A 72,089-nucleotide genomic window follows, 5' to 3' on the forward strand; every position below is an offset into this window, starting at 1 on the left:
AGGATAGAAAAAGGGTGCGACAGTTGATATAATATAAAGATACTCTACATTATTCACAATATTAGTCTTTATATAATAATCATTAGAACGTATATTCTTAAAACTCAGTAAATTTCTCTTTGGCTTATTAGAGAACAAAGCATTATCAAATGTAAATTTTGTTTCTCTGAGCAAACATATATTTGTTTTCCCAAAGCCTTCAATCAAGCCTGCAGGACCTGAGATTGTATTGACTTTTTCTTCTTTCATCGCTGTCAATTATGAGAAATATTTTATGCTTCCTCGTTGCACTATATGCCAAACATATATCTTCGTTATTCATCTCAAAGTTATCCAATAATGGAGAAATATTCATGTTTCTTCATAAAAGTAATGACAACAATAAGTAATAAACCATAATAATAAAAAAAAAATAGAAAATGTAAAATTAGGCTTTAACAAGTAAATACGAGCAAAGCATAACAAAATATTAAATATATTCATAACATTTGTTGCTTCTACAATGATATTTATTTTCTCTTCGGGAGATTCAAATGAATTTGTAATATTTAAATATTTCATATTTTCAAGATTAATTCATCTCTACGGGAGATTTGCAAAGTTTTTTCCACACATATTGTTCCAATTTCCATCTATTGAGACATTTTAATTTCTAGAAAAAAAAATAAATGTAAAATAGGTACATTACACATGTCTCTTTTGCATCACATTTAAAAATATGGAACTTTCCTTTAATTATCAGGTTATGTTTGGTTTTATTGAAATTTTGATGATTACCACGAAAAATACTTATTTCTTCTTTTACTGCGATCATGACCTCAACCTCGACCGTGATCATGATTATTGAAATCTAAAACATCCACTTCAGAGAATGTTGTTGCTCTAGTTAGCTAAGATTCATGATTTTTTTTTTCAATCAATAACTCGTTATTTCATTCAACCAGAGAAGACATTAGACAAGTTCATAATACTTTTCTCTCGATATTGCTACTTCAGGAGCATATTCAAAAAATATCTTCTTTAATATATTTGCATCATTAATTTTCTCTCTGCATAATCACATTTTGAGCTAAGTTTAAATAATGCAGAGTTGTAACCCACTTACTAATTTGAAATCTTGGAGCCTCAAGTGCATCCATTCATAATGAGCTTTAGAAAGAATACTTTTTTTTTCGATGATCATATCTTCATGTCATCCAGGTGTATTTTGGCATAAAGCACTCATAATAAATAATTATTATCATTAAAATCAAATGCTACAAATTCTAATTTTGTAAAAATTTTCATGGTAATACTATCACAAAATATTGTATTTATATTAGAAATGTAATATATGTAAAATAATAGTTAATTTAATAATTATAACGAAGAGGAGAAAATTTTGCTACAGCCTCTTGCCTACATTCCTCTTTACTCACTTATTTCATTGATGGACTCCAACAGTTTGATCTAAATTTTACTATATCTACAAATTTTTCTGCGTTGTACTCCATCTATTAATATTTCAGGTCTAATCACTATATTTACAACCACCTTAGAAAATAAACTAAAAACTTAAAAATCAAAACCCAATATTTTGAAACCTAGAAATTAAAGTCATGTTTACACCAGGAAAAAAGTAATAGATGAATGATAATATGAAAAATGGGTCCCAACGAATTACATTCGTTGTTGTTTACTCTGTGTATTCTGTACTTGTACCGACATGGGGCCCATTGCCCAATTTGTTATAAAAAATGCAAATTGATTCACGAGTGGAGGATAATCGATGTGTTTGCGTTTTAAAATTACGTTATTATTATCGTTACCGTAAACTGATTGACGAACGAATGTTAAATGTGAGATATTCATAGATATAAATAAACGCGATTAAAATCAATCGAATTACATTAGCGATTCTGGCCATTATGATTGATCTATCAACAACATTTCTTCATGATTCCACAAATTTTTATTACGGATGGATTAAAGTGGCCTAAATTAAAACTAGATAAAAATTTTAGAGGAAAAAAAGTTATTTTTCTGGAAAAAAAAAACAATAGGTTAAAATTGATTTTTTAAAATTCTTTTTCCAAATAAAAATATATCGAAATGTTGACCCCTTCAACGATGGTTGACCGAGGTGAATTGCGATAACTGGTCTTAAACCCTATAAACCTTTTCCCTCCCTCTCATGAACACACTCCTCTGCCTCTCTTCTTCCCTAAACCAAATCTCTTCAACGCCAGAGATATATGAAATCTTCTTTCGAATTTTGATGCTGTGGAGATGATTCGTCCTCCTGGCGGTTCTTCACAACAGGTAACTTCCTATGAATTTGATGCTTTTTTGCTCACTTTCCCCTATCCACTCGTTTTAATTTCTTCATCTTTTCAAATCGACAGTTACCCAATACATCTCTCGCGAATTCCGGCAATGGGTTTCAAAATCAGGCCCCCTTCTGCAATCCCAACCCCCACTTGAACAATCTCCATGGAAACCCTGTTCCCAACATGCCACCTCCCATGTTTCAGCCGGGATTGATGATGAATTTGCAAAACCCTCTCATGGGGTTGCCTAATAATCCTCTTTGTGCTTCCCCTTTTGCCCCGGGCCATGTGGGTTTTGCAAATTCTGCTGCTAATTATCCAGCTCAGGGGCAGTTCAATTTGGTGCCGAATGTGAATCAGATGAATATGAACACTTGTTTGCCTCTAGCGCAGTTTTTTGGGCAGAACATGCCGAATTTGGTTCAGCAATTGGGTCAGAATATGGGTTTAAATAATGGGCAATTTTGTTTACCCTTTCAAAATATGAATCAACATGTAATTCCTGGACAGATGATGAATATGTCGCAAGTTCCTTCTCATACTTCGTATGGTGGTCCAAATCAACAAGCTATTCCAATGCCTTTTCAGAATCCTGGCTTCTCTACAATCCAGCCTTTTGGTGTCAATCAGGCAATGCACCCTGTTAACCAAAATCCCCAAAACTTCACTCCACAAGCAATGGGTGGTGCTGGATCAAATCAATTGCCGGCTTCAGCTCAACCGTTGCAGGGGAATTCGACCATGCTGTTAAACTCTTCGACTCAACCACAACAAGCTAGGAACCTGCAGTCACCTGCTTTTGTTGGGTCACAGGTTCTTGTTGCATTTCAATTTGTAAATTTGATAAATAATATTAGTTCATTATCTTATAGAATAATGCTATACTTGGATTGTTATGTATTTGATTGAATATGAAAAATGTCCTAGCCAAAAGAAATGTGAAAGATGATATGAATTTTAAGGGACAGTTTAGTCTGAATATTTGCATGAGTTCCTGAGAACCTATCGATTCTCATGACTTCAAAATGTTCACATTTTTTCCTTTTGAGAATGCGAGACAAAGATATTTGTGTGTGGCACGAATAGTTGGAATAGTGTTGAATGATTTGAGGAGTTAGGATGAGGTGTTTGATGTTGCCAGGTTTACTTCTATTGTTTGTCTTCGGTTTTAATTAAACTAGTTTTGTAACTGCAATTCCATTGTGGTTAACTTAAATCGAGATGCTTGTCTGCTAACTCTTAGTGTGTGGTTAGTACCCTTGTAAACTTTCACTGTCTATCAAAAGTATTATTTAGTTTATAAATGAATCCGTTTATATATTTGTGTTTGCTTTTCCTTTTCTCTATGATCAGTGTTCTTAGAATGTTTTCTTAAAGGAAATGATCAGTTTTCTAGAAATAGTTCATTTGTCCAAACATTAGTCCTAAGGTCCAAAGAACATTTTGCGATCAATTGACTAATCTTTAATCTTTATTGATTATTACAGGGTAATTCTTCAATAAGTGATGGTGGAAATGGATCAAATTCATTTTCGAATAATTTAGCTCACAGGAATTTCACGAGGAACTCAAAAAAAGGGTATGCTATTCCAATTGTTCCTTTTTTCCCCCCATATTGTGCTTTAACTTAAAAAAAGAGTTAAATTTGAGGGCCTGCTTCTCAACCAACTCATACAATGTAGATTTCAGAAGAATCAAAATCATCATATGAAAAATGAGAAGAAAAAGTTTGGGTTTCCTGGCGGACAGAAGGGGAAAGGTTTGTGGTTTCATACATGCAGATTGTTGCACAGTTTAATTCTATACCCTCTCTCATGGATGGAGACAATCACTTTAAGATCAGCTTTATATAATTTCAAAAGCACTTCGGGAATACTTGTTCTTTTAGGATACCTTTAGGCTTCATTTCACATATCAAATCTGATGGCCTGCATATTAGCTAGAAAAGTACTGGCTTTAAGCCATGTATGTAGAATCTCTGTGCTCTGCTCAATTGGTCCTTGAAATTTTCTATGTATTGAGTTGATTGTGATGACCTATTTAACTTGGTTTTCTAATTTCCCATTGTTCTTTAACAAGAGAAAGTATGATTTACGAATGTTCATAAAAATTGAAATTCTCGAGTCTGTATAGGGCTGCTCAAAATCGTACTTTGATTTGAAACCCTACTCAGGATCAATAGGTTCATAATATATTCTAAATGCAGTACCTCATTCTTCTTCTTTTTATTTTTAATAAATATGGCATTAGCTTCACTTTTTATTTTACTTTAGCCAGAGAATTGAAGAATATTGTGCAGTTTGAATTTCTGTCTTGTAATTTACTGTGGTTTGTTTCTTGTTACTTCCGAAACATGACTAATAGAGACTGCAAACAGGTTTTCACAATGAGAGGAGGAACAAATTTGGTGACGCTAACTCCACAGATCAAGTGAAAGACCAGAAGAGGTGATACTTTCTTGTTCTTCCATAAATAAAACATTAAGGCACCGTTTGGCAATCATTTGGTTTTTTAAAATAAACTTATTTGCTCTCAATTTTTTACCATGGTTTTCATGTTTCTTAAGTAAAACAGTTGAATTCTTAGCCAAATTCTAAAAACAAAAACAAGTTTTTAAAAAGTACTTTCTTTCGTTTTCAAAACTAAGCTTGATTTTTGAAAATATTGGTAAAAAGTAGATAACGAAGCAAAGACTTTAGAGGTGAAAGGGGATAGGCTTAATTTTCAAAAACTAAAAATCAAAACCAAATTGTTATCAATCAGGCTTAAGTGTTCTCATTTTTAATTGCTCTTGAGGGATTTTATGGGCAATTGATGAAATGAGTTTCATAATCTTAGGATATTTTATCTTAATAGCATCTCTTATCTTGACCATTTTATGTAACTGTTAATATATTTAGGCAGCCTTTTTTTTTGGTATGCTATTGCATTTCTTTTTTATTCCTCACAATGAAAATATGGTTAGTCAAAAAAAAAAAAAAAAATCTTGACCATTTTATGTCGATGTTAATATATTTAAGATGCTATTATCGTACATTTTTTTAGTACGACAACTGCGGGGGCGGGGGATTGAACTTACTTTGATATTGGTTTCTGAAAGTTACAATTTGTTCTTGTTAAGTTAAATGATCTGTTGTAGCTCCTCGTCTCATATTTAGTTTATATTTTCCCTAGATCTCTCTCTTTGGTCTATACGGATCAAGAAATTCGGCAATGGCGTGAAGCACGCCGGAAGAATTATCCATCATCAACCAACGTACAGAAGGTTTGACTTACTTCCCTATCCCAGTGCAAGTTATGGATGGTAGGTGTGCCTCCGATCTTATGTTTAATCAAGTTACCAATGTGTTGATAATCTACTTTCCTCCAGAAACTCACTGAAAAGCAAACTGACTGCACATTGGTTGATAAGGAAGCTCAGCTTTTGCGAAAAGTACGTATCTCATGTTTTCCTTTCCTTTTCTTCCTTTCTCTTCTTTTGTTCTCTCTTTTAAAGACCATGGAGATGGCACAACCTTTCCTTAAAGATATAAATATCCATTTTAGATGCTGGGTTCTGTTTAAGAAGTTTAGTTTTTGGATTGAAAGGAACAATGGTATTTTTAGGGAGGTCGAGATAATGGGTGAGGAGGTTTGGGAGGTGGCTAGGTTTAATGCTTCGTTGGTTGTCGGTCCTCTATAACGTTAGTAATTATGATATTGATTTTGTTGTGTTGGATTGAAGTCATTTCTTAATAGTTAGGATAGGACTTCTTTTATGTTGGAGCTTGTTTTTTTGTATTCACTTGTGTTCTTTCATCTTTCTCAAAGAAAGCATGGTTTCTTACCAAAAAGAAGAAAGGAAAAAAGAAATAGAGTATAAGAAAACAGTTTTCTTGTTTCAGAAAGATTTGGTTGCAGAAGACGTCCTTGTGGGTTAACGCTATCGTAAAATGGAAACATGATTCACACAGTGGCTATATAAACTCGAGTAGTCTGATAAAGAGTAAACTATAGTCCTTTTGCTGACATGACATTTTGTAAAAAAGGTAATGCCTTCTTGTGTCTAGTCAATATTAGCAAGAAAGTAGGGAGGAAAGGAAAGAATGGGTCGTTTTTACGATTTATCAAATCACATTGGTATGAAAGTCATTATTAATTATTAAGACCCTGTTTGGTCAGCTTCATCAAGCCCAAAGGCTAAACCAAACCCAATCCAAACTCAATCCAAACTCAGCCTAAAGTCAACATTTGACTGGTTCAATCTAACCCGTTTATTTATTGGATTGGATATAGATCACCCTTTTGAGAATCTGGGCTGGTCCATGGGTCAACCCACCTGAGTCCCGTTGGGCCGGCCCACTGAACTTATTATTGATTTTTTTAAAAAAATATACTTAGATATATCGTATTTTTTAATTAACATTAATTTTTTAAAGTGTTAAAAATTAATAAAACTTTTTAAGACAGTTCAACACTAAATAAAACTTTTAAAATTTTGTCCAAAAAATTAATAAAAATATAAAATAAAATACAAAATTAATCAATTTAATAATAATTTTCTTAAGAAAATCTAAAATTTACATATATTTTTAAATAATTAATATTCAATATGCTAATTCAATTGGTTGATCTCCCAAACTTTGATCGAACAGAACTTTGATCCAACGAGCCAAGCCCAAGGATTGGGCCATGGGCTTGGCAATTGAAGGTTGGGCTTGCTCGATCCAAGCCCAAACAATGTCTTAAGTCCTTAGGCTTGAGCCTTCACTTTTTAGGATTGGGTTGGGCTAGGCCAATGATGAAGGGACTATTTGGTAATCATTTTGTTTTTTTTGTTTTTAAAGATTAAGTCTGTTTTCTCAATTTCTTATGGTAAGTGCTTAAGGAAACGAGTAGGATGGAGCGAAGCAGCTCGCCCTAAGAAATGAGCGGTTTTGTATTCATTCGACCTGAGGCAAAAGAGAAGTCATACAAAGAAAGGTTCTTTCATTGCATATTTTTAAGTGTATGAGTTAAATTTTTAGCCAAATTTCAAAAACAAATACATAACTTTAAAAACTATTTTTTTCCCCTCAAAATTTGGAAGCAATGGTTAAAAGTAGGTAACAAAGTAAGAAATTTAGAGGTGGAAGAAATAAACTTAATTTTCAAAAACTAAAAACCAAATGATGAGGTAACCAAACCAGCCTAAGTTAAAGGTTTTGCTTACGGTTGATGTTAATTGTGGTCATCCTGAATAAGAATTAGTTCAACTTTCTTCTGAAATATGAATGATATGTAAACAACATAAATAGAGAAACGGGTATCAAAATCTTTCTTGTAAAGGAGGATTTGGCAACAGATGCGATAATATTAACTACTAAGTAAGATGATGAAAACGTTTGCAGGAACTCAAAGAGATTTTAGCAAAGCAGGCTGAATTAGGAGTTGAAGTTGCAGAAATACCACCAGAGTATCTCTCATATTCAGAGAAACACAACAATCGAAAACACCGTAGAGATCCATCGACATTAGGAGAGGAAGGCAAAGGAGCCTCGGTAGGGAAAGAAAAATCTCGAAACAGGTTCAACAAGAGGGGAAGACCCGAGAAAAAGAATCGTTCGAGAAAGAAGGGAAAATCAGAGAAGCATTTGTCAAACAAGCCGCAATTAAAGAAGAGAGAGCCAACATTATTGCAGAAGCTCTTGCAAGCAGATGTGAGGAGAGAAAAAAGCCAGTTGTTACAAGCTTTGAGATTCATGGTGATGAATTCTTTCTTCAAAGAATGGCCGAATAAACCCTTGAAGTTTCCTTCTGTCATGGTCAAAGAGAACGCAGATGAGATTAATATGGTTGATGAGAATTCTCTGTCTATTGGGAACTTCAATCTCCAAGAGACAAACAATTCAGTGGTTGAAAACAATGGTAGTCATGAGATTGACAGCGATAACGAAAATGACGATGATGACAGAGACAACAATGAGAAGTTCAAAGGAGATGAAATACAGGTACTCGAAGAGGAAGGAGAAATTATTGATTGAAGTCGAGCCTCTATCGCGAGCTCCGGTTTCCTTTGGAGTACTATGAAAAGATGTGAGTTGTTTTTCTAGGTGCAGGTTCCAAAGATAGATAGAAACTTGTATTGTGCTTAAGTTTAGCAGCACATAACAATTAAAAGGAAAGTACAAGTCTCTTTTCTTGGGGATGCTCAATGAATCCAAACTCATTATTCTTATTCCCTCTCTCTCCTTTGGTTGGTTGAATCTAATCTTAGTAGCTCTCCTCTTTTGGTCTTTGGGTTTTCATTTTTCATAGCTTATTTTTATCATCTTTTTCACTAATGAGCATCTTTTTCTTTTATTGAGTTTACCTTGGCAATCATTAATTAAACTGCCTTTTATCTTTTTGTCATGTTCATAATTGTTTTTTAATTACTATTTCTACAATGTTTTATGTTATCTACTTATCTTTGTCGTGTCTTTGGTTTCTTCATTAAGGATTAAATCTGTAATTTAATCGAACTTATTTTACAAAATGGTTATTTAAAGGAAACAAAAAGGAAAAAGCTGATCTTGTTTCAATTTCCATGGCTGCTGATTCAAGCTCCTATGTAGTGTCAGCAAGGAAGTGAAGCAAGTCAACCTTCAATTGGAATTAGAGCTTGAAAATGGATTCTCTTGGTTGCCAAACGAATCAATTTAGATCCTTTATTAAGATTGTCTTTGAAAATTATCAATACATACATTTTTACACATGTATGCACTTATTCAGATGTCGAGTTAACAAAATTGATGAACAAATGAATAAATTTCAATGAATATTCTAAGAGCTGTCAAATTTGATTTGCTTACAAAAGTTTAAAGGTTTAATTAACAAAATTATAAGTCTTTATCCAAGCAAAATATAATGAATGTTGTAAAAATAATTCAACGAAATTTTCGGATAAATTTAATTCGTTGAATTTAAACGTTGTGTTTATTTATATTGATGTTAAAGTATAATAAGTAGAGTCTCTAATAATGTTTTCCAAGGTCTTTGCAACTCTTTCTCAATGCAGATTTGTCTCAAGGACATTGCAGTTTATTCGTAAATGCAAATCTATTTTGAGGATTTTTCAGCTTGTTCTCGAAGCTATAATTATTGGGATTAGAAGTCGTCTAATGTTTGAAGTGCTTTTGGTTTTAAAAAATGTGATTAATTCTTAAGAGTCGAATGAAATCTTCTGTTTTTTGAATCCTCTCTAGAATATCCTTTGGAGTCTCTAACTTTTGCTTTGGGTTGTTTATGGAGTTTCTAATTTAAGGAGGTTCAGAAAGTTTTCTAATCTTCTGGAAATCTTTTGAACTTTGGTCTTTAGATCTTCAGGAGAGCAAAAGTTGATCTTTAGAAATGTTTGATATGTTTGGTCGGATCATATTCCAACCTCTTAAAATGAATGGGTAGGGCCTCAATTTAAAGAGGTTTCCCATTGGCCTTACATGGACTTGGGCCCAATTGCTTTTGGGCTTGGTCCCAATCTTTCCCTTGGCCCAAATTTCTTCATGGACTTAAATTGAATTAGACTTTTGGGTCCGAACAACTTAAATTACTTGACCTAATCCAATTTATGATTTCAAATTCAATCAAGCTTCTAGTCAAATTTATCGATTACAGTCAAAATTTAATTACCATTGAATTTGATCAGCCTACCATTGTAATTAGATGGCCAGAAAGTAGACACGCTACATTTTTTTTGTTTGCCATTTGAATGACGTTGCAAAATTTGATGGGCCAAAAATTTTCATTCAGTAGAATTTCTTGAAGATAGTAAGAAAATTTTAAAAAGTCATAAAAATTAGAGTGTGGTCTTTACGTTTGGGCTAAAATTTATTATTATTATTATTATTTTTCCTTCTCTATGGTTGATTATAGTTAAGAGTATGATTGAAAATGATTTGTAGTCAACAAAGTTATTGGGTCTGCCTTTACCCATTGTTACGATGTTGAAGTGTTGTTGTTCAAACATATCAAAAACGTTTTGTTTATTTTAACATAAATTTTCAAATTTGACTTTAAGGAAAATAAGTGGAAAATTATTAATAAATGTAAGGTAATTGCAATGAGTAGCATTTTTAGGGATAATAATCAAATGTGTAACATTATTTTTAAAAAATTGCAGATATAATAAAGTCTATCAACAATAGAGTTTCATCATTGATAGACTCTTACTAGTGATGTGGTCTATCACTAATAGACTCCTACCGACGATATGGTCTATAACTGATAGCTTTAGACCTAATTGTTATATTTGCAATTGCCTCGTAAATTTAGAAAAGTAACTTTTCACCTATTAAGTTTTGTCTGTCCAAATTATATGTGTATAAAATAAATAAACGACAACAACTAAATTATATCATAAGATATAAGTAGTACAAACCACTCACGATATAGAGAAGATTAGAAGAAACTTGTTTTTCCAGCACCTTAAACACAAACGAGTGTACTATAATAGTGGTGGTATGGGCCTAGCCCATGCCACTCTTCTTTCCGACCTCGACCTGTATTGAACTTTGCTCATTTTGACCCAAATCTTGTTGCTTTGTCTCAAAATGTTCATTATATTCTTTGGTCCAAAATAGACCATCACACATATAATTTTAATTTTTAATACAGGTATTTTATTTTATTTTTTCTCACAAACAATATAATATATATATATATATATTGAGTCTTTTAGTAAATTTAAGTAGAACTAATTTATTTAAAAAAAAAAAAAACTTTGATAAGTTTATATTTAAGTGGATAATTTTGTAATTAATATTAATGTAGATAATGTATATCAACCAATTTAGAATTACATTTTTTGAGTCAAACTGTAAGTTATCGTCCAAAATTTTAAAAATGTGTCTAATCAAGTCCTAATGGTTTCAATTTCGTGTCTGGTTAGTAATTAGTCCTTTAGAAAATTCAAATAGATATATAAATTTTTGACTTTATATCTAATAAATATTAGATATGTTCAATTTTTTTATACTAAATTATCTTTTTTATGTGAAAATTTTTAATTTTATGTCTAATTGAGTCTTAGAGTTTTAATTGTAGTGTATTTTATGTCATAATATTTAATTTTTTTTTTAATGTTTTTGAATATGTGTAAGAGTCCTATTAAATACAAAATTAAGAATTTTAACACCAGTGAAACATGAAGTTGTCAAGCACTTTTACATTTCAAGTGTTATATATATATATATAAAGTTTTTGGATCAAACTTATCACCTTATATAAATTGTACCCCTGACATTAAGTTCTAATCCGATGCAATACAAAAAGAAAAATGAAAAGTACATATTATAGCCTTGTTTGGTGATCATGTGATTTTTTATTTTAAAAAATTAAGTATATTTTCTCTAAAATTCTTACAATAATTTCCATCTATCTTAAGTAAAATAGTTGAATAAATTCAGAGTCAAATTATAAAAACAAAAACAACTTTTAAAAAGCTGACTTAATTTTTTAAAATATTGATAGGAAATAAATAACAAAATAAGAAATTTAGAGATAAAATTAGTATTCATAAGCTTAGTTTTCAAAAACTAAAAAAAAAATAAAAAAATCAAATGGGTGATCTTAGAAAAGGAAAAGTAATGAACCTCCAGATCAATAAGAACACAATAATCCTTAAATTTTGTTAATTGTTTCAAAACCGCTATTTGTATGGAACAGATGATAAATGGTAAAAAAAAAACTGTTTTTTCTACATGGATCTCTTAATAATAATTATAATGATAATAATGGCAAGGCTTGCTTGGTAGACATGTAAAAATCCAAAAAACATCGGGAAAGACTTTTCTGACATTTTTTTTACCGTCGACTACGTCGTCGGCATAATCCTATCCCAATGCAAAAAAGTTCCTTCATCGAAAAAAAATGATCTTGCAACGATTGAAATTGGGAGGATATTTGTTGATACCAATATGGTGGCGTCGGGAGAGGGTTGGATATGTGGAGAAAAAACATTTTTCCAACGCCAAATATGATAGATAAGCAACGGGAGACAGTGCCTTTCCCAATGCCAACATGATTTAGCATCAGGAGAGGGTACTTTTCCCGATGCCAATCTAGTTTTGCGTCGGGAAGGCTTCAAAAATGTACTTCTTTTGCTGTTTTATTCGACACCTTAAAATTTGGCGTCGAGAATGGTCTTTTTTTGTATAAATTTTTTTTCTAATTTACTGAAAATCAAACTTGTTAATCTTTTTATTAACAATTGAAAGCCACTTGAATCTTACAAATTTAGGTAAATAAACTAAAATCGACAACTTTTATATTTAATTAATTTTTTTTACATAAAATTCAATTTGGTTTCACAAAGTTAATATACAATTACATGATATCCACAAAACATAAATTCCAAAATACCTACAAAATACAAATCTACAATTACATAATATCCACAAACATATCTTGATTCTACTCTTCTTCTTTGCTTGAACATAAACTCTAAGATACTTACGAAATACAAATTTAAATAGTTTCAATGCTACTAAATAATTAATTTCATGTATCATGCATTTACCCCTGTAACAACAGCAACGTTAATACAAGACTTAAACATAACTATATGCATTTATCTACATATTAATATCAAACTCAATATAAAACCTAAACTTAAACTTAGTAACATTAGTAATTTCAAATAAAATCTAGACCCTCAACCTCACCCAACCCTACCCCTTCTCAAAACACGTCAAAACTCAACATCAAAACTTAAAATTCATTTAATGTCAAACTTAAATATATAAACTATACTTTGCAAATACGTCAAAATTAAACATCATATGTATTACAATTCAACTCAAACTTAAACATAACTATGCATTTACATTTATACCATTTTCAAACTCAATATAGAACTTGAAATTCAACCTAAGAATATTAACAACTTCAAATAAACTCTAGTGGCTACCATAAATTTAGGATAGCCATATGTATAAATTATACTTAAATGTAGTATCAAACTCAACATCAAAACTTAAAATTCAACTAAAAAAAAAATATAACTATGCTTTTACCACCATAATAATTTCATCAAAATAAAGCTTCAAATTCAACCTAAGAACAATTAACGATTTTAAATATATTCTAGACACCCCCTCACACACACTAAGGTCTTTTTTCTATGCAACAAGTCAATTAAATTACGTGAAGAAAAACCAGAAAAATAAGAATTTTCAATAATCAATCAAATGATCAAGACAAGACTTTCCCACATTATCAATTATATATGTTTAGTACGCAAATAAAATTCAACTGAGTATTTCATGTTTTTAGATATGGTAGCAGGTTTAAAAGTTAAGCTCCAATTTAAACAATTTTTCAAAATATGTCTGATAATGTATTTATAAACTCATAGAACTAATTATAGTTAATTACTAATATTTTAGGTTGAATATAAACTATTATTGATTAATTTAGGTTGTTTTCAAATATAGTAAAATGAATAAAAAAAATATTTCAAATATAGCATAACATCATAGTCTATAAGTGATAGGCACTAATTGTTTATCAATGTTTATCATTGATTGTCTATTAGTGTCTATCATTGATAGATTGTGTGACATTTTGCTATATTTGTATATATTTTCAATGTTTTTCTATTTAAAAACAATTTTTCATTAATTTATTATCTTTTTAGGTTAAATTTTTTGTATAATTGTTATTTTGTTGTATCATATAATATGATATAATATTTATATTAATTAAAAAAGTAATTGAGTTTATATCATGAAATATTGAATTTGTTTTTTTTTTTTAACTTCTCTAATATAATTTTTCATTTTAAAATTTTAAATTCAAAATCTAGATATGCTGAAAACATAAAAATATTATTTTCAAAATTTATAGGGTTTAGATTATAGAATTTAGAAATAGTTTTCGAAAACATAATTCTTACTACCTACTAAATACATATTCCTTAAACTCGATGAATTTGATTTGATTTGATTTTATTTTATTTTATTTTATTTGCCAAACACACCCCTAATTCCTTCTTCCATCTCCATGGAATTAAGCAAATTTAAAAATTCATGTGAACAACAACTCTTCACACAATGGGAAAATGAAGACCCAATAACTTGACCATATAAATCATTTTCAATCATACTCTATACAAAAATCAACCAAAGAGAAGAAAAACAATGATGATAATAAATTTAGCCAAAACGTAAAGACTACTCTCTAATTTTTATGAGTTTTTTTTTTTCCAAAATAAATTTTAAACAAAAAGGGTAAATATTAACTCATGCTTCTAAACTTTTGGGATTATATCAATTTAAATCTTAAACTAATAAATATAGGACTTAAATTCTGGATTTTTGTAAGTGTATCAAATTTTGCACTCTCCATTACATTTCGTTTGAAAAAACTTTAAGTGAAACTTATAATCGTATCAATTAAACCTTTAAGCTTTTATAAATAAATCAATTTTTACTCTTAGTCAAAAAATAATTTAAGAAACATTCATGCATTAACTCTAATAATCCATTTCATAAAACCAACATTTAAAGAAGTTTACAGACATTTGGAAAATAATGTATTGATGATTTTCAAAGGTAATCACTATGAAAGGTCTAAATTGATTGGCTTATGAAATTCAAAAGTTTAATTGACTCAAATTATAAGTTTTATATGATAATAGTCAAACGAAATTTGTAGGAGATAAATTAATATACTCACGAAAGTTCGATGTTAAAAATAATACAATTATTAGCTCATGATTTTAGTTGACATGACTCCAAAATTTAGAGTTATAAATTGATTTTGCCGTAATATTAACCTATACCTCCAAACTTTAGAATTATATCAATTATGACAATAAACTACTGATTCTATTCATTTAAGTCCCAGACTTTTTTAGATGTATCAATAATTTATACCTTCAAATTCCTTTGAAAATCATTTATATATCAATTCAAATCGTTGATTTTGTTAATTCGATGTTTAAAGAAGTCTATACACGAGTTAGAATTGATGTACTGGATATTTCCAAAAGAATTCTTAAAATAATCTAAATTGATTCACTTAACAATGAGAAAGAGGGGGAAGCGAGTTTGAAAATTACTTCGCTCGTTTATTGACTATGGCATATTTAAGAGTGATTATGAAATAATTAAAATCATTTTTTTTTTAAATTTTCAAAGTCACTTTAAAACATGTGCTTAATCATTCAAAACTAATTTTGATGATATGAAAATTATATTTAAAAGTGTAAAATTAAACATTAAATTTAATTTAAATATGAATTCTTACCTTTTGGGTGAGGTACATGGGAGAGCTTGGATGAGGAGCCATGAGAATAGACTAAGATTGAAATTTGATCTAATAGAAAATTGATCTTACTTTGTAAAATGAGTTTGGTTAAATTATAAATTTAATTATTTTATCGCTAAGATCTTCTCTTTAAAAAAAAAAAAAAATCACTTCAATAATTACATTGTCAATAAAGATACAAATATCACAATCTCAAATATACAAATATATCTATATTTGACTAATATTTTTGTAAATCGTGAAATTAATAATAAAAGAATGTCTTTCTTTTTAATCAAATGACTTTGACCTCTCCAACTTTTGGAAATTTTGTCGCAACTGTGATCGAGATGCGGAGGGGTTGATATCCTCTTTTATGGGTCAATAAAGAGTTACCAAATTTTATCTTTTATTATTCAATTAAAAAATAAGGTCCACGAAATATTATTTATTTTGTTTTTAAATGTCTCATGTTTATTAGCTCATATTTTAGAAATAAAACATGAGTTAATAATTGTGAATAGCATCGAAACCATTAAATAAATTAAAATTTTATTTTAGATTCCCAAAATAATTTCCTACACTTCAAGAATATTATAATATCAAACTTTGATGATTCTAATCTCCGTCATCGATATTTAATGAAAAATTTTATGTATTTAAGGAATTAATAAATTCCAAAAAAAACGAACACTACCCAATCTTATTTTTAAGTTTAAAATTGTTATTGATGGTTCAAATTCAAATTGTTAATTTTTGTGAAAATGATTTCAAATATAGAATTTTAAATTAAGGAGAAATTTCAGGTATTTATGGACTTTTAACGATAAAACCCATAAATTTATTCTTTTTAAAAAATATATATTTACTTGCAGCTTCATGTATGAATTAAAATAATTCACGAAGATAACGGAACTAATTCTCAAATTTAATTTTGGTTAGATATTTCATGTATGTATGGAATTTAACGAAAACCCATAAAGAAACACTACTCCGCCTCCAACCAAATATTAATTTGCTATTTTTAATTTAATAAATATTTATGGTGAATATTTTGTTTTTTTTTTTTAATTTGACTTACACCTGAGAAATGAGGGATGAGATTTATGTAAAGATATATATAGAAAATTACAAATTCACTGTAACTAATTACCTGTGATAATAATAATTAGAAATAAAATTGTGACATATCAAAGAAAATAAAAAAGTTACAAGTTACAAAAAAAGCGGGTAAAAAATTTTATAAAAATGACTCTCCAATTAGCTAAACGATGAGATCAAAATCAAATCAAAACAAGGAGATTTATTAAATAACAAAAAGAATATCACAGACTAACTAACATCAACAAAATCTCTACTTAAGTTTTCTCCTTCCATGACACAAGATAAAATCAATTTTGCATATTTGATATTGATTCTTGAGACACGATTTGGCAATTTGAAAGAAAAGAAGAAAATAAATGTTCATAGTAAAAATAGAGAGACGTGAAAATTTACCATAGCTTTAAGACGGCAAATTACCTACTTCAGAGACGGAAAAAGCAGCATATTTGTGTTCTTTCTACCCATCTCCTTAATTAATGTAAAATTGGAAAGAGAGGAGAAAAAAAAAAACTAATAATGGAAAATAAATCTTTATCATTCCCCTCTCTGATAGAGTTAAAGTACTTAAAATTAGAAAAGAGAAGAAGAATTAGAAAAATTAGAAGATCTTTGGTGAAATTAATATTTTGTTAATTTATTTATTTTTTTTTAAAAAAAACCAACTTCATATTAAATTCAAACTTTATCTTTTTTTTCTTGTTTTCTTTTCATTTTATGAAGTTTTAACGATAATAGACAATGATAAAAGTGGAATACTAAATCCAATGAAAAAAATGTAAAATAAAAAATAAGTCGGACAAGATACATTATCTACAAATTTCTCAAAAAAAAAAAAACTTAGATTTTTCTAGCTTGTTCTGTTTTAATGTCATTGTTACCTTACTTTTCTACTTAAAATTAATTTTATCCAAGGTTTTTTTTTTTTTTTTTTTATCTACTCTACTATCTACTTGAAATCATGTTTATATTAATATACTAGAACACGTACTCAAATTCACGTCATTGATCGGATAACATTAAAATAAAGTCAAATGCATTTTTTTGCCTTTTTTTTAAGAAAAAATTAAATTTATTAAGCCAAAAATAGCAAAAAAGAGAGGTCTTATCTAGAAATAGGCTAGAGTGAGCTAAATTATTATAAGATCTCTTAATATAAGCCAAAGAAAGATGTGAAGTTGAAAATGAAATCGCTTTATATATTTCGAATAGCTATTTTCCAAAAAGTTTAAAGACCAAAATAATATATATTTGAAATTAAAATAATTATCTATATTTTATTTTGATTTCTTAAGCTTTCAATTTTTGTTTATCAGTTCCAAACTCTTCAATTTTTTCTATTTTGATCCTCAAAATTTAGAAATGTCTATTTCAGCACATTTATTTATTTTTAAACATAACTATTTTAGTTCCTACTTTTATTTTAATTTAAACACACCAGATTTCAAGTAAAATAAGTTAGAAACATGGGAAAAGGCAAAACATATTAAACTTCAATTATTTCAATAATTAGATCTAAAAGCACAAGGCCTCCATAAAGTCAAAGTCAACTCCCACCTAAATAACGGTCTTACTTGGATAAATAAGTAAATATAAAGTATGTTTTTTAAGGGGAAAAAAAGGTTGTAGATTCTTCCAATTTTGACTGTTCGCAATTTTTCTTATTATGTCATTTAATTAAACAATGGGTATTGAATTTAAAACTGAAATTTAAACCATATTTTAAAAAATATTTGCAATTAATTCAAATAGAGATACTTTTAAAATAAAAGTATTAGTAAGATATAAAATATCATTTTTCTATCTTTAAATCCCTTATCATTTGAATATCGAGTCATTTGTTCTATTATAATATGATTAAATTTTTTTATTATTTTTGGAATAATACTTTTTCTGTCCCTAGATTTTAGTTATAGTTTCTATTTGATCTTTAAATTTTAAAGTATTACATATTTAGTTTTAAAATTTTGAGTTTTGTTTCAATTTAATCTAAATTTCAAAATGTTATAATTTATTGATATTTGAGTTTTGTCCATACATTTCAAGATTGTACATATTAAAACATTTTTAACCTCAATTTTTTATTAAATACTTGCTTTCAATCATAGACATCAATTTTTATTAATTAATTAAAAATAATTAGAAGTGAAATTTTAAATTTAATTTTAAAAGTGATAAAAATAGTAAAAATTAATTATAATTTTTTTAATGATTTTTAATTTATTAATATAAATTAACTCCAAAAAAAAAAAAGTGAAAATTTAGTAAAAATTTGAGGTTAAAAGTGTAAACCTCAAGACATGGGACCAAATTGAAGCAAAATTTTCTATTAAAACTGAACTCAAAACTTAATGACTAAATGTGTAATATTTTGAAACTTATGGACTAAATAGAAATTAGACCCAAAATCAATTTACCAAAAAGGTCCTTTTTTTTTTCTATTATTTTTCTCTACACTCATAGAACGATAAAATAAACTTGTGAAACGGCCTTCAAAAAGATTTATTTATTGAATTAAACACATGTAACTAAAAAAAATTAAAAATATGTGAACGGGAAGATTGGAAAATACTAATTTTATTTAATAAAAATACTAATTTATTGTGAATTTGAGGAGTATAAAGAAACACATATGCCAATAAAATATAATATTAAAATAAATATAATAATAATATATAATAAAATAAATAAATATCAAATAAATAAAGCATAATATAATAAATATAATATATAGAATAAATAAATAATAAATAATAAAAAAATATGAAAATATATAGATATGAAATAAATAAATAAATAAAATATTAATATTATGAGATTTCCTTTAATTTCTCAAAAAAAAAAAAATAATTAGGATTTCTTACCAATATTTTCACACCAACAAAACCTACAAATAACCACTATTTATAGAATTCTTTGCAAATAGAATGCATAATGACTTTGACACTAATAATAAGACACGTGACATTTGGACACTAAGCATGGACTACTATATATTATAATATTTATAATACTTCCCTTAAATGCCTATCATATATATGAAATATGTCTGGTTAAAACTTTACTAGGAAAAAATCCTAATGAAGGAAAAATAGTACATATTTTATATAATCTATAGTCCTAAAAGAATACAATATGTTTGCTCCTCTCCATAAAAACATCACGTAAGATTTTTGAGTCACCACATTCCAATATTGTGCACCAAATTTTCAAAGGTTGCGGTTAGTAATGGTTTTGTAAATAAGTTTGTCAGGTTATCTTTTGAACAAATTTGTTATACAGTGATGTCATATTCTTCAAGATCATAAGTGTATAAAAGTTTTGGTGAAATATGCTATGTTCTATCTTCTTTAATATGCCCTCATTTGATTTGGAATATGCATGTTGTGTTGTCTTCGTATAATATCGTTAGAAGATTTTTATTAGAAGACAAATCATGTGTTTCTCGAACATGTTGAATCACTGATCTTAGTCATACACATTCTCTGACTAGCCTCGTGAATTGCAAGAATTTCAGCATGTTTTGAGGAAGCGGTTATTATGGTCTGCTTCACTGACCGGCACGATACAACAGTTCACCCACATGTAAATAAAAAACCTGTTTGAGATATAGTTGTGTGGATCAGATAATATCTAGAATCTACAAAGGCCAACTAGATCAAAATTTGGTTTATTTGAATAAAACAAACTCATATCAATCGTTGCTCGGAGATAACGAAGTATATGCATAATTTCCTTCCAATGTCTTTTTGTTGGAGAAGAACTATATCTTGCTAATAAATTTACCGAAAATGCAATATCCGATCTTGCATTATTAGCAAGATACATAAGTGCACTAAGATATGGTACTTCATGATCAAAAAGTTCTTCATTATTATCTCCAGGGCGAAATACATCTTTCTCCACATCTAGTGAACGAACTTCAATTGGAATGTTCAATGGATGAGTTTTGTCTATATAAAATCTTTTTAAAAAATTTCCTGTATAAGTTGACTAATGAACAAATATCTCATCTACTAAATACTCCATTTGCAAATCAAGGCAAAATTTTATTTTTTTGATATCTTTCAGCTCAAATTCTTTCCTAAGATGATCTACTGCCTTTGAAAGCTCTTCAAGAGTTCCAATTATATTAAAATCATCAACATATACAATTATAATAGCAAATCATTACTGTTATTTCTTCATAAAAACACATGAACATATTGGATTATTTTAATATCCTTCTTTCAACAAACATCCATTTAGGCAATTGTACCACATTCATCCTGATTGTTTCGATCCATATAATGATCTTCGTAACTTTATTAAATACAATTTTCGGGAATTTGATTTATATGTTTCTGGTACCTTAAATCCTTATGGGATTCTCATATAAATATCATTAGCAAGAGATTCATATAAATATGTTGTGACCACATCCATAAGATGCATGTCCAGATTTTCGTACACAGTCAAACCAATTAAATAGCTTAATATAATTGCGTCCACCACCATAAATCTTTATGAAAAACCTTGTGCAACTAATCATGCTTTATATCCGCTGACCACATTATTTTCATTTCTTTTTCTCACAAATACCCATCTGTATCCCACAGGTTTGACACCTTTTGGTGTTCGAACTACTGGTAAGAAAACCTAACGTTGTGAAAGTGAGTTTAATTTTTCCTTGATTGTTCTTCCCACTGAAGCCAATCTTTTCTCCGTCAACATTCTTCAACAGATTTTGGTTCCATCCTCATGTTTAGATATAATATCAAGAGCAACATTATACGCAAAAATGTTGTCAATAACTACATTAGTTTGATTCCATCTTTTTTCTATCATGACATAGTTTATTGAAATCTCATTATTATCTTTAAGTATTTCACCTTCCTCACTAGTCATGGTGAAGATTTTTTTTATGGGTATTTACATCCTCAACCAAGTCTTCTCGACTGTTTTTTTTCTTTTTTAAGGATTTTTATCTTTGGAACCCATTAGTCTACCACATTTTTGGCATATACCAGACTCATTAGTGACGACTTGCGTAGGGATATCAATTTTTTTTAATATTTGCAGTCGGTATATGTGACTTAGTTACTTTCTTTTCATCTGGTAATTGATTTGCTATATTTTGCAAATGAATTATTTTATGAACTTCAAGTTCACATTAATCTATACAGGGATCTAAATGAGACACAATGCATTTAATGTAATTTCTTTATCCTTCTTTTTAATTTATCCTTCTAATGTTGAAAAATTTGTCTCATTAAAATGACAATCAACAAATCGTGCAATAAATACATCACTCGTCAAGGGTTCAAGATATTTGATAATTGATGGGGAATCATATCCAATATATATTTCTAATATCCTTTGAGGATCCATCTTAGTGCGTTATGGTGGAGCAATTAGAACATATACTGCACATTAAAAAATTCTCAGATGCGAAATATTTGGCTCATGACTATAAGCTAATTGTAATGGTGATACTAGCTTAATGCGTATAAGTGGCACTGCATGCAAAATAACATGTCCTCGTATAGATGAAGGAAGCGTAGCTCTCATAAGTAATGGTCTTAGAATTAATTGCAAATGTTTTATAAATGATTCTCCTAAATCATTTTGTGTATGAACATGAGCTACAAGATGTTCAACATTTATCCCAATTGACATACAATAATTATCAAAAGCTTGAGATGTAAATTCACCAGCATTATCAAGACGACTGGTCTTAATTGTATGATCAAGAAATTGGACTCTTAACTTAATTATTTAAGCAAGTAATCGTGCAATGCAAGATTTCGATTTGATAATAAGCACCATGTATGACCATCTATTGGATGCGTCTATTAATACCATAAAATATCTAAATGCTCCACTTGGTGGGTTAATATGTCCACATATATCACCATGAATTCATTCTAAAAATGTAGGTGATTTAGTCCCCACTTTAGCTGGTGATGGTCTAATTATCAATTTTCCTTGAGAGCAAGCATCACATAATAATTCATTAGAACGAATAATCTTTTGGCTCTTCAATGGGTGTCCACTTGGTTTTTCAATAATTCTTCTTATCATTATAGACCCTTGATGACTCAATCTATCATGCTAAATAGCAAATATATTTAGGTTCATGAACTTGTTTATTGTTGCATATGTTTTTATTACTCGTATATGAGTTTAATACAATCCAGAAGATAAAGTAGACAACTTTTCTAATATACATTTTTCATTTGAGATAGTAGAGATAATATATAGATATTCCACATTATTTTTACTATCAGTCCCAATATGATAACCATTGCAACGTATATCTTTAAAACTAAGTAGACTTCTCTTTGAATGACTAGAGAACAATGCATTGTCAATTGTAAAATTAGTTCCTTTAGGCAAAATAATATTTGTTTTTCCAAAACTTTCAATCAGGTCTGCAAAACCTGATATTGTATTGACTTTTGCTTTCAACATTGTCAATTTGGAAAAATATTTTATACTTGTAAGTATTGTATGTGTAGTTGTATTGTCTACTAGACATAGATCTTCTTTACTCATTTTTTAGTAAAATGATCCAGGTTTATTCATTAAAAGAAAATAATTACATAAGAAAAACAACATTTAAAATATACAAAGATTAACATCTACTAAGAGGGAAAAAACATGGAGATGAAAAAATAAAAGTCTAGATATTTCCAAAGTCAAATGAAACGCTAGATGTTCCATCAATTATGTCGATTTTCTATTTAGGAAATTCAAAGAAGACCGTCACATCTAAATTTATCATATGGGATGGGTCAAATATGTCATTATCCCGGTATGCATAATTTGTTTCCACATTTTCTCTTTTTCTTTTAGAGAGGCTTGATAAAGGTCAACTAAGTGTTTTGATGTACGACAGGTACGTGACCAAAGCCCAATCATTCCGCATTTGAAGCATTTATTTTCAACACTTTTTAAACTTTTATCTCGTGGAGCTTTTCCTTTGTGATCATCATTTTGTATAGTTCTTTTGAAATTTGAATGATCAAAACGATCACCATGAAAATAATAATTATTTCTTCATCTGCTACAGTCACGATCTCGATCGCGATCATGACCTCAACCACGATTATTAACATTTACCGCATTCACTCCCGGGATTAGTGTAGTTCAAGTTGATCGAGATCTATGATTTTTCATCAATAACTCGTTATTTTGTTCCACCACGAGAAGACATGAAATTAGTTCAGAATATTTTTTAAACATTTCTCTCAATACTGCTGCTGCAGGAGCATATTCGATACATTAAATGTAAAAAATGTTTTCTTTAACATATCAACATTAATAATTTTCTCTCCGCAATAGCAACGTCGAAGTGATTTTAATTAATGCGGAGTTGTAATCACTTACTTATTCGAAATCTACTCATAACGAGCTTTAGGAAGAATAACTGTTTTTTTTTAAGATCATACCTTTCTTTCAAATTTTTCACAAGATACGAGGATCTTTTATTGTAAAATACTTCATTTTTAATCCTCTCGTAGAAATGATGACGAAGGAAAATCATAGCTTTTACTTTGTTTTGACTGGATGTCGTATTTCTTTCTTTAATAGTCTCTCAAAGATTCATAGTATCTAGGTAGATTTCCAACACCCATGACAAATAATTATTGTCGTTAATATCAAGGGTGAAAAATTATAATTTTTTGTCATGACAGCACTATCATATAAATATTGTATTTATAGAATTCTTTGCAAGTAGAATGTAGAATGACTTGGACACTGATGATGTGTATTTACAAGACACGTGACATTTGGACACCAAACATGGACATCTATCTACTTTCTATTATAATATTTATAATATAATTTTATTATTTGACTCGGTTTGATTTAATCTTTAATCCAATTTTTTTTTTAAAAAAAATATTAATAATAATCCAAATGATTTTGAAATGAACTAGTTTTATAATCACTGCATTTAATTTGCCAAAAAAAAACACTCCGTTTAATAACTTTTATTTTTTAAGTTTCTACTTTATAAAATTACATTTTTTATTTATTTATTTTTTTTTTACTTTCCATTAGTCTTATTTGGTTCAACTAAAAGATAAAAAAGTTTAGGCCAAGTAAGTAAATAATACAAGGGTATACATTAAGTTCTCGTAAATTATTTGTATTTTAGATCCTGTTCGATAAATATTTCGATTTTTATTTTTTGTTTTTGAAAATTAAATTTATAGACACTACTTCTACTTCCAAATTTTTTTCATTTGTTATCTACTTTTTACCAATTATTTAAAAAACCAAGCCAAAATTTAAAAATTTAAAAATTAGGTTTTAAAATTTTATTTTTGTTTTTGAAATTTGGCTAAGAATTCAACATTGTATTTAGAAAAAATATAAATCATCATAAGAAATGTGAAGGAAATAGACTTAATTTTCAAAAATAAAAAACCAAAAACTAAATGGTTACCAATTTTTTTAAAATCAACCTAAATTTTCAAAACTAAAAAATAAAAATAAAAAAGGCCTTTGTTTTTGGAATTGGAAAATAATTCAAATGTTTATTTATTTTTAATTGAAAACTATAATAAAAATTTAAGAGAAAAGTTGTTCATTAGACCCTGTTTGATAACCATTTTGTTTTTTGTTTTTTATTCTGTAAAATTAAGCTTATTTTTTTTTTCCAATTTCTTATAATGATTTGCATTAAGTTGCATTTCCATCCAAACTCTAAAAATAAAAATAATTTTTTTTTTTTAATTTTACTTTTTTACTTTTTAAAATTTGGCTGGATTTTTAAACTATTAGTAAAAAAACAAACGAAAAAATGGTTACTAAAAAGAGCTTTAATATTCCAATTTTCTATATAAGATAGATTCGTGCAATTTTCTATGTTTCAAAATGTTACAATTTTACCATTGAGATTTGTGTCTTGGTTTAATTCGATCCATAAGTTTCAAATTTTATACTTTTAAACTCGATTTTTCACTAAATACCCACTTCAGTCATTGGTGTTGATATTTATTATTTATTTATAAACAATTACTAAAATTTCAAAATTAATTTTAATAGTAATGAAAAAATAGTGAAGCTTAATTAATTAATCAAAGAAAAATAATGAGTATTGAATGAAAATTTGAAAATTCAAAGTGTGAACTTTGAAGTTGAATACCAAATTTAAACAAAATTAAAATCTTAAGGGTCAAATTGTAATATTTGAAACGTATAGACTAAATTGAAATCAAATCGAAAGAGATATTTTTTTTTCTAAAAAATAATTAGAAGTTTAATTTTTTTAGTGAAGGGAGTTTTAAAAGTCATAAAAATTAGAGACGGTCTTTACGTTTTCCTTAAACTCACCGTTTATTTTTATCAGCGAGAGTGAGAGTGAAAAAATGGTGGGTAATTAAACCCACTATTTTTATTTTTATAAGTGGTCGTCAAAGTTGAAAACGCGAAAGTGATAGGTAGAGTATGTCGTCAAAGTTGCTTGTGCGAAAGTAGTCGTTGGAGTTAGTTGCAAGAGTTGTCGTCAGAGGTTGTTGGTGGAGCTTGGAGTTCTTCATTGAAGTTGGTCGTACGAATATGGAAGTTAGAGTTTTTTTAACCAAGGTGGTTGTCGAAATTGGTTGTCGGAGTGTCATCGGTGGTAGTTGTTGGAGCTCGAAGTTAGTCGTCGGAGTTGGCCACCCGAATGTGGTCATCGGAGTATGTCACCAGAGTGTGGTAGTTGTAATCGCTAACGAAGACCGATGGGTGGAACCATTAAAAACATTGAAGGGAGAGAGAATTGGGAACCAACTCAACCCCACCAACATTTAAAGTTGATTGTCAAACATCGAGTTGGCAACTCTACTTGGTTGTCAAACACCCCCTAAATAAGAAGTCGGTCTTTACTAATATTTTTTAAAAATGAATACACAATCATTTGTTTACATAAATACACAATCTAAGTTTTTTTTTTCTCTTTTCAAGTTCGTAAAAGATTCAAATCTCCAATATCGAGCAAACATACATTATAATAATTAAAATAAAAGTAATGATACAATATGTCATTCATACAACATATATTATAAAATACTAACAATATACCGTCTATCCAAATTTGAGGGTATATATATACTATTCGTTCAATTCGACTTTGATTGGTTTGTTCAATAAAAAATCAAACTAACCAATAATCTATATACTATTCGTTCAATTCGACTTTGATTGGTTTGTTCAATAAAAAATCAAACTAACCAATAATCTTTTTTGTTTTCTTTATATACCAATATGTCCAATTCTACATTTAACAACAAAACCAAACCGGTGTTTGGATCAATTTTATTTTTTATTTTGTTGGTTTTTTTTGTTACATTCCTAGTTTATAATAGTGACGTATTTGTATAACGAGACTTGGACAATGTTCTTGAATTATCAATTTTAGAAAATTGCACAAACCACACCTCAATTATATGATTTGTTACAATTACATCCCTAAACTTTTAATTTGATCAATTACTCCGTCTCCATGTTCTTGTTAATTGTTACAATCAAGCGTATGTAGTTTATTAAATTTGTGCATTTACCCTTATTCCCGAGTTATACATTTTTTAACATTTTTTTTTTATTGAAATAACATCCGATTAAATTTATTCTTACAAATATATTGATATGAATATGTGGTCTAATTAATAATTAACCGACATAAAAGTTTAAAAAGGTAAGTTTTGAGTTTGGTTTTGGATCTAATTTCTGTCAGGTTCTTAGGTTTAAAATGTTACATATTTAGTTATTAAGTTTTGAGTTTAGTTTCAATTTAGTCTCTAAATTTCAAAATGTTATAATTTTACCATTGAGATTCGTGTGTGTGAGGAAAATACATTTTTAGTACCTAGGTTTTGGATCTAATTTTTGTTCGGTTCCTAAGTTTTAAAATGTTACATTTTTAGTCCTTAAGTTTTGAGTTTGGTTTCAATTTAGTCCCTACGTTTCAAAACGTTATAATTTTACCCTTGAGATTTGAGTTTTATTTCAATCTGGTCCCTAGATTTCAAGATTTTACATTTTTAACTTCCAACTTTTCATTAAATATGCACTTCCAATCATTGAAGTCGATATCTCTTAATTAATTTAAAATAATTATGATATGAAATTTAATTTTAATTTTAAACGTGATGAAAGACCGTGAAACTTAATTAATTTTAAGTATATTAATTATTTTAAATTTATTAGCATACATTAATACTGAAGATAAAAAATGAGTATTTAGTAAAAAATTAATGTTAAAAATGTAAATGTTGAAATATAGGGACGGAACTAAAATAAAACTTAAATATCAATGATAAAATAATAACATTTCGAAATCTATGAACTAAATTATAACAAAATTCAAAACTTAATAACTGAGTGTGAAACCTAGAGATGAATAAAAATTAGACCTAAAACCTAAGGACCAATGCATTATTACCTATTATTCTCTCAAATATTTAAAGTTTTCCTAAAAATTATATATTATACACTTGGCATGCCACGTGGAAAATTTGTCAGACTTCCTGACCGAGGGTTTGAACAGTCCTAGGTGCAGTGTCATTCACGTACTTTGTTCCCAACGGTCAACAGGAGAAAGTTGCCTTCACATCAAAATATAATAAACCATTTTTCTCCCAAAATAAATAAACGCTCACTCGCTCGTTGAATCGGTTAAGGACTTTAATAGCGATATTGAAATTTTAATTTTATATTTTTGTAAATAAAAAATAAAAATTTATTTTTGTAAATAATTAAATTGATTCTATCATTGAGTTAAATTGTGGATATTATTATTAGTATTTATATTCTTTTTGAATTAAATATATGATATTTTTCATGTTTTACAAGTATTTATAAAAGATATTTGTGGATATTTAATATCAATGTTGGACCTTCACTTTATGAACATGTTGTGACATATCGATGAATGTCAGCGTCTTTAGAATGAGTTATATTACAAAATTGGCACCTATGGGTATATCTAGAAAAAGTGGGAGATTAAATTTGAACGTACGTAAATTAAAATAAAACAAATTCTAAATAATTATAGGGACTAAAATTTGGTATTTAATTTTTAGAATTTGACAATTACATTAGCTACTTATGTTAGGGTTCATAGTTGACCATGAAAATGATGGCATTCTATGTAAGTTTTTTTCTTTTAAAATAAAAGTTTAGAGGTGATTTGTGACCATGAACTTCGGAAATGGACCAAAATTAAAGCTTAGTCCCAATTATATAAACTAAATTTGTAATTTAACATATAAAATATATATTGATTTTTATGTCAAATTACATTAATATGTATTTTATTAGTATATTTTTTTAAGTTATCGTTTAGTAACAATTTGATTTTTTTTTTTTAAATCAAAGTTATTTCCTCCCAATTTCTTACAATAGTTTTTTTTTTTAAAAAAATATTTTTTAAGTAAAAGAGTTGAATTATTAGCTAAGTTCCAAAAACAAAAAAAAACAAGTTTTTAAAAATTACTGGTTTTAGGTTTTAAAAATCTAGCTTGGTTGTTTAAAATATTTGTAAAAAGGAAATAATAAAGCAAGAAGTTTTAAGATGAAAATAATGTCTATAGACTTAATTTTCAAAAATTAAGAAAAAAAATAAATTGTTACCAAACACAATCTAAACTTTCCAACTCATGTTTTTATTAGTTTATTAACTCTATGGACCATGGTATTTACATAATATGATTATGTCATCTCAACCGTTCAATAATTTAAGGTTCATTTGGTAACTTATTTTGTTTTTTATTTTCTATTTATAAAAATTTTGCTCGTTTTTCTCACAAATTTAAAAAATTATAAGAATTCTTAAAACATAGTAGAAAATGGACAATATAACCTAAGAATTTATAGGTGAAAATTAGAATTTACAGGTTTAATTTCCCCACCGTGTCCCACAAATATTTATTAAAGAAAACTCTATGACATTTACAGTTAAATAAAGATTTTTAATTATAGTTAATTGTTGCGAAATTGACAATTAAAGAACACAAAAAGGAACATAGAGTAAGGAAGATCGACACATAGATATACGTGGTTCACTATGTGTTAGCTACGTCCACGGTCAGAGGGAGAACAATATTATTTGAGAGAATATTTTCAAAATTACATCAAAACGGAACCTCTAGTGTTAAAGAGTTTATATAGCGCACTACTCTAAACCCTATAGTCAAAATCGTAAATAACTGCAAATAAATAAATATGCTGAATACAAAATCTGAATAGTCTTTGGGGGCAACCAGGGCGCGCAGCGAGATCCCCGTACTAGGTTGTTCGAAGTGCCAGCAAACAGATTCAAGGTATTTCAATACTAATATAGTCATTTTTTATAATATTTAGAGTGGAAAAATTGAACCTTAAACCTCAAAATCAATAATAAAAATTTGATATCAATTGAACTACACTCATATTACTATATAACAATAGTCGTTACACAAGAGGAAGTGACATCTAACTACTATATACTTTTTTGGTTGAGTTGGTATTATGGAACATTTCTAAACAATCTATATAATGACCCTGTTTTTAATTTAGTCAACAAAAATTAATTTTTGGTATTATCTTTATATTCTATTTTAGTATTATTATTTCTTCTTTACAAGATCCTATTTTCGAGATAGATATAAATTACACTCTTTTTACTATGCCAAATTTCTTTTAAAGTTGAAAATGACAAGTGCAATAGAGTCAAAATTATATTTGATGTGAGATAATAATTTAACCCATCATATCTTAACTGCTTCATATTAAAAGTATGTGCATTTATTTAAATTAAATGTATGTTTTCTTCTGTTAAAGTGAATATATATAACTTAATGATAATTGACATGTATTAACTATTTTGAGACCCATACGTAATTTACTTCGAGATTAAAAGTTTAATTTCCCATTTATTAATTGTCAAAATAATAATAATAATAACTCAAGAGACGAGAGGTTTAATCTCCTTTGTCCTTGTTTGATGAATTAAGATAAAATATATAATGTTTATTTTTTCAAAAAAATTTCTTCTTATTTAAAGAGTTTAAATTTAAAATTTTTTCTCAATTACATAATTTAAATTCACTAAAAATATACACAATTTTCATGAATAAATATTAAAATAGGGCAATAAAGTAGGATGTTTAGTCAACTAACAAATGATATTAGTTAGGGTGATTTTATAGAGTTCACGAAATAGAAGTTTTATAATTCCTTATCATTTAATTTGCATCTCTTTTTGAGAATATTAAGTGCACATTATTTATTTGAATAATAACTTTTAAAAATGTATCAAATATAATTTAACTAACTTAAGTTATACACTCTTAAGTCAAAAGTTGTTATAAATATTATTATTATTATTATTAAAATAAATAAATAAAAATGCTTACAAGCATGTTAAGATATTTTTTTCTTATTTTTCTATGGACATGTGGAACATCATTTAAAGGTTTCTAATTTAATGTGAATAATGGAATAATAATTATTTGTAAACACGTCTACACAATGGAAAAATCTTAGAATTTGGGGCTGGAAAATTGTGTGTATTAACTACAATACATGGTGACATTGGCTACTTCACTTTAGCATTAATTATTGGGAAAATTCATTTTAATTTTTCTTATTTTCTCTTTAAGAAAAAGGGATAACGAGATATTTGGGCTAGAAGATTAATAAAATATATTTATATATAATTTATGTTTTTTCAACTTAATCATTCAGGGGAGAGGATCAAATCATCAACAATCACTTAAATTCTTCGATTTTAGAAAACTAATGTCTCATTACTTATTTTTATTTAAATTATAACTAAGATTCCATTTGATTTTTGAAACATTCATCATTTGTAGCATTTGAATTATTGGCAAAATTTTAAAAATGTCAAAAGACAGGTTTAAAATTAATTGTAAGTTTGATTACTATAAATCAAATAGTTATCAAACAGAACATAGGTAGTTGTTTATATTAAAATAAGAAAGAAATATAACTGAAATGTTATATAATAGTATGGTTTGGGTGCTTCGAGACCACCTAAGGGGCGTGTACCATCTTGCTGGTTTGAAGTTCATCCCTCGTTGTAAAGAGGTAAAGATTTTCGAAGCAATGACAATATATTGTTCTAAATTTAAGAGTATTTTTTTTTTTTTTTTATCTCCACATCTTTGTTAATCTATTGAATGATGTTGTGATCATCGTTTTTAAAGTTTATTTTCTTACTAAAGAGACTAATGAATGAGGCTGTAATCTAGCCAATGTCTATTTTTCTTATCATGTTTGGGCATAGTCAAAACATACCGGTACACTTTGTTGTGTAAGGCTTTGAGAATCGAGAGATCTCAATCCTTCATACTCTTTATCTTGAATGATTTAAACTACTTATATATTTCGATGTATTCATATAGGTTGCTCGAGCTATTGGTCTTTTTTTAAAAAAAAAAAAAATCTATAAAATATAGGGTTTGAAATGATGTAATTTAACCTAAAATATTATTGAGAAAACAAAAGAGAGAGACAAAAAGGCGGAAAAAACGATGAAGAAAAAACCAAGAGTGGAGCAGTTACATTGTAGGTATTGAAGGGGATGTGCATTGATTGGACTCACAACTCCTTCTCCCATTAATTATCAATACCCATGCATAATAAATAATTAACTAACACTAAAATTGACCATTTATTTCTTTCTTTATATTATTTTTTTCTATTGAAAATAATTTATGTACAAAACATCCATCATCATTTCAAATAAAGGGTTTGGTCTCCCACTCTCAAAATTATTTGTTGAAATATCAATATGACTGGATTTACCAAAATCCATGCGTTTTTTACTACAAAAATTGAGGATTAAATTTACAATCTCATGTAAGTATATGATAATTATCATTAAATTAACATAATTTATTGGTAATTTAACATAATATCGTAACACCAAATTCTTTGGTCGAACATTTGTATTTTGTATTAAGAGAAAAAAGTTGGTTTAAAGAGTAGGTACAAGATAATTTATATGTACAATTTATGATAAATTAATTAATTCTTAAAATGAAATAATATTTAATTCATACGGACTGAATTAAAGTTTTTAAAATTATAGGATTAAATTCTAATTATATAGCTATTTGAATTAAATATGATAAATTTATGTCAAAATGAATTTAGCTCAACTAGCATAAGTATATGATAATGATCACTAGATTTGTGATTCGAATTCCTCTATTATGAAATAATATTTAATTCATACGGATTGAATTAAAGTTTTTAAAATTATAGGATTAAATTCTAATTATATAGCTATTTGAATCAAATATGATAAATTTATGTCAAAATGAATTTAGCTCAACTAGTATAAGCATACGATAATGATCACGAGATTTGTGATTCGAATTCCTTTATTTTTATTGTATTGAAAATAATAATAATACCTCATAAAGGTGATTAAAATAATATTGAAAGCATGTTTGTGTGGAAATTAAAGATTATTAACACTCAATATATCTTCTGTTATTTTTTAAAAAATTGATCCTAAAAAGAAATGAAACTTTTAGAGATGGATGGTAACACATTGAATCTAGTTTTCTCTTTATACCTAATATCTCATTTCAATATAGTTAGATAATTAAATAATTGTTTAAAATTAGGTTAACCTACAAACTTATGTCCTTATAAAACATGCTTTGATATTTATACTGTCATCCACCGAATTAGAAATTTCGAGAATATTATGATTCTACTATTTCGACGAAACTTCGAGATTTCGAGAAAATTTGAAGAAATTTCGACATTTTGATTTTTTTAGTTAACTATGTTAGTTTGGTTTAAGTTCTTCAATTTTATGGTTGTAATTACCCACAATTCTATAGTTTTATACACTAATATTATTTTCCACAAAGGATTAAACCTTTGTTAAGCATTACTTTTTCTAATTTTCAACTTTTCTCAATTTTTAGCTTTATTTTCGATTAAAAAAACTTTTATTTTTAAAGATATTGAATTTGAAAAAACCACAAAAAAAACAACATATTTATTTTTAACCTCATTCAAACTTTTTTTATTAAATTCTTACATAATTTCATCTCAAAATATTCACAAACTTTATATTATTTTATAATATCTTTGTCTCTTTTTAAATTTATGCTCTCGCATCAATATTTACACAAACATTTATAATAGACATCTAAATGTTGTATAGAAATTGTGATTCAAATTGGTCAATTATAGTCTAATTGAGTCACGATTAAATTTTTATTAACTAATTATAACAATTTCCATGTTTTTTTCGAAAATTTTATCAATATTTCCAATAAAATCAATACTTCGATATTTCCATTGACATTCATATTTCAAACCTTAATTACATGTAACGAAAATTTAGCATTAGACACGTGTATGCTAACACAACATTGGTGTAGATAGAGATAATTATGATCAACAGTTATTTAAAAAAAAAAAAATTGTATAGTTTAACCTAAGGCTTTAACAACGTCCATTTTTAATTTTTAAATAGCCAATTGTAAAAATATTATAATAGATAAAATAAATAATAGCCCAACAGAACTTAAGGTCAGATCTTGATAGAAAAGTATATTTTTTTAAATGACTTAGGCTCATAGGAAATTTATTAAATTTAATTAAAAAAACAAAAAGATATTAAATCACCATAATTTTTAGTAACACAACAGTAATATAATGAGAATTGCCATAAATGCCCCCATAAATAAAATATAAGATTATTTTCAAATAAAAAAAAATTGAATTAACTAATTTATAAATATAGTAAAATGTGACTACCTATCAATAGTAGATCGTGATAGACTTCCATGGTAAATTAAATTTATAACATATAACTTATTTAAAAAGTGCAAAACTTACTTCTTAGTTAAGTTATTTTTGATTGGTTTAATAATTAACATGAATATTTATCGCTATCAGTATTTTTCTAATATATACGTAATTGACTCACATAAGTTGATTGAAACGAATATGGTATGTCAAAATAATTACAAAAACCAAAGTAATTGTTCTTGCATGATTAAAAATATTTGTAGCCATCGTATATTAATTGAAGTATGAATTTAGTTATCAAACTTTAGTATGTAAATATTTAATATACGTACATTCAAATTCATAAAAATCTAATATTAGTGTATAGTAGATAATAAATTTGGTTCACGTTGGTTAAATTTAATAATAATTTAGTCTCTTCCGCATTAAATATGTTGTGATTTAACTAAATTTATTATATATGTAGATTAATAGTACGAACAATTAAACTTTAAACCAGTTCATCGATTATATAATAAAATTAACAATTAAATTCGTTGAGACTTTTTAAACCTATCCAAATTAAATTGTTACAAACTTCAAACTAGATAAATTAAATTGTTACTATCTTAAAGTTGAACTAAATTGTTGCTATTTTAAAGTACATAAACTAAATCATTACTAAACAAATATTAACAGCAAATCCATAGAGCAAAATGTGTTTTAAAACTCAAAATATTAAATTAAAATAAAGGGAGATATTTTTTACTCTAATTTCTAGTTGGTTTCCAAATTTAAAAATGTTACATTTTTAAATTTAATATTTGAGTTTAATATTCATTTGGTCTTTAGGTAATAAAATGTTGCATTTTCATCCGTTGGCCCAATTTGGTAACTATTTTGTTTTTGAAAATTAAGTCTATTCCATTGTTATTTATTTTTTACTAATGATTTAAAAAACCAAGCCAAAATTTGAAAACTAAAAAAGTAGCTTTCAAAAAGTTATTTTTATTTTTTTAAATTGACTAATAATTTAACTATTGTACTTAAAAAAAGATGCAAATTATTGTAAGAATTATGTTTAATTTTTTTAAAAAAAAAAATAAAAAATCAAATGGTTATCAATCAGAGAGCCTGAATTTTGCGTTTTGTTTATATTTGGTCCCTATATTTCAAAATTTGTAGTTTTAAATTTAATTTTCAATCGAATACTCTCATTCGGTCATTAGTGTTAATGACCATTACATAATTAATTTTAAAATTTTCATATTTATTTTTAAATTAATTAACTTGTAAGTTAATACTGTAGACAAAATGAATGTGAGTGAAAATCAAATTAAGGATAAGAGGTAAATTTGAAATATTTTGAAATAACTAAATCAAAATTAAACTAAAAATTTATGAGTTGTGTTTAATATTTTGAAACTTATAAATTAAATAGAATTTAGATTCAAAACTTAAGTAGGCAATCCAAATTCTTTTATGTTTTCAAATTCACAGTTAATATGTCTTTGGTAGGTAGTCCGAAAAGATCGTGTAATCCCAATCGTGCAAATTTTGAAAATAACATATTTACGTTTTAGATTATGAATTTAAAAATTTAAAATGTATAGTTATATTAAACAAGATAAAAACATTAACAAATATAATATTTCATGTTATAAACTCAAATATATTTGTTAAATTATGATATGCATTATATAATATGTTATAAACTATATGATATTACAAAATAATAACTATATAAAAAAATTGAACCATAACCAAATTTATAAATAAATAAATTAATAGATTATATTTAACCAAATTATTAGTTTTATGATTTATTAATGTATTATCAAATATATTTTAACAGTTATTTAAATTAGAAATTCTAAATCTCCTTTCAAACATATATCAAGATACAATTTTCATCATATGGCTACCCAAGATTCTCTCAAGTCTTAACTACCAAAAATATTTTTTCCTAAAATAAATTTATAAATTCAAAAAATAATTCAAATTCCAAAAAATATAATCATGTATATCCATAAATTATTATTATTTTTTTAATCCGGTCAAGTTCGGACATCAATATTTCTTCCCATCAATTTCTTTCCCGTTTAAACAAAATTCAGCGGTCTTTCTAGAAGCATCTTCAAGGACCAACGCAGGCTATATATACATATATGTAGTTTTAAATCATATTTTAATTTTCGAATTTTGAATATTGTTCCAATTTGGTTTTTAAATTTTTAAAAGGTGTTTATTTTGATCTCTACTATTAAGATTCTGTTAACTCTTTAAACAAAATATTGAGATAACTTGTATTTTTAGATAACTAAGATGCCAATTAGTTACACTAAAAAAATATAGGATTTCTTGATGGTAAAAGTTATAGGATTTTGCCTGTTCAATAATTTATCGTGTTGGTTGTTGACTTTGTATTTTACCTACAAGTTCAACACATATAAGACACAATTTCATCAAAGAGTTAACAAAATCTTAATGATAAGATTAAAATAAACATCTTTTAAAGTTAAGGGACTAAAACGGTCATTTTTTAAAATATAGAGATCAAAATAGAACAAAATTACGAGTAATGGACCACTATGATATATATATATATATATATATTTTTGTATATCATCATCCAATAAAAAAATTCAGTCTTTTTGGAACAATGACTTCTTCCTTAATGCAGCAAAATAATATAAAAAAAACAAAATCGAAATTTGAAATGCGAGAAAATAAGAAAAAAAAAAACCAAATTTTGTTTGCGATTTTTTGATTCGGTGGATCCATTTTTTTGTTGTTGCTGTCGCCACCCATTACGACTTCTTCCCCCGTTTCTTGCAATGATCGTCTTCTCACTCTCTTTCTCTCTCTAGATTCCCTCTTTCTTCACTCCTCTCTCTCTAAAACGCTAAGATGGCTTTGACCTTCCTCTATTCTACTTCTTCCTTCTCATCTCCTTCTTCCTCTCTTACACGACGCTTCGCCAACTACCATTTTCCCTTAAGAAATTTCTCCATTTGGCCTCTTTCTTGTTTCCTCTCTGATTCTCTGTTCATTGACAGAGTACGTTTTGTGTTAATCCCAGCTCTTACTCTGCTTTTGATCTTCTTTGCTGCTGCATTTCAGTTTTTGTTGGACTGACGATTCTGCTGGGTTTTGGATGTGGGGTTTGTGTTCTTGTGTTTGATTGAGGTTTTTGCAATCTGGGATTCCGTGGAATGAGTTGATGACTGAGTTTTGAATTTGGGTTTCTCGTTTTTCTTTCTGGGTTGTGTTATTCTAATTCGATTTCTCAATCTGGGTGTTTCGTGAATGTGTTGATTTGTGTGTCTCGACCAGAGATTTGAAGTTGGGATTCTCGTTTTCTATCTGGGTTTAGTGTTTTCTTAGCTCGTTTGGTGTTTGATTGGGTTTTTTGCAAGTTGGGGATTTCATGAATGCGCTGATGATTGAGTTTGTGTTGGTAATTCAGAGGCCGCTGATTGCTAAATCATGGCTTCAGAGCGGCCACTACTGATTATATCTCCAAAAACACCCAAGACTGTCTCTCACGATCTACATAAACCGGAGTTGAACCGACCTGGATTGTTGTTCGCCATGGATTGTCGAAGTCCTAATGAGAACTCAGCGAGTACCGAACTGGGATATCGTTCTTTCTCGCGGCGAAGTCAATCATGGCTGCAATCGAAGTCGTCAATTCGTGAAGTGAGTTCTAGTGATTTTGGATCGAGGCCAGTTCGTCATGGTTCTCGAGGTGCTGATTCTGAAGCATTGAGCATATCCCAGAAGGAGATCAGTGACGAAGATGCGAGGTTAATTTACATCGATGATCCCGAAAAGACAAACGAGAAGTTTGAATTCGCTAGAAATTCAATTCGTACCGGCAAGTATTCGATTCTAACTTTTCTGCCCAGGAATCTGTTTGAACAATTTCATAGAATTGCTTATATATATTTCCTTGTTATTGCGGTTCTCAATCAACTTCCTCAGCTTGCTGTTTTTGGTCGGGGAGTTTCCATTTTGCCTTTAGCTTTTGTGCTGCTAGTTACTGCAGTTAAAGATGCATATGAGGATTGGAGAAGGCATCGTTCTGATAAAATTGAGAACAATAGATTAGCTTCAGTTTTAGTAGATGGTCAATTTCAACTGAAGAAATGGAAGAATATTAGAGTTGGTGAGATAATTAAGATTGGTGCAAATGACACCATTCCTTGTGATATGGTTCTTCTCTCTACTAGCGATTCCACTGGGGTTGCATATGTGCAAACTCTGAATTTGGATGGGGAATCAAATTTGAAAACCAGGTATGCAAAACAGGAGACGATGTCGAAAATGCCCGACAAGGAGAAGATTGTTGGGTTGATTAAATGTGAGAAACCCAATAGGAATATCTATGGATTTCATGCTAATATGGAGATTGATGGGAAACGTCTGTCTCTTGGACCTCCAAACATAGTTCTTCGTGGGTGTGAGCTTAAGAATACTAGTTGGGCTATTGGTGTTGCTGTATATGCTGGCCGTGAGACAAAAGCCATGCTTAACAGTTCTGGAGCTCCATCAAAAAGAAGTCGACTCGAGACTCGGATGAATGTGGAGATTGTTATGCTCTCTTTCTTTCTCGTTGCTTTGTGTACTGTTGTTTGTGTTTTGGCCGCTGTTTGGTTCATCAGAAACAGAGAAGATTTGGACATTTTACCTTATTTCAGAAATAAGGACTTTTCAAAGGACCCACCTGAAACTTATAATTACTATGGATGGGGATTGGAGGCATTTTTTGTGTTCCTCATGTCAGTCATCGTGTTCCAGGTCATGATCCCCATTTCACTATACATTTCGATGGAAGTTGTTCGTATTGGCCAGGCTTATTTCATGATCCGAGACACCCAAATGTATGACGAAGCATCAAATTCAAGATTTCAGTGTCGGGCTTTGAACATAAATGAGGATTTAGGACAAATAAAGTATGTGTTTTCGGACAAAACAGGTACCCTTACCGAGAATAAGATGGAATTTCGATGCGCAAGCATCTGGGGGGTCGATTATGGAGGTGAAAGTACCAATCCCCTCGACGAGCAGATTGGATACTCTGTTCGAGGTACGCAAAGCTATGTTGAATCTATTTCTTTCTTTTCTTTTTTTAAATAAGATCTCCTATACATGTCCTTGGCAATTAAACTAGTTTAGCTTATCTTTTTCCATGTTTTGCAACAGTGAATAGAAAGGTTTTGACACCGAAATTGGTTGTCAAAACTGATCCTGAGCTTCTACAGTTATCGAAAAGTGGAAAGCACACCAAGGATGGAAAATATATTCATGATTTCTTCCTCGCATTAGCTTCTTGTAATACCATCGTTCCTCTCATTACCGAGACTTCTGATCCTTCAGTGCAATTAATTGACTACCAAGGGGAGTCTCCAGATGAACAGGCATTGGTTTATGCTGCTGCAGCATATGGTTTTATGCTAATTGAACGAACTTCTGGTCATATAGTTATTGACATACATGGTGAAAAACAAAGGTAGATCATGCTTTAGCTTTGGACTTTGGTTCATTGAAAATATTATTTTGCACTCTATGCTTTAACATTGGAGCTGTTTGATTTTTGTCCCATAACTATTTGCTCAATGATTATTCTGAGTAACAAAGAGCTCAGAATTTTCCCTCTTCCACTCTTTTAATGCTGCTTTCTCAATCTCTTTAATGTTGAGTTGCAGGTATAATGTTTTGGGAATGCACGAGTTTGATAGTGACAGGAAGCGGATGTCGGTGATATTGGGGTGTCCTGATATGACCTTTAAAGTATTTGTAAAAGGTGCTGATAACTCCATGCTCAAGGTGATGGGTGAAAATCTGAACATGGATATCATTCAATCAACTAAAGCTCATCTTTATTCATACTCATCAAAGGGTCTCAGAACCCTGGTTATTGGGATGAAAGAACTCAGTTCCTCCGACTTTGATAAATGGCACATGATGTTTGAGGAAGCTAGTACTGCTTTGATCGGTAGGGCTGCTAAGCTTCGCAAGGTTGCCAGCAGTATCGAAAACAATTTGTTCATATTAGGTGCCTCAGGCATTGAGGATAAGTTACAAAAAGGTGTACCAGAAGCCATAGAAGCTTTAAGAACCGCGGGAATTAAAGTATGGGTTTTGACTGGAGACAAGCAAGAAACTGCCATATCAATAGGTTACTCCTCAAAGCTCTTGACAAACAAGATGACCCAAATTACAATTAACAGCAACTCAGCAGAATCGTGCAAAAGGAAATTAGAAGATGCAATAATCATGTCGAAGAAGCTTGCTACTGCCTCTGGCGTTGCACTGGATAATGAAAGAAGTACTGAAGTTGTAACGACTTCGGTTGCATTGATCATTGATGGCAGCAGCCTTGTTCACATTCTTGACAGTAAACTCGAAGAACAGGTAAATGCTTATGAACCTTTGAATTCTATGTATTCTGGAATGTCTAACGCTTACCTAACTCGCCTGTGTTTCAGCTTTTCCAACTATCGTGTAACTGTTCTGTGGTGTTATGTTGTCGAGTTGCCCCGTTGCAAAAAGCTGGAATTGTTGCTCTTGTGAAGAGGAGGACTTCTGACATGACACTTGCCATTGGTGATGGTAATGCTCAATGCCTTTGTTTTCTCGTTTTCCTTTATCTCCCACTTTCTAAAACCTATGTTATCAACATATATCATCTCTTCTTCGCTCTGGATGTTTGGTCTCATAGAGTTTGTGCTTGTTAAATTACATTGTAGGCGCGAATGATGTGTCAATGATCCAAAAGGCAGATGTAGGCGTCGGTATCAGTGGTCTAGAGGGTCGACAAGCTGTTATGGCATCGGATTTTGCCATGGGGCAATTTAGATTCTTGGTCCCTCTTTTATTGGTCCATGGACATTGGAATTACCAGCGGATGGGCTACATGATCTTGTACAACTTTTACAGAAATGCAGTATTTGTTCTTGTTTTGTTTTGGTGAGTAATGTCTTCCTAGACCACACAAATCTTGAAAGTAATTAAAAAGAATGAAATGATAACCACAAGTTTCCTATGACTTGAATAGAATCTGTTCTATGTACAGGTTGTACCATCGCGTCATTGAGTTCTAAGAACATAAGTTTATTAATACTTTAACAACTTATTGTAGATCATCATAGGCTTAGATATTTTCATGTATTTGTTTGTAGGTATGTGCTCTTTACTGGTTACTCATTGACGACGGCGATCAACCAATGGAGCAGTGTGCTTTACTCTATAATCTATACTTGTTTGCCCACTATTGTTGTTGGAATTCTTGACAAGGACTTGGGAAGAAGGACTCTTCTTAGTTATCCTCAACTGTATGGGGCTGGCCATAGACAGGAAAGCTACAACTCTAGATTATTTTGGTTAACAATGATTGACACTGTGTGGCAAAGCATTGCTATTTTCTTCATCCCCCTCTTTGCATTTTGGGCTACCACTGTCGACATTTCGGGCCTTGGAGATCTCTGGCTACTTGCCACGGTCATCGTTGTCAACTTACATTTATCGATGGACGTAGTTCGATGGTATACCGTCACCCATGCTGTGATCTGGGGATCCACTCTTGCGACTGTCATCTGTGTCATTGTTCTTGATTCGATATTGTCGCTTCCTGGTTACTGGTATGTATTATAACATACTATTTTGTAGTGTTTTCTGAATCTCCATTCATTATAAGAAGCTTCTTAAACTTAAAACATTCTAATATGGCAGGGCGATATATCACGTGGCGGGCAGAGCATCTTTTTGGCTAAGTTTGTTATCCATCGTCGTAGTAGCATTACTTCCTCGTTTTGTCGTAAAATTCCTTTATCAATATTACTATCCATGTGACATTCAAATAGCAAGAGAGGCTGATAAATTTGCAAGGACAGGAGAGCTGGTAGTTGTACAAACAGAGATGATCCCAGTCCTCAACAATCCTTTACAAGTATGACAAAACAACTCTTTGTACCCTTTTTTTTGTTCTTTTATTTCATTTGTACTTCACAGTTTTGTATTTCTTTCTTCATGTAAAGAAAAATCACAATTCTTTAGGCTGCTTCAGAATAATTCTCCTGTTGCCAGTTGCCATCCAAAGGATAGGAAATGTAATATAATCTCTCTCTCTCTCTCTCTCTCTCTTTTTAATTTAAGATTTTGTTGTTGTTGTTTTTGTCATTATTAAGGGTAGTCAGTGTTGTTTAAGAGCAGTTTTTGGAATTTTCTGTGTCTTAATTGAGTAAATATTTATTCTTCTTGGAGTTGATGCCTGCTTCCATTTGTTTTGTTTACTATTTTGGTTTTCAAAGCTTGGTTCAAAACAACTATTCATTTCAATTTTAATTGAGTAATCCTACACAAATATACTTTTTTCTCTTTATGAATATGATTTTTTAATATTTTAATAATGTCAAGCGTTGTTCCTATTTTGGCACAATGTGTCCTTTTATAGTAAGGCGAATTCGAGAATGCTTTTCAGTTAGTTAAGATAATATGAATTGGACATTTAATATTTAGATGTTAAAAGCACCTTCGATCATTTATTAGGAAGGGAAAAAAACCCCTAAAATTTAGAAACATAAAAAAAAAAAAAAAAAAAAAATCAAATCAATCTATGTCATATGTGAGAAAAAGTGAGCTCCCAAACTTTTTAGGAATATATATATGAAAAGAGAAATATATTAAAACAGGAGCTAAGAACCTGAAAAGTCATTAGATAAAGCAAAGGACTCATGATTTGGAAAACTTGCATCGTAGAAAATACTGGAACTTCCCACAATGGAAAGAGGAGCTACAAAAAAAAAATGTTGTGGGGAAGACAAGACTCGTCAACTTCGAGCATGAGTAATCCTATTGCAAGTCTTTTTACAAAAGGAAAATTTCGTAACATTCAATTGAGTGATAAGGAGAATAATATCCTTCCCAACGTTCAAGTAAATATCAAAGGTATTGATAATGAATGTACAAAATACAAGTTTCAAAAAAGATTCCAAACCAGGAACAATCCAAATATTTAGATTGGTTGGATTGACAATCCAAATGATCCAAATAAAATCTCTAACCCAACCCAACCGGATGAATTGTCGAGTTATAACTTATTTTTCTTTTTAATTAAAAATATGTGAATTTATATACAATACATGACTAATTAACTAAAATCTCATAAAATTCAAATGCCAAATACTATATATCTATGATATTTATTGCAAACTTTAAACAAAAATAAATATAACAATTTTAAAAGAAAAATATTAAAAATTCACAAATTAATCAATAGAAAGTAATCCATTTTTAAACATTGAGATATATATATATATATATATATATATATATGTATATGTATATATAATCCGGGTTGGGTTAGGTCAACCCAATTTTTTTTTTAAACCAATCCAACCCAATAAAAATAGAAAAAAATTTAACCAAACTCAATTTAATAACAAAACTAACCCAACCCGATTCTTACATTTTGAGTTGGGTAGTCCGGATTGTTCGAATTGTTGATTATTTGAACACCCTATCCATTATTATTATAAGTAACTCAATAAACATCAATATCAATATTCAATTATGCACATGGACAAAACTTGCACAACCAAAAGTAAGATGGAAATTGTTGTATAAACAAAGAAATAAAAATAAAATTAATATTGGGTTTTCAATTTAAAAACTATAGAAGGATAGTAGATTAATGTGATTTTGAGAAAACCTACATACTGGATGCTCTTTCTCCTAGTATATATGTATATAGACCATATAATCAATAAGAGTCATTAGCAGTGTCTACAAAATGACAGATATAATCAATATGAGCTTATGATTTACACTTACTAAATCTTTATCGTTAAGACCAACAATATAATGATCTAATCTCATCACGGTAAAATTTGAAGATTACATACCAACCAAGACTATAAGCTTATTGAATACGTCACTAGTGTATATGCAATTTATAATAACTAAGGACATTATATACATGTTATTGCTTCAAACTTCCGCCTAAGCAACATTTCAAGAAGTTGATTGTAGCAAGTCGTCTCTGTATAGTTAGTTAGCAACTTGAGATCTCGTTCATTTACAAAATTAACTACATAAATTACTCTATCAACTAAGAACAATGGTCATATGCACCACCAAGGATCCAAATTGTCAATTTATACCTAAGGTATGTTGTATATTAGCAGTAAAGTCAAGTTTAAGTTGGAAAGAAAAAGTTACGCGTTTATCAATTCAAAGTTGTGTTTAGTAGGTTGTGAGATTTTTAATTTTATGTTTGATGACATATTCACGACCCTTAAAAAATGCCTTACAAGTATCTAAGCTTTCAATTTTAAATATAAGATTTTTATTTCTTAATCTCCAATGAGGTAGATTCATTATTAATTGTTGACATTTCTTCTTAATTTTTCCTTGTTTTTCTTTTCTTTAAAAAAATAAAAAGAAAAAAAGAAAAAAAATCTAGTAGAATCGTTTCCTATTAAAAAAAAAAAATTTCTCACAGATTTATTAACACACAAGGTTGATAAGTTAGAGTTCCATTAATTGAAAACTTCAATTTATGTTTGCTAGAGTCATAAATTTCTATAATGTTCAAATTATATTTTGATCTTTAAAATTTTAAATTTATTTCATTTTGGTCCCTAAATTTTCAATATATTTTTACTTGTATTTGAATTTTCATATTTGTTTCATAGTGAATTAAAAGCTTTTTAATGAAAAATAATATAATAAGGACCAAAACAATTGTTTTTAAAAAAATCAAGGACTAAAATAAACATTATGAACCAAAATATATCCAACATGGAAGTTGAGAATTAAATTACAAAATTTTAATTTCTTATATATATAGATATGCATATACATATATACATATAAATATACATATACATACATGTAAACATAGGCCGCCTCCGCCTCCGGCTGTCTGTCAGAATTCCGTCAGGGTTTTTGACCGAAACGCCCTCCCCGAATAAAGGGCTTCATCAATCATTAGGGTTTAACACCTCTCCTCCGAGGGTTTCTCTGTACAGATCAATTCTTCATCAGCTCTGCGAATCAATGGCGAACGGATTAATGAAATTGACCCGGTTTGTCTCTCGCTCTTCTCTCCTTCTCCGTCAATGCCACCAGCCCTCGTCATTTTCTCGTCTCGGTGCTCAGGAATATCTCCAGGTCACTTTGCATTTCAATTTTGGTCTTTATTTTACTCTACTACTACTACTACTACTACTCCTGACTCTCGAGTACTTGCTCCATCGGTGAATACGACCGCTTTTGGTTCGCTCGGGATTTCAATTTACCTAAACTTCACAGGAGTACATTATACTGATGCGATTCTTTTTTATACGTTTTTTTTCAAAGAAGTTTAGTTTAGTTTGTTCGTCGCGAGAAAATGCGGAATTTGATGTCTCGAGTCGTTTCTATCTCAATATGTGAAATCAGACAGCGGAGGTGATGAGCAGAAGTGGGATGAATGTTTCTAAAAGAGTTGCTGTAACTACCTTCGACGAAGCAAAGAGGGCTTTATCAGATACTTATGCTGTAACAGAGGTATGTTTTGGATATTGGTGGAGCAAATCAGTCTCAAAGAAAATGTGTAGGATCTGTAGGTTACTTCTGCTGTGTTAAAGTCTATAGGATTTTTCACAGCAAAGAGAATCAAGGAACAATCTAATAGTCAAATTGTATCTGCCTTGGATGTTCCAGTATGATATATATAGTTCCTCGACAGAAAAAAGCAGAAAAGCAATAACTTGTTAGCAGATATTGGCATCGGATCATATGAAAATATGTGCATCCTTTTTGAACTTTGAACTCTTTACTGTACATGATCGATATGTAACTTCTTTCTATCAATATCAATTTCAATATGGAAACCATTTGCCTTATCTGTATGTGCAATTAGGGAGTAAAATGTTTTATGTGGGACAGCTTTCGGATCAACTCGACGATTTTGGAATTTTAACTTTGGAATGAACTTGAGAGAGTTTGAAATAGAGAGCTCATAGATCCCATTTTGGTCAACTCACTGCAAGTCTGTCTCTTTCTAACATGCTTTTCATGGCTCTTTGGAGAGACAAATATCCTAATAACTAAACTAATAAGTCTTATCAACAAAATGTTTCTTCTCTAAAAAAATAATAAGTAAACTAATAAGGTAAGGTGTTCCTTCTCCTTCAACAAGAAAATTTTAAGGTGTTCTTTTGGACAGCTTTCTTTGAGGGTTCATGTACGATGAGATCATACAATGGAAAAACCTTCAAAAGCTTTGAGTGGATATATGTTTTTTTTGAGGGGGTGGGTGGGATAGGGAGAAGGTTTCTTATTTCTAAGCATTGACAAGAAACCCTCAAGCATTTGGGGTAATGTCTTTGTTGCTTCCCTTTAAATCTATTGTTTGAAACATTTTTGCCTATCTCCCTCCTATATCAACCCAATAGGATGCCTCTTTTGAAGCTTTCCGACTCTTCGATTAATGTTTATTAAAAAAGACAAAAGTTCACGCTGTACTTAATATCTTGGCAAATAACGTAAGAAAATAAATGTTTAACTCTGTAGGATGGATGTAGGTATTGCTCAGAGAATTTCTCTCATCCTAATTATGTTCTTGCATTAGTTACAAAGATTCTTAGCCAAAGTAGAAGATTCTCTAATTTGGGGTTTCTAATGAAGATGTGTAATTGATGCAGCTGCTTGGTCCACTGAAGTCTGGGATTTCCAAACGATCTGCTGTGAATGTGTGTGACATTCCTAAGGTGCAATAACTCTTTCGTGGCAAATGTTGATTTTTGGTTATTATTTTGTTAGCATTCGTTGAATCATGAATGTCTAATTTTATTATTCATCGACTTTGCAGGCTGCACTTGGAGCTAATGGTTGGTTCTATTACATTTATTTTTCATGAACTGGGCTATTCTGCCATGTTTTTGGTTTTATTTTATTCTTTGGGGGGCGCGGAGGTGGTATTTCTTGTATGATTGCTATTTTCTACTCCGTATATGGCAATGAAAACTGAAGTAGTTCTAGGGAATGTTCAATATGGACGAACAGGTGAAAAATGAGTTTTAGTGGCTTCATCGTGAGAGCTATTAATCAAATTCTGAATTGTTTGCTCCCTCTCTTGTTTTTCCTTTTTTTGGGGGGGAGGGGGGGCATCTATTTCTTAACCCTTGTTATATTTTTGTGTAGGTATGGCTGTTTTATCTAGATGGCAAGATGCAAGGGCATCTGTTGTCACTTCTTCAACATTAGGTATCACCAGTAGATGTGATACAAGTGCTAGAGGGCCGTGCTTTGCTAGGTTTATGTCATCAAAATCTTCAGAAAAAAGAGAACAAACTGCATCTGAGGTTTGTGTTCAATTTTGAATTTGTTTTAACATTTAAGGAGCTCTGGGTTTCTCCAGGCTTGATTTCTGAATTTTAGTGGAAGGTACTTTGACTGAGTTTAGATGTGGTGTTTGTGTCTCGAATTTATGGATTGTCAAATGACCATGAAGATGACTAGCCTTGTGAGAAAAAAGTGATCAATCTCATATATATCTTAGATCTAATAAAGCAAGGACCTGGGGCTAATTAGAATATCAATAATTTTTGCGAGGAAAATTTAAGTTATTGTTAAACATTGTCGAATGCATTTCTGTAATATTTAATAATATATTCATGAGAAGAAGTCAGCTTCCTGTAAGAGAGTGAAAGAATAACAAGAGGTAGCGATATGACAAAGGAGGGAATACCAACAGAAAAAGGGCTATAGCAGACTAAATACCTTTTTATATATATATATATAAAATAAATCTGAATAAATGCGGTGCACTTTACCAAAATCAATAAGCATGCATCTCATTTGAATGATGGTAAAAATTAAATCTGACGTAACTGAGCCTCATCGTTGCCGTACGGGCTTTTTATTAAATTTCTTGTGCGTATTCTCATTTATTGGTGTTGGCCAGGTGAGGCCAGTGTTATTTTGTGATCACCGATGAGTTCATAAACCTGGGTTTTCCCTTGATTTTATTATCAGAGCAAAAAAGAAATATCAACAGTGGAGGATCCATTTGATGCTCCTACATATAATATACCAGAGAAGCCTGTTACATTTGCAGAGGGAGCTTCCTACAGTTTTATCATCCTTGCAGGGCTTGGAGTTGCAGCAGCTGCTGGATATGCAGTTTTTAAGGAGCTCATATTTCAACCAAAAGAGTAAAGAACCAACTTGCAGCTAGATTAATATTATAAACGTTTGCTTAGAATTACGACTTTAAATTACCATGTGGTTTCCTCTACATGGTGACTCTGATATGCGAGTTCTCTTGCTTAGGTATAAGATCTTTGACAAGGCTCTTAAAAGGATTCAAGATGATAGCCAGGTTAGTGAAATTAACCTTGACCTTTTGAGTTTTGTATGTGTTTGTGTCAAAACTTATATCTTCCCTTGGGGCTCATGGCTTCTTTTTAAAGAAACAAATCCAACAAGGGACTCCATGAGAACAAAGATACTAAATGAAACAAACACAACCAAGGCAATTACGTCTGTGAAAGACCAAATGACTTAAAAAGATGAACTAGGAACTTAACAAGAAAACAAAACAAGATCTGCTAGAGACTGAGAGGAACTAACCAAACTACAGCAGATTCTCAGGTAATCACCAACCAAGAGAACAAAGAGAACCACATAGTGGACCTTTTGCACCTTAACTGAAGGTACTCTCTAGATGGGCCAATCTTTTCTCCACCTACTATGGATTAGATATAGTTCATGTTTTTTTAGCACCATGTTCAGAATTGAAAACGTAATGCGCCACTATGCAGCATCGTAAATATTCCTTGCACCTTAATTGAGTTGGAATAAGATGAATTTCACATCATATCCTTTAGAGATGATGCAGAAGCAGAAATATATACATACATATTATAGTCCAGAAAGTTGTTCTTGCTGTATCTCCAATTCCTAGGTATAGTGAGTCATTTTACTTCAGTAATTATGAAAAAATAACTCGGGTTAATTGGAAAATTAATAGGCACAGAGGGGGTGGTTGGTGGGAATGGGATAATTCTTTTGCATGCTGTCTTCTTCCGTGTCTATTAAATTCAGACTACTGTGTAATTTTCTTTCTTTTTCTTTTTTTTTCTTTGGGTGCTTACCATGAGGATTTCTTATCTCTTCTCTTCCTCTCTCTTATGGTTTTTCTTATTACAAAAAAAAAAAAAAAAAAAAAAACCTTTTTTAGTATGTTTCCCTTTTTTTTTTTTTTTTTTTTTTTTTTTTTTAAAAAAAAATTTTTTTTAAAAGATTTAGCCCTTTTGAAGTCTAACTCAACTACTGCTTTACTTTTTTCAGTGTTCAAGCTATCCTTTGAGATTTTATGTTTTATTAGATTGGTTTTGCTATCCTGTCAGGTTAGGGTAAGGATTGGTTCCCCGATAACTGGTTATGGGCAAGAAACTAGAAATCGAGCTGCTCGCCAACGTATCCCAAATAGGGTATGGACTGACGAAGATGGTGTAGAGCGAGTAGAGGTAAAGTGTGACAAGATCCTCCTGTTGTACTAATGATTATGTTTTTCTTAGGTTAGGTTCCTGAATGACCCCATTCCCCTTTTCCATTAGAAATTAACAAATAAAATTTTGTATAGGTGAATTTTTATATCCGTGGGCCCCATGGAGCTGGGAAAGTTTATACCGAGATGTTCAAGGATCAAGTGGACAAGCAATGGAAGTTCACATACTTGATCGTTGAGGTGAAATCACCTTCTCCAGCCCAATTGATCCTAGAATCTTATATGCCTGCCTGAATTTTGTGCACAACCAATTCGCTCAAGATTTTGTATCAAATTATAACATGGTTTTAGAATCATCTCATGTTTATAATATTTCTTCCTCCTCTCACCCCATTTAAACTTTTCGACTCGGTTAGGCTAATTTTTTTCAAGTTCAATATTTCTGATTACCACCTCGACTCCTAGAGAGAGTTCCATTCCAATAAGTAATACTCATTCGACGTGCTTCCACTTGATACAACAAGTGAGTCAGGAAGTTTTGCCCATAGGATCGATTTTCTCTTAAAAGGTCAGATTTATTCTTTTCATATGTCTTTGTTTATGTGCAAAAAAAGGTTCCAGATTTTTTCTCTTGTGACTGTGAGGTGAAGCTTACCCCACTATGTTATGAGACACAACAAGGAATCAACTGGAAATTGGAAGGTATCGAAGCTTTATTTATTTGTTTTCTCTTAGCTTTGTATAACTTGGCATGCTGTGTTAAAAAACTCTCTTTGCCCTTCACCAACATGTCATAAAAGTATGGAACAATAAAGACTTGTGCCAATAAATGGGTGGCAGTTATTTTTGTGACAATAACTTGTTTTTGTTTGCTTTTGGTTGCTGATTATTCTATATTTAAGTGACCAATTGAGTTTGATGGGCCAGCATGATTGTTGTTGGGCATAATCGTGAGAATCATTTCCCTTACTGTGCATGTCCTAGGCACTCTGGCGCCCCTCGAGTCATGGTATTAAATTTATCAACATGGCGATATTTTCATTGATATTTTTGCATATCTATAAATTTGACTTCAAATATAAATATATAAGGGGTGAATCGACATTTTTATCATTGTAAAAGGAAAAAAAACATGAAACGTTCAAAATAAGTAATAAAAATTTTGGTCCTATTTGGCATTTTGTTTTTAGTTTTAGTTTTTTAAAATTAAGTCCATGGACACTACTTTCACTTCCAAATTTCTTTCTTCATCCACTTTTCATCAATGGTTTAAAAAATCAAGTCAAATTTTGAGGGAAAAAAAGTAGCTTTCAAAAAGTTTTTGTTTTTAAAATTTTGCTAAAAATTCAATTATTATACTTAAGAAAAATGTGAATAAAATAGTTTTAATTTTAAAAAACAAAAACAAAAGATTATCAAATAGAGCCTTATTTTTTTTAAATATGATAGAAATAACAGACATTTCAACTAGTTTAAAAGGTGTTAAAATGTTGCTTCATTAATCCATATTTTTTCTTTCTTATTATCTTTCTAAAAATTTTCGACCTTTTTAAATTTATAAAATCGAGACATTGAGATTTTTTTTATGATATTAATATTTAAATTTTACTGACATTTTAAGCTTGAGTTAGGGTTAAGGTCAAACGTGCCTTCCATAGAATTCTAACAAAAGGATTACAGATTTTATTTCTTATTTCTTCTTATTTTTTAGAAGACAAATTTTCTTTTATCCATTAATTTTCTTTTTCAAAATTATTTAATAGGAATCTAACATAAGCACATGTAGAATACTGATAGAGGTTTGAATCATGAAATGTTCGACAAAAATGAGATTTAAAATCTAAAATCTTTGAACATTTGGGATTCCTACAAAATGAGTGGATACAATCATTGACGTATTATTGTTAAAGAAAGGAAAATAGATTAAAAAAAAAAAAAATCAACGAGGAATAAGATGGCTTTCCAAACTTAATTACGATCTTGTCGCTGTGTTTTTAATGATTTTGCTAAAAGCAACGAATTGTTATTTGGTTTCATTTCATTACATCACGACAATGACAAAAAGAAAAAGAACACTAACAAAAACTTTAGCACTCGAAGAAAATGGCCCTCAATGATTGCCTGAAGACCAATAATAATAATTAGTTTTGGAGAAGTGGCCAAAGTACTAACTTCCAAGGTAATTAGTTTGCCCTATTTTTTGAGGTTGGAAAGTTCAATCTTCTATCTTCTCCCGTTTTTGTACTTCAAAAACTTTGTGATCCTTTGTTCGAACATCGGTAGTTATGCACTATTATCTATATTAGATTTAAGATTTAAATATTATTTTAGTCATCGTACTTTTGATTTTGGTACATTCATTTTTTTTATCTTTGTCACTTTTCAATGAATCATTTACTACATTTCTTAAACTATAGTCATAAATGTACTAAAGAGTTTCTACGGTACATAAAATTTATATACAAATTTGCAATTAGTGATCAAAATCATTACTTTTAAGTACAATAATCAAAATAAACAAAACTTTAAACTATAGAAATAAAATGGATATTTTGAAAGTACAGGAACCAAAATCGATAGTATAGGAACTAAAGTAGTAATCGAAACTTAAATCTTATCTATCTTGATTCACCATTTTATCAAAGGCGTCCAAGTTCGACTTGTATGACTCAAATGATCAAGAACTCGATAACATAACATACTGTGAAATTTGAGCAGACTACAACTGGTCCCTAATGAGATAAAAAGAATGGAGTTTGGGAAATTAAATTGATGAGCTGCTTTACAAGTTGTTCATGAAATGAGAAGTTGAATATGAGTACCATTTTCCTTCGAAGACATTTGTGGGGATGGTGATGGTGATGCAGGTGCCTCTCTACTTGAATCCTGAACTTGTCCTGCAAAATGCAAATTCCAAAGAATATCTTCTATTGAAGGTCTATCTGTTGCCTTCTCATGAAGGCATCTTACACATATTTCCATCATCGTCTTGAGCGAATCGTCCGAGCACCCCTTGTGTACTGCTGGATCCACAATGCTCTTTCGAGCTATCTCATCAGTTTTTAGGCTTACCTGCAACTGAAAACAGGAATGGAAGCAAAAATTCCTAGTTCAGTAACAAGGTTAATTATGGAAAAATTACACTTTTGGTCATTGAGGTTTTGAGTTCGGTAGTATTTTGGTCTCTCGGCTTTCAGACTCGACACTTTATCCTTTAAAGTCTGATTTGACAATAGTTTTTGTCATAAGTTCTTCGTTAATTACTAACAGAAAGCTAACGGGACACTCAATTTTTATTTAAAAAGATACTTTTGAATTGAAAATGTACTTACAAGATCTCTTGAAACCTGAACTTCGTTTTGGGAAGTGATTTGTCTTCCCAAAATCATTTCCAGTAGAATGGCTCCTATGTCATACACATCATTCTTATCTTTGTGATTTACTCTGCAAAAACACACACAACTCCAACATTTAAATTTATATTCCACTACATGATTCAGTTCTCTTGCAAAGGTGTATCCAAATTATTCTTTACAAAATAAAAAATTTGCATCAAATTTCATCGTGAAAATATTAGTTTCTTTTTGGTTATATTATAAGTATAGTTTCTAAACTTTCAAGTTTGTGCCATAAAGGTCCTTGAACACAAAAGGAATTTGATAGGTTCCTAAACTTTCAATTTTGTATTTAATAAGTTCTTAAACAGTTAAAATCTCTAATAAATCTACAAACTCTCTTTGATATATTAAAAAATTTAGAAACATAACTGATCTATTCGATTTGAAATTTATTTTTTTTGTAATCAGACCCTAAACTTTTAATTTCATGTATAGTATGGTTAGTAGATACGTCCATAAATTTAAAATTACGTTGAATAGGTCAAGAATCTATTAGATGCAAACTTGAATGTCTAAGGACCTATTAGGTATTTTTTTGAAATTTGAGACCAAATAGGCAAATTTGAAAGTTCAAAGATTAAATTTGTAATTTGACTTCTATGATGTGGTATGAGAGGACATGGCAAACAATGGTTAAAAAAAAACCAATGTGACTTGTTTCTAGAAACAAAAGGAAGAAGCTGTCTATGTTTGAATTTTACAAGTAAAAAATAGAAGTGTTACCCCATAGCTTGGCGCTTCCCTTTTGTACCAGTGGATGAAACTCCTGAAGTCATCTGAAAGGCAAAACAAATATATCAGTCACATTAACTTTTGAGAGGTTATTATGGAAACATACAGGACTTTCTTTATTCTCTCTGTATCATACCATTCCACCATGTTCAACTACAATAGGTAAATTATAACAGCTGATTTTCACATGGAGATCTTGATCAAGTAAAATATCTGTAATCTTCAAATTGTTTGAGCATACACCAGGCACAATTCCTGTGTGTAGGAACTGAATTCCCTTCACCATTTCGATCGCAGCCGATATCCTTTTCGTCCAAGAAAGTTTTTGCCCTGGTAGCCCTGTGGAATCAAATTCTTTTACATACTTGTGTCCATTGACAGAACAGTTTGCTCTGCTAAATCTTATGCACCTTCAGTACAATGCTAAACAAAAAAGGATATACCATGTCTGGATTGAGAACTTTTTTTTTTCTTTCCCCTTTACCTCTGCCCACTACAAGGCCCGGACTTGGGGAGACATCAAGGGTTTTTAGTATTAAGCTCACCTGAAAGTTCGAAGTTGGGATCTCTAAGCCAATGTGACCAAGAGACCTCAAGTCCTTGCCAACGAGGTCACCCCTTAGAGGGCGAGATTGAGAATAAGTCCAACACAAGTTATACGTAATAATAGTCATACATATTTGTCATGGAAAGTCATTTTACCAGATACATGGCTCCTTAGTGTCCCATATGGATAGTACTCGAAGATAAGGAATACTCTGCCAATGGTTAAACCATCTGGTAGGAACTCGTAACAATGTCCAAGAGCACTGATCAAATGGATGTGTCGTAGTTTAGATATCAACTCCAATTGATGCGTGTAGGTTTGAGAGGTTTGCCGCCTTTTCAAAGTTAAACTCCGAATTGCCACGACACTACCATCCGTAAACACCCCTTTGAATATCTGTTGTTGTCAAGACAGAGACTTCATTTATAAGTCTATTATCGAGTTCTTTTTAACTAAAACGAAACTTCTCATTGGATAAATAAAAAGAGACTAAATCTATTAGTTAGTTTTGTGTAGTAGCAGATTAGGAGGTCACGTGTTTGAATCCTTCTAACATCATTTACTCCTTGATTAATATTAATTCCCATGTGTTAGAATGTTTATTAGATAGACATGGGGAACCATGCTTAAGCTTTTTAAGCCAACTTTTTATCTTTGATTCCAAGTTTTCAATAAAAAAACCATTTCAAAAGTACTCTCCTTTCAGACATGCTTTTTGGAGGGGGGGAAAAAAGGCATTGAGAAAAGTAACTGAGATGTATGATTTGACAGCATAAACTAAGAGAGATATGGCAATTTCTGAACAGTGAAAATGTATTAAATTAACAACTGGTGAATAACCTCTGTAAATTGGTACCTGGCCATCCAGACTTTCAGTTATCAGAGTTGAAGCATCAAAGTAGTTGGTAGCCTCTTTAAGTTCATCCAAACTGAAAGTTCGATAAGGAGGAAGACTAGTTCCCAGCTTCATTGTTTGAGAAATATACTCTGCATGCACATGGTGGATTTTAACAAATATACAAAGATGGATTAAATTCATTAACAAAACTTGCTACAAATAACATTTAGAATAATCTTTTATCCCTAAACTTTCATGGATAGACTTTAATAAGTATCAATTTAGTCCTTGAAGTTGACCTTTACAATTTATAATGATTTAGTTCTTACCATGAAAAGTACTATCAAGATTTTTAATGAATTTTTTGCACATGTAGATTGAAAAACATATTAGAGTCAAGTTTGACAATTGATGAGATTTTTCATGATAGGGACCGAAGATACAAGGACTAAATTGTTACTTCTATAAAAGTTCAAGGATCAAAAGTGATATTTGACATAGATGGATATGAAGAAAGCAATTTTTGACAATCTATTCGTTGATATGGGTTAAAAATGCTGAAAGCAGACCTCCAGCCTCTGGGAAGTTAATGGATGAAAAACAATGAATTATGCAAGCAGATGCTATAATACAGATAAAAGTGATTACTTTTCAGTTGTTTTGCTTTAATAAGATCGACCCAGTTCAAAAAATCATCAACCAGAAAGAAAAGGAGAAAAAAAAAGAAAAAAGATAGAAGAAAAGAAAAGAAAGGAAAGAAAAAGATATTCATCTTACTGGCATCATACAGCTGCTTGGCTGTGCCTGTTACAGATGAATTCTCTGTGATAAACCTTGTTGAAGGTTCTTTAACAACTCCCATTTTGTATGTCCTTCTCATCGTCAAGAACACCAGAGCAAAAACTACAATTCCAGCAACACTTCCTCCAAAAATTCTCAAGAAAGTCATTATCTCAGTATGAAGTTTCCTATGCTCCAGATTATGAGGTCTAATACTCACTGCCAAAGCTTCATTATGACAGAAATTCAAAGGGTGCTGTTTTTGGTCTTGATTTGACAAGCAATTTCCACCATAGATGCTATCACCATTCTTGGACTCCAATTCCTGAAGACAAGTAGGCAAGTCTCCCGTCAAAAGATTTGAGGATAAATTTGCAAAAGTAAGATCACTATTGCAAGATATGTTCTGTAAAAGCAGTCCAGTTAATCTGTTTCCCCCAATATTCAGATACTTAATGGAAGGAAGTCCCAAAAGCGATGCCAGAAAAGGTCCAACAAGTTTATTGGAAGATAAGTCCAGCTTTTCAAGGCGATATGACAAGCCTAACTCAGGTGGAATACTTGAGCGAAATCTGTTGTTTTTGAGCTCAAGTATACTTAAACTCTTTGGTAATTTAGGAAAATGGGGTCCTAGAAGATTGTCTCCCAACTCAAGAACTTGCAAGCTGGTTAAGTTGCTGAGGTCTGGGACATTCCCAGAAAGGGAATTCCCTGAGAGAGAGAGAATTCTTAGACTCCACATATGTGAAATGGAATCTGGTAAGGACCCATTAAAGGAATTGTTCTGTAAACTCAGAGTGGTCAAGAATGGTAGTGAACCAATCCAATCAGGAATGCTGCCAGAGAAATAGTTGCTGTCAAGATTGATAAACTGTAGGGTTTTGGAAGAAGAAAGTTGGGGAGGGATGGAGCCATAGAAGGAATTTGAGGACAAGTTGAGTATTTCTAATGAAAAAAGGTTAGCAACAGATGGAGGCAATGGACCCTCAAGACCTAAAGAAACTAGAGAAAGCACTTTCAGATTGGGAAAATGGGAGAATGTGGAAAACAAAGAATCAGTGGAAGTATTAAGTAGAAATGAGGGGGGATGTTGGAGAACATCATCAACAATGTGGAGCTGGGTTATGTTATCTTCATAGCACACTATTGTAAGAAACTGAGTGGATTCAATGTTACAGAAGTCTGTGACATTGTTAAAGCTGGATAGAGCTTGAGGGAAGTTTAAAAGTTGCTGGATTTGTAGAAGGGATTGGGATTGAGAAGGTGGAAGCTGAGTTGAAAGTTGAAAAGAAGAGAACAAAAACAAGAAAAGAAGAAGATGGAAATGGCAGACTGCTTTTAGTTTTGCCATTAAAGCTCAGAAGAGGAGAGCAAATAAGTTACAGAGACGAGAAAGAAGCTGGAAAAGAGAAAACCCCATTAAGAAGAAATGAAACTCTCTCTCTCTCTCTCTCTTTCTTTGGCTGTGTCTTCAGAGCTTGTTAAAGAAGGCCATTAGAAGTACAGTGGCTGCAATAAAACAAAAAGCTTTAACATTAATCAGTGCTTTTACCCTTTTCCCAAGGGATTAGAATCTAGACATTGCCTACAGATTGCTTAACTTAAATTAACAATAGCATTGGACTCCACCACAATCTTGGCACTGAATAAAATAGAATGCCTTTGAGATGCTTTGTGGTTGCCAAAATAGAATGTATGGACTGGAGCCTCTGTTCTTGTTTATGAATTTGAATTTTTTAAGCCACAAGAATCAAGTTATAGTATGGTTAAACTCAAAGCCACATTATAAAACTAAGTTAAGATACTAATTGTCAGGAGACAGGCTTTTTGTGCTAAAGTGGAACACTATCCTACTTCACTTAATTGTACTTGATGGTGTGATTAATGTAAGGTAGCTGTATATTGGTAAAAAGAAACCATTATTATTCCACCAAAATACATTAAAGGATGTTTTATTTAGTTAAAGTGATATACATAGGAAGAGGGGGATGGAGGAAGAGAGTTATGGGAAAGATGGTGTGAGTGAGTGACTGTTATAAAGACCTTATGATGGGAGGAGTTGTCCCTAAAAACAAAAGCATATAGTTCACGGGAAGCACAGAAGCTGACCAAAAAATAGACATTTTAGATTGACAAATCAAACAATGAAAAAAGTGCTTTTTGATTGTATAAAGCACTTTTGGCATCTATCTTTATCTTTAACCCCAAACCATTTTCAAATACCATACCATAAAATACAAACAATTTCATCTCTTTCTTTTCAGACCTTAGCAGACTCGGATTTGGGGCCCCCAAGTGTTTAGTCACGGGTGAATCTTTGTTGGAGCATTGTTTGGAATTTTGTTCAATGATTGAATATATAAATTATTAAATGGGATTCTTTTTTTTCTTTTTTTTTTTTTTTTATCACTAACTTATTAAGTTGTGTTCATGGGTTGGGTTGAGTTAGGTTGAATGATTTTTAAACTTAACCTAATTATTTGGATTATAAATTAATTCAATCCAAATAACTCTCATTAAAAAATGAATCCAACCCAACTCAACCATGAAACATTTTGGGTTGGGTTGGGTCGATTCAGGTTACTTGAGTCGTTTGTTTAAAATTTTATTCTAAAAGGAACTAAAATGTTAATATGTAAAAATTTGATTTAACTATTTTCATATATTGAATTAAGATTAACAACTCAATTTCAATTTATATAATATATAATCTCTTTCCAAAGTGCTCAAAAAATTAATTTTAAGAGTTGTTGAGAATAAATTATCTAAAAAAGCTAATGAAATTAAAATAAATACATGTACATTTATTTGTATCATAAGCAAATATATATATATATATATTTTAAAGTTAATAATAAGTTCGGGTTGGTTTGAGTTATTATAGATGACATTTGAACCAACCCAATCCATAAAATTTTTATTTATTTGAACCCAACCAAATCCAAAAGAGTTAATAACACAACCCAAACGGCATGGATTGGGTTAGGTTTGGGACCATCATCCTAGTTCTTGCGCGATCTCAGACCGGCCTCTCATTTCGCGGTATTCGAATATAGCAACTCTCCTCTCCGCGCCCATTATTTGCCCTGAAAACAAAATACCCACCTCTTCGGGCCTATTGATCAAACTTCCCAAAGAACTTCTTCTGCTCCTCCTCCGAATAGGGAAAGATATCCTATAATTCATCGTTGGTCATTTTACACAGTAGATTCTCACAATCCTGGTGGCAGCTTACCAGTTGTGATAAACAATGATACCATTAGACCTAAACTCAGAACATTCTGCTCGACTGAAATGAGAGGCTCTTGGATATTCGATCGAGCCATAATTGCAGTGTCCACCTGAATGAAGTCAACAACTCCTGTGCCATATTCGAACCCACCAATAAGCAGTGGGAGAGGCACCACCACCGCTTAATCCACGAAGCAGATAGGAATGAAGTAGAAGATCAAAATCCAGTCGTTTATCCAAAGAACAATTTGAGGATTGATTCTTATTCACCGAGCGAAAGCAGCAGTTCCACCAGTTGCGCCGGTTGTGTGTTCGTGGTAGGCGTAGGAGCTGGGCGAAGCATTTGGCTTCACCACAGCTGCCTGCTCTCTCCTTCTTCGGCACTTCCCAGTCCACAACAGACCTGATCTTCTCTTGATCCATCTGAATCACACCCTTGCTGATGCCAGATTCTCCTCTGGGTGTCGGCTCGTCTTCTCTTCTTCAAATGCTTTTTCTGCTCCTTTATAAGGTAGCTAGCTTGGTATTCTCCTAGGCGGGTGGAGGTGGAAATCCAATTCCGTTTTGTCTTTTTTGCATAAAAACCACTGGTAATATATATTATATAATATATATATATGAATATTAATGAATTTGGAAACGCCAGTTGGCGAAGTGGCGTTAAGCATCCCTAGCGGTATGAAAAGAGAGGTCGTGATGATATCATCTACGTCTGTACCGCTCCTCGTGGAATAAATCCCGCATCCAACCAAGTCTTTGACAAGGGAACGGGAGAATTCCCACTACCGCTGGCAGGCCAGCCGGGCCGTGAGCGCGGTGGGAACGGGCTTCCCAAAAAGCCAGCCTGGGGCCGGAGTCAGCATAGAATGAAGGGGACGACCAGTTGTGTTGGCAAAGCCAACTTCTTGGGTTTCGGGAGGAGAAGAGCGCTCTCGGTCTTGAGGGACACTTCGTTTCCGTATATGCATTTATGTGTTTCATCCGACCGCGAAGCTCTTTCCAAGAGTGCACCTTTCCCATTTCGTCAGCCAACGAGATCCCCCTTGGTCCTCAGTAAACAAGGGAAGTAGCACTAAGAACAGCGAAAGGAAGGGGTCCATGTAGCTGCTGCGCTCGCCCCCTTCTTAGTCTAATCTATCTTTTCGAATCATTAGATTTTTTGAACACCCCTAGTTCCTACTGTTTCTGTTTATATATATATATATATAATTATTTTTTTAAAACAAACACTATTGTTTCATTTTATTATTCAGGGTAATTGTTTAAATGATAAAACAATGTCGGTGTCTATCCGTAATAGACAGAAATAAATATGAGTGATAGGCTAGTGACATTTTTCTATATTTGGAAATAAGTTGACTAATTTTTTTTTTTATATTCGAAAACAATCCTATTATTTATTTATTTTTAAAAAATAAGAATAAAAAAATATTTTCAAGTATGACAAAATGTCATTGTCTATCCATGTCTGTCACAAATAGACACTGACATTTTGTAACAAGTTCATTCATTTTTCTATATTTGAAAACCACTCTATTATCTATCTATTATTTATTTATTTAAAAAATAAAAAATCAAGAATGGGAGATTTCATGTTTAGCACCATCTTTGGGTTTTTTTTTTCCTTCTTTTTGTCTATCTAAAAAGGGGAATTGGTAAAAAAAATTTCCTCACGTGAGATTATTTTATTAAGAAAAAGAATCATTCCCGAATTTGCATATGTATTTGTACGTGCAGTTAAAAATTCATCAAAATTCCCAACTAATAATTGAATATGGTAAATAGAAAACAAGAAAGGTTAAAGTAAAAGTAGCTTTAAATTAAAACCCCTTCATAGATATATTTACCAAATAGTCTAAGGGTTATTTTTAAATATAAAAAAATAAACTAAAATATTTTCGAGATATAATAAAATTTTAGAACTATTAATGATAAACACGGATAGACTTCTCTGTTAGCGTCTATTATTGATAGTTCTAAAATTTTGTTATATTTTGTAAATATTTTCAACAATTTTTCATTTGAAATAGTTTCCCATAGCCTAAATATAATTACCTTTAATTTCTTTAACTAAAAAAGTAAAATAAAATGAATCTGATTTTTTTTCGGTTTAAATACCATTCCAATATACGTGAATGAGTCTTGTTATTATTTTTAAATTATGGAAGAAGACGTGAATGAGATATTATTTTCTATGATATTTCTTAGAATTAAGTTAAGATGATGGTGATAAAAATTAATAACAAAGTGAGAGTGAGATGAAATATAATAAATAAAATGAAAAAGAGAGGTAAAATATTAAAATAATAAAATGAGATTTTTGAAGGAAGTTAGAGTGTTCAAAACTCAATTTAGTCTCGTTGAGTTTTGAATATTTGACTTCCTTTGTCGAATTTTGAAAACTGATATACTGAATTAAAAAAAAAAAATCAACAATACTTTTCTAAATTATTTTAAAACAATAATATTTTTTTAAATACTTCTGAAAACCACACTATTTTTCTAATTTTTCCATTTCAATATAACCCAAATTTGTAGGCCATACCTGCAAGCTGCTTTCGAGGTTTGATTTGCAGAGTCAATCTTTACCTACAAACAATCAAACCTCGAAAGCATCAATGAATTCCGAAATAATAATTGACACAGATTTTACATAAGAAAATGAGAGAACGAATATAATGAACATAAACTTGGTAAACTTTGAATGGGTTTCTCGAAATGTCTCATAATTAAAATATAATAAACAAGATCGATGCTGGGAGGTATTCCTTTTCTTTCATTTATTCAATGAAATGTTTCTTATTATGTATATATAATAAATGAGATCAAATACTTATTACACATACCTTGATAAGGTAAATTTATCTTTTAGGAGGCGTTTAGCACGCGATAAAAACAGAGAGTGAGTTGAATTGATAATTATTATCCGAAGAGTTACATTATCTGTGTTTGGTGTGCAGAGTTAAATTGAATTAGTAATTATTGTCGTATTTAAGGAATGAGTTGAGTTGGAGTATCTAGTGCTTCAATTTTTTTTCCATTCTCAAAACATTACGATTTCTCTATAATACAAAACACAAAACTTTGAATTCAATGTTTTAAACACTCAAATAGAAGTGATTATTCCATTCAGAAACCCAACTTAATCATTAATTATCGTAAAAGTTAAAAAAAACTGAAAAGGTTAGTGCCATCAAATGAAATTATTGGCGTTATTTTAGATAGAAGAGTGACACTTAAATGTTAATATTAAAAAAACCAAAATCTTACTATTTAAATCGTAAAACCAACTTTTAGTTTTTTTTTACCAATTTGTAGAATATGGATTTACCTTCTAAAATCTTTGAAATGATTTTAGAAATATTGATATCTATTTTTCTCTACTATTATGTTGCATCAGTGTACAAACTTTTTTTTTTTTTTTTTATACACTTAAGCCATAATTTTAAATTCCACCATTTCATTAGAATTATGTAATATTTGAAAACATCAAGGGATAAGTTATTTAAAACATATCGTTGAACTTTTTTTTAGTGAAACAACAATAGGACGTCGTGTGTAATATTTTTTAGATCTAAGAAAAAAATGAAATAGAATAAAAATAATTAGATATAAAAAACAGTCATAGAAAGAAAATAAAAAAAGAGAAAGGAAGAGTTGAGAAAGAAAAGAGAAAATAAAACTCATATGAGCCAGACAGAGAAAGATGAGAGAAAATGAGAAAGACGAACCAGAAGGAGAAAGAACAGATAGATGAGAGAAGGGGAGTAAATGTGAAGAGACACATGAGAGAGAGAAATGACAAAGTAATTGAGAGAGTTGGAAGAGTAATGAAAACATGTGAAAAAACGAGTGAGAGTGAGAGCGATAAAATGGTGGATAATTAAACCCATGTTTTACTTTTATCGGTGATCGTCGAAGTTGGGGACACAAAGGTGGTAGTCGAAGTATGTCACTGAACTTGCTTGTGCGAAGGTAGTTGTTGGAGTTAGTCGCTAGAGTTGTCGTCGGAGGTGGTTAGTGGAACCCAAAGTTCTTCATCAAAGTTGGTCATGTGAATGTAGAAGTCAGAGTTGTTTTATACCAAGGTGGTTGTCGAAATTGGTTGCCAAAGTGTCATTGGAGGTAGTTGTCGGAACTCGGAGTTGGTCGTTGGAAATGACCATCCAAAGGTGGTCATCGGAATATGTCGTCTAAATGTGGTAGCGGTAATCGCAAACGGAGACCGGTGGATGAAACCATTAAAAACATTAGAGAGAGAATTGAGGAAAGCTAGAGTGAGTTGGAATAAGTTGGTAAAATAACCAACTCAACCCACCAACATTTAAAGTTGGTTGTCAAATATTAAGTTCGTAAAAAATATCACTTAAACTGAGTTTGCTTCTGAGCCTAGTAGCAAAGTAGCTAGTAGTAAGCTATGAAAGTCATGGTAGCTGCCACCCGACTCTCCTTGGGTTGTCAAACACACCCTTAGTTTGGTAACCTAAACTAAAAGACAAATTCACCTTATCAAGCTAATCTAGTCCTTTTAGTTGAAACATTATACATTCATTATACCTTATATATTTGTTTTGTGTTTTGTTTTAGAGAGGTGAATCTCCACCACATTGAATTCCAAATAAATAATGGAATTTGTTTTGCCCCACACCCTAGAACATCTTTAACTATGGTTGACGAAAAATCATTCAATGTGGTTGCCTCTTAGCAACCACTTAAATGTGGATTAGAAAACTTGCATGCTCCTAATAACCACTAAATACATTTGTACTTCTGCAAATTCTCTCTTATACACTCAACGCTACAAAACTGTCCACCACATCATAGCAGCCTCCAACAATTGCTCCAAAAGTTAATGCAACCCCCGTTCAATTACCTATGTTCAGCCAATGATATGGTAAAAAAATAATAGTGCTACAACTTTTAAGCAAATATAAACAATAAGTTACAATTAATCATTTATCGAGTAAATCAAAGAAAAAACAACAGTTCTTCAAAATATATATACAGAGAGAGAGAGAGAGATGAAAGACAAGAGGGCATCATTTCTTTGCATCCTCTTTTAGGAGCAGTCCAACGGGTCCACCATGCTTCATCAATATGGCCAGTGAACAAATTGTGAATATAAACCATTTCACTGGCTGAAGAACAATAAATAAGAAACTTGACAGAGAACTTACAGGATGGGAAATTGTACTTCTAAATTCTTATCAATCTTCTAGCAGATATCTGTTTCTTCTTGCACCAAAAGCAAGTCTCTGAATGCATGGGAGACATGAAACAATTAATTGGATAGCATGAAGAAGGGGAAAAAGAAAAACGTTTCAACTTAATTGAGGAGTAATTAATCATTTCTTAACTGAGAAAATCTGGGAATAAGCTTTCAGTCCAGTGAGGAAACGGATGTATGTGGGCCTTGTTGAACCATTGGTTGGGATAGATCTTATGTTTGGGACCAGGTATTCTGCGACCTGTAAACTCAGATATCAACCACCGGATGAAGAAAAAGGGCAGATGCAAAAAAATATTATAAGGCTTATAGTGATCTATGGATTTAGTACATTTACGATGTTAGTAGCAATGTTCTTGTCCACGAAGGATGTAATGAAACTGTAATAGGTGTCAACTTATCATGAAACATAATGAGATTGTCCACATTTTCTGCACCAAATTTACAACTGTTCTCATTTGGGCTCTATTTGCTAACCATTTGATTTTTTATTTTTTAAAATTAAGCTTATAAACATACATTTCACCTCTAGATTTCTTTGTTTTACTGTCTACTTTCTACCAAAGTTCTTAAAAATCAAGCCAAGTTTTGAAAACTAAAAAAGAAATAGTTCTTAAAAACCAAATGGTTACTAAATGGGACCTTAGATTTTTAGTTTTTAATTTTTGAAAAGCGAGCTTGTTTTCTCGTAGTTTTCATCTCTCTAATGAATCATTTGGTTTCCTATCCAGCTTTCAGAGGGGAAAAAAACTTACAAAAACTACTTTTCTTTCATTTTCAAAACTGAAAATACCAAATAGTTATGCTTAATAAAATTCACAATCGTGAATGAGACTTGATCCAAGAGGAATTTTCTTAGGTTTACAGCCATGTAATATGTTTATTTTGGATCAAGGTCACTATAAAATACAGAAGACACTCTCAACTGTATGCTAGGAAAATATAAGTATGAAGATAACGAAATTCAAAACATAATCTTACCACTTCAGGTGGTTCCGCCAAAACATTGATGAAAAATTTCGCCTGCAAGAGACCAACTAGTATGATGTTTCCAAATTCATGAAGTTATTAAAATAATCTAATTTAAAATAATCTATAATGCCTCATCAACCTGCTTTGTATTAGCACCAGACATGAGAAGTTCAGTTGTAACCATCCCAGGCTGCAAAACCAAAAAACACAAATAACATTATATAAGGCAAAGAAAAGAAGATGTGATTGTATGGTGTTAAGAACCTTTCTGATGGACCTTAGATGATGTGAAATTTTACGATTTCAATATATTATGTTCTTGAATACATCCCTGGAATGTCAAGGATCTTATTTATGAAAATGATGCAAGATTCAAAATAATACTGCAAAATCAACATCAGAAAAACATAAATAAACTTCTCAAGCAGTTTTGAGTCCTTGACAAAAGGGTTGAGATAGAAGGTTTCACACTCAAATTGAAGGCATAAAATTGTGTAGGAACACACCGAAAGATTGTGCACAACAACATTTTTCACGTCCTGCATCTGCAATTCAGCCTGCAAATAGTTTTTAAAAATTATGGAAATATCGACACTAAAAGCGAAAACAGTAGACAAGTTATTTAAAGATGGTTGAATGACGAGTAAAAGGAATTGAAGGGAGTAAGAACGAGGAAGAACAAGATATTTAGATTCTTCGAATTTTTTTAAAGATCAATGATAAACCCATTTCAATTATTTTTTGTTGCTTGGTGAAACCTTGGTACTCTAGACTCTTGAGGGCAGCGACTTTCCTTGGACTTTATTATTAGATTCTGATGGTAGGTAGTTCTTGAAATGCTTATTCACCCTGTAATACAACCCAGGGATCTTCATGAGTCATGACTGAGACCATCCCAAATAGGCACTCCAAATGCTAATAGATTTTCTAGCCAATCTTATACGTGGTCAAAATTGGTTATCCTCGGTATGTCTACTATATTTGAATCAAACAGAGCTGATGCAGGCTACTCTATATGATGCATAACACATCGATGCTTCGTTTTTAAAGTACAATCCTGATTAAAATCTAATTTATTTGAGAGAGAGCGCGCGTGCAAGAGAGAGAAAGAGAGAGAGAGAGGCTCAAGTAGCCAGTACCTGTAACGACTTTGTTAAATGGACAACACTTCTTTTAGTTGCCCCGTATGCAGCAAACCTAAGGAAAGACAGAATTATCAACCAACAACATTTCTGAGTAAGTGACCACTACATAAACAGAGTAAATGCATATAATAGGCTCATCCAAGACAAAACCAATCATTACCATAATTTAGTTTTCTAACACAGATTTTGAAGTCTTGTCTAATATAGATGTTCAAACTGACTGGGTCCATCCTAATAATTTCACATGAGATTATCCTTATATTCATCAGAAATGTGTAAGATCTCGCTCCCTGAAAATCGAAATAAAAGAGCAACAAACAGAAAAGAGCAAAATAGAGACAAGAAGAAGAGTGAAGATGATCGAAGATGTAGCTCTGCTACTCCTTGCTTTTATTTATGCACGATTTCTTCTATAATAACCCCTCCTTACAATCGTTCAAATAGCCTCTCTAAACCTTCCTCAAAATGGAGCAAATCTCTCCCCAAAAAGTACTCTCCCCTGCCTCCCCAAAAGAAGAAATGCAAACAAGGAATACCCCAAAACCTTAGAGAGAGCTGGGCACTTCTCTCCTACCTAAAAGCCTCCTCACTTTTAGCAAATTCCTTTTCTACCTCCTTCAGTACGATCCCTGCCCTTTTGTAACAGACTCGTGGTCCCCTCCATCCTCTCTCCCCACATTCTTTCCTTGATCATCATTGGTTGTTGTGACATTTCTTTTTTTACCCCTTCTTTTATAAGTATATATTATTTGTGGCCTTACAATACCCCCCTTCTCAAAATGAACCTTGTCCTCAAGGTTGAAATGAGGAAACTGTTGATTCAATACCCAAACATCTTCCTAAGTCGCTTCATTCTCGGACATCCCCTTCCATTTGACCAGCCACTCGTGTGTTGCCATGTCTCCATTCCACCGTACCCCCAAAACAGTCTCAGGTGCAGTTTGTAGCTCAAACTCTTCAGTCAACATGGGAGGGTGCCGTTGGATCTGGTGGCCCTGTCTGAGCTTCTTCTTGAGCTGAGAGATATGGAATACGTTGTGTATTTCAGCTTCTGGTGGCAGGCTTAACCTGTAGGCTACTTCTCCCACTCGTTCAGTTATTCTATAAGGTCCATAGAACCTCGGTGCCAGCTTTTCACTTCTTCTTCTAGCCAATGTTTTCTGTCGGTAAGGTCTCAGCTTCAAGTATACTTCTTCTCCCACCTCAAAATTCAATTCTCTCCCATGTTTGTCGGCTTGCTTCTTCATTCTATTCTGTGCTATAGCCAAATTCTCCTTCGAGGCATTGAGAGCTAAGTCCCTCTCTTGCAACTGTTGTTCCACGGTGTTGTTGAATGTCTTCCTGTCCCCATAAGTGATTAGGGGTGACGGTGGTCTCCCATAAACGGCCTGAAAAGGGGTGGTTTTGATGGAGATATGGAAAGTTGTGTTGTACCATAATTCGGCCCAAGCTATCCATTTGTTCCATTTCCTCGGTTGTTCATTAAAACAACGCAGGTAAGTCTCTAAACATCGGTTCACCCTCTCCGTTTGTCCGTCAGTTTGTGGATGGAATGTACTTCTTTTAAGTTTCGTTCCCATCGTTGTAAACATCTCCTTCCAAAAATTGCTCACGAAGATTTTATCTCGATCAATCAAAATAGACATGGGTACTCCATGGTGTCTTACTACTTCCTCAATAAATATTTCCACGACTTACTTTGCTGAAAAAGGGTGTTTGAGAGGGGTGAAGTGAGCATACTTACTCAATCAATCTACCACCACCATAATAGCATCATACCCTTCAGCCTTTGGTAATCCTTCCACGAAGTCCATGCTCCAATCTTCTAATATCATGTATGGAATAGGGAGTGGTTGAAGTACGCCTGCTGGAGTGAGGGTCTCAAACTTGTTTCTTTGGCATATTTCGCACCCCTCAACATACTTCTTTACATCAGATTTCATTCCCTGCCAGTATAGCTCTCCACTCATTCTCTTGTACGTTCTCAAGAATCCCAAGTGTCCTTCTAATACCGAATCATGGAATGTATGCAATAGTGAAGGGATTAAACTAGATTTCTTTGATAGCACTAACCTGTCCTTGTAAGTTAAACGATCATGTTGCCACTTATATCTCGGCATTCCCTCTGGATTTTCCTTCAAAAGGGTGATAATTTTCTGTAGATCCCCATCTTCCTTCAAAAGGGTGATAATTTTCTGTAGATCCCCATCTTCCTCCACTTCTTTCAAAACAACTTCAATATCTATAATAGTAGGTGCTGACAGTGTACTCAATTCCCCTTGTTCTCGCACTTTTGACAAGGCATCTGCAGCTTTGTTTTGTAATCCCGGTTGGTATAGGATTTCAAAATCATATCCAAATAGCTTGGTTAACCACCATTGGAACTGGGGTTGTACTTCTTGCTACTCTATCAAGAATTTCAAAGCCTTCTAGTCCGAAATCACTGTGAATTTGCTTCCCAAGAGATAGTGTCTCCATTTTTCTACTGCTAGAACTACTGTCATCAACTCTTTTTCATAAATAGACTTCCCTTAGGCCCTTGCTGATAATTTCTGACTGAAGTATGCTATAGGTTTCGAGTCTTGGGACAGAACAACCCCTAAGCCAGTTCCTGATGCATCTATTTCTATCACAAATCCTTTTGAGAAGTCTGGGAGGGCTAGGACGGAGGCCGTGACCATGGCTTGCTTCAGATTCATGAAGGTCTGATTGGCTTCTTCACTCCATTTAAATGAATTTTTTTTTGGAGAAGCTTGGTAAGAGGGGCTGCTATATTCCCATACCCTTGCACAAAGCGTCGAGAGTAACCCGTGAGCCTAAAAAATCCTCTTAACTCAGACACATTCTGAGGTTGTGGCCACTCCCTCATAACTTTAACCTTCTCATCATCAACTTCTACTCCATTAGCTGATATCCAATGACTCAAATATTGTATTCGCGCCTGGCAAAAGGTGCATTTTTTTTTATTTGCATACAGCTTGTGATCACGAAGCACATTGAAGACCACTCTCAAGTGTGTTTCATGTGTTGATAGGTCAGGGCTGTACACCAATATGTCATCAAAGAAAACCAGTACAAATTTACGAAGGAAAGGACGAAAAACCTGGTTCATTAATGATTGAAAGGTAGCTGGTGCATTTGTGAGTCTAAACGGCATGACAAGAAATTCATAGTGACCTTCATGCGTTTAGAAAGCTGTCTTCTCGATGTCCTTCTCATTCATCCTGATTTGGTGGTACCCTGAACTCATATCTAACTTAGAGGAACCTGCTAACCCATGTAGTTCATCTAACAGCTCTTCGATGACCGATATAGGGAACTTGTCAGCCACTGTTGCTTGGTTTAGTTTTCTATAATCAACATAAAACCTCCATCCTCCATCTTTTTTCTTCACTAATAGGACCGGGCTGGAATATGGGCTGCGACTTGGCCGGATGATCCTTACTTTCAGCATTTCCTCCACCAACTTCTCAATTTCTTCCTTCTGGCAGTGGCCGTATTTATATGGCCTTACATTGATTGGTCTCTGATCCGTGCTCATCGATATGCGATGGTCTACAGCCCTTTTAGGTGGTAAAGCCCTTATCTCCTCAAATATGTCCTTATTTTCTTCGATCAGAGCTCGAATCATTGGTGGAAGTTCTTCTGCCTCATTGAGTTCCTCTTTCCCTTCATTTTTTTCTTCACTGTCATACTCATAATTTTGAAATTCTACCAAAAAAACCCTGGTCATCCTCTTCCCATGATGTTGTGAATGTCTTGAAGGAAACCTCTGCCTTGGTTAAGGAAGGATCACCCTTCAAAATGACTTGTGAGTTCCCTGACATAACTGACATGGTTAAGGATGACCAATGTACTCCCATGAATCCCGTCGTGCATAACCAAGCCATCCCTAGAACCACGTCCATCTGTCCCAAATCAATCGCTAGGAAATCGGCCTTCACACTGAGGTTGGGAAGTTTAAGATCAATCGCCTTGCAGATCCCTCCCCCTCTTATAGCATCCCCATTTCCAATGACTACAGAAAAGCTCTTCCTATTCATTGGTATTTTCAGTTCGTCTACTAACCTTTTATACACAAAATTGTGTGTGGCTCCGCAGTCGATCAACACTACTACCTCTTCCCCCTTCATTTTCCCTCTCAGCTTCATCGTCCCCCGGGCTGATAGGCCATATATCGATCTCAAAGCAATTTCGGCCGGTTCCTTTGTTTCTTCTTCTTTTGGCGGCTCCCCTTTTTCCTCCTGCTCCAGTTTGAGTTCTTCGATATCATTGGTGATGAATAACATCAGTTCCCGGTTCTCCTCCAGCTTGCATCGATGGCTTGGGCTGTCTTTCTCATTACAACGAAAACATAGTCCCTTGTCCAGCCGTTCGTGAAACTCACTTCTGAAAGTCGTTTCATGGGTGGCTCCTTCTTCACGAAGTTGCTCTTCACAGGTAGGGTGATCCTTTTAGTCCCTTGTGTCTCCAAGCTCTTCTCGCTCGTCAGAGTCGAATTTTCTTTGCCTTGGGCTTCCTTTTTGCAAGGCCCAACAACCCCCAGATCTACTAAAGCTATCTTCAGGGCTACATTGCGGTCGCTCACCAGTTGGGCTTCATACATACATTCCTCCAGATTGGTTGGTTTTCTACTGATCACTTCGGCCCTTAAGGTTGGTTCTAGTCCATTTACAAACGCATCTCTGAGAATTTCTTCCGCCAGGTTGGGTAGGGGTGCCGAATATGTGACAAATTTCTTCACGTACTCTACATAAGTTCCTTCTTGCTTTATTCTTAACAATCTCGCGCTCAAGCTCCCTTCTCCGGTCGGTCTATAGTATTCGAACATCCTCTTTTTCAGCTCCTCCCATGTTCTAACAGTCTCCGGTTGTGGCTCCAATGAAACCAGTCCACTTCCTCCGGCCCAAAGCTGATGACCGCGACCTTAACCTTCTCCTGATCAGACAGCTTATGGATTTCGAAGTAGTGTTTTGTCCTATACACCCAAGACTCCGGGTTCTCTCCAGCGAAAACGGGTATTTCCAGCCTCTTATACTTGCTTTTATCGAATCCCCCTCCTCCATTGCTGGGGTCGACACTGTTTCGTCAGCCTTCCCTTTCATTTTCATCCTCCTCCCATCAGAAGCGCCCGACTCCTTAGCCTTTCGAGCCGCATTGCTTTCTCTCATCTCCTCTGTCAACTTCTCGATATTCTTGCACAAAACCAGTAGCATCTCTTTCATCTCCGATACTTCCTTCTCATTCTTTTCAAGCCTTTCTTCTATTTGTTTCTGAGCCATCGCTCGTGCACGCCCCAGGATGAAGCGGCTCTGAT

The 72,089-nt window shown here is 31.4% G+C and overlaps 5 protein-coding genes across 8 annotated transcripts in view; 3 read left to right on the forward strand and 2 right to left on the reverse strand.

Moving 5' to 3' along the window:
• The first annotated feature begins 2,140 nt into the window (after positions 1 to 2,140).
• Positions 2,141 to 8,563, forward strand: LOC120075982. The gene is made up of 8 exons (XM_039029746.1): positions 2,141 to 2,301; positions 2,385 to 3,122; positions 3,797 to 3,888; positions 3,992 to 4,068; positions 4,687 to 4,756; positions 5,484 to 5,574; positions 5,680 to 5,742; positions 7,679 to 8,563. Exons 1-8 carry the CDS (start codon positions 2,269 to 2,271, stop codon positions 8,309 to 8,311), a joined length of 1,797 nt encoding a protein of 598 aa, XP_038885674.1. The 5' UTR covers positions 2,141 to 2,268; the 3' UTR covers positions 8,312 to 8,563.
• Positions 8,564 to 37,174: 28,611 nt separating this feature from the next.
• On the forward strand, positions 37,175 to 42,581 carry LOC120075419 (phospholipid-transporting ATPase 1). Its single transcript, XM_039028799.1, has 7 exons — positions 37,175 to 39,489; positions 39,606 to 39,912; positions 40,109 to 40,817; positions 40,892 to 41,015; positions 41,153 to 41,372; positions 41,585 to 42,043; positions 42,135 to 42,581. Exons 1-7 carry the CDS (start codon positions 37,887 to 37,889, stop codon positions 42,355 to 42,357), a joined length of 3,645 nt encoding a protein of 1,214 aa, XP_038884727.1. The 5' UTR covers positions 37,175 to 37,886; the 3' UTR covers positions 42,358 to 42,581.
• Positions 42,582 to 45,285: 2,704 nt separating this feature from the next.
• Positions 45,286 to 50,754, forward strand: LOC120075015 (probable mitochondrial import inner membrane translocase subunit TIM21). Its single transcript, XM_039028152.1, has 9 exons — positions 45,286 to 45,575; positions 45,846 to 45,953; positions 47,093 to 47,158; positions 47,260 to 47,278; positions 47,592 to 47,752; positions 48,426 to 48,604; positions 48,723 to 48,771; positions 49,802 to 49,921; positions 50,038 to 50,754. Exons 1-9 carry the CDS (start codon positions 45,462 to 45,464, stop codon positions 50,194 to 50,196), a joined length of 975 nt encoding a protein of 324 aa, XP_038884080.1. The 5' UTR covers positions 45,286 to 45,461; the 3' UTR covers positions 50,197 to 50,754.
• Positions 50,755 to 52,496: 1,742 nt separating this feature from the next.
• Positions 52,497 to 57,791, reverse strand: LOC120076113 (probable inactive leucine-rich repeat receptor-like protein kinase At3g03770). The gene is made up of 7 exons (XM_039029891.1): positions 56,195 to 57,791; positions 55,436 to 55,566; positions 54,735 to 54,975; positions 54,169 to 54,371; positions 54,024 to 54,076; positions 53,235 to 53,346; positions 52,497 to 52,980 (listed from the first exon to the last, which is right to left on the reverse strand). Exons 1-7 carry the CDS (start codon positions 57,546 to 57,548, stop codon positions 52,696 to 52,698), a joined length of 2,379 nt encoding a protein of 792 aa, XP_038885819.1. The 5' UTR covers positions 57,549 to 57,791; the 3' UTR covers positions 52,497 to 52,695.
• Positions 57,792 to 63,954: 6,163 nt separating this feature from the next.
• LOC120075744 (chlorophyll(ide) b reductase NOL, chloroplastic) overlaps positions 63,955 to 72,089 on the reverse strand; it is a 12,256-nt gene continuing 4,121 nt past the window's right edge. For 3 of the 4 annotated variants that reach the window (XM_039029388.1, XM_039029385.1, XM_039029387.1), the window contains 7 exons: positions 66,767 to 66,824; positions 66,134 to 66,184; positions 65,767 to 65,817; positions 65,637 to 65,678; positions 64,786 to 64,896; positions 64,606 to 64,683; positions 64,321 to 64,515 (listed from right to left, as the gene is read on the reverse strand). In XM_039029388.1, coding sequence (XP_038885316.1) covers positions 64,636 to 64,683; positions 64,786 to 64,896; positions 65,637 to 65,678; positions 65,767 to 65,817; positions 66,134 to 66,184; positions 66,767 to 66,824 — 361 coding nt within the window. In that variant the 3' untranslated portion in view covers positions 64,321 to 64,515; positions 64,606 to 64,635. The other variant, XM_039029386.1, reaches the window with a different exon arrangement.

The sequence above is a fragment of the Benincasa hispida genome, chromosome 4, assembly GCF_009727055.1.
Source record: "Benincasa hispida cultivar B227 chromosome 4, ASM972705v1, whole genome shotgun sequence".
In the NCBI taxonomy this organism is placed as follows: domain Eukaryota; kingdom Viridiplantae; phylum Streptophyta; class Magnoliopsida; order Cucurbitales; family Cucurbitaceae; genus Benincasa; species Benincasa hispida.

Excerpts from the sequence above, each read along its gene's own strand:
- LOC120075982 (XM_039029746.1), top strand. The coding sequence starts at position 2,269 with ATGATTCGTCCTCCTGGCGGTTCTTCACAACAG. Across the intron at positions 3,123-3,796 it reads CTGCTTTTGTTGGGTCACAG|GGTAATTCTTCAATAAGTGA; the intron begins GTTCTTGTTGCA and ends TGATTATTACAG. Across the intron at positions 4,757-5,483 it reads CAAGTGAAAGACCAGAAGAG|ATCTCTCTCTTTGGTCTATA; the intron begins GTGATACTTTCT and ends TATTTTCCCTAG.
- LOC120076113 (XM_039029891.1), bottom strand. The coding sequence starts at position 57,548 with ATGGCAAAACTAAAAGCAGTCTGCCATTTCCATCTTCTTCTTTTCTTG. Across the intron at positions 55,567-56,194 it reads CAAGCAGCTGTATGATGCCA|AGTATATTTCTCAAACAATG; the intron begins GTAAGATGAATA and ends ATGTGCATGCAG. Across the intron at positions 54,372-54,734 it reads ACTAAGGAGCCATGTATCTG|GGCTACCAGGGCAAAAACTT; the intron begins GTAAAATGACTT and ends TTGATTCCACAG.
- LOC120075015 (XM_039028152.1), top strand. The coding sequence starts at position 45,462 with ATGGCGAACGGATTAATGAAATTGACCCGGTTTGTCTCTCGCTCTTCT. Across the intron at positions 45,576-45,845 it reads GTGCTCAGGAATATCTCCAG|ACAGCGGAGGTGATGAGCAG; the intron begins GTCACTTTGCAT and ends ATGTGAAATCAG. Across the intron at positions 45,954-47,092 it reads ATACTTATGCTGTAACAGAG|CTGCTTGGTCCACTGAAGTC; the intron begins GTATGTTTTGGA and ends TAATTGATGCAG.
- LOC120075419 (XM_039028799.1), top strand. The coding sequence starts at position 37,887 with ATGGCTTCAGAGCGGCCACTACTGATTATATCTCCAAAAACACCCAAG. Across the intron at positions 41,016-41,152 it reads GACACTTGCCATTGGTGATG|GCGCGAATGATGTGTCAATG; the intron begins GTAATGCTCAAT and ends ATTACATTGTAG. Across the intron at positions 42,044-42,134 it reads TTGTCGCTTCCTGGTTACTG|GGCGATATATCACGTGGCGG; the intron begins GTATGTATTATA and ends CTAATATGGCAG.